Source organism: Bufo gargarizans, chromosome 4 (assembly GCF_014858855.1).
Source record: "Bufo gargarizans isolate SCDJY-AF-19 chromosome 4, ASM1485885v1, whole genome shotgun sequence".
NCBI lineage: Eukaryota > Metazoa > Chordata > Amphibia > Anura > Bufonidae > Bufo > Bufo gargarizans.
In genome coordinates this window covers 323,667,447-323,727,159 of record NC_058083.1, presented here as the reverse complement: position 1 = coordinate 323,727,159, position 59,713 = coordinate 323,667,447, and the positions used below count along the sequence as shown (strand labels likewise).

The following is a 59,713-nucleotide window of genomic DNA, read 5'->3' as shown; positions in this document are numbered from 1 at the left end:
TCAAACGGATCCGTCCCTATTGACTTTCAATGTAAGTCTGGACGGATCCGTTTGGCTCCGCACGGCCAGGCGGACACCAAAACGCTGCAAGCAGCTTTCGGGTGTCCGCCTGCTGAGCAGAACGGAGGCGAAACAAAGCCATACTGATGCATTCTGAGCGGATCCGCATCCACTTAGAATGCATTGGGGCTGGACGGATCCGTTCGGGGCCACTTGTGAGAACTTTCAAATGGAACTCGCAAGCGGAACCCCGAACGCAAGTGTGAAAGTAACCTTAGCCAAAGTAACCCAAGCCTGTGTTTCGCGTTACGAATTTGCATTACGCAATTTTTACATTACAGATTTTTCGCATTCAATAACATAATCTCGAATTCTCGAAATTCGCGAATATATATGACGAATATTCTACATAATATTCGTGAAATATTGCAAACTCGAATATAGCCCCTGCCGCTCATCACTAATTGCTATATAAATATAGGGAATGTCGCACTAGATTGAGATATGGATCCAATAGAGGTGCACCCACTAGCAGACAACACCCAGTCTGGTAAGATAAATATATAAAAAGAATGGAAGTGGGGCACACTCAAAAAGTAGAGGGATCCTTATTGAAACACACAAAAGTATAATCACAATAAAAGCACTAAAATATCAGCAATATAAACAATGAAATATCGACAATAAAAGAGCAGATAAGTTGTTTAGGCGGTATAGATGGTGTTAATAATTAAAATAGTATAAATAGTAAAATGGTAAAAAAATTAGAAAAAAAGAAAAATGGATAAAAATATATTAAATTTGAAAGTGTCGGTATAAATAGGATCCCAATAGGTGTAAGGAGTTAATATTCAATGTTATTCCTCCATACATTAAGGCTCACTCCGGTACCAGTCCTTATCACAAATGTTTGAAAAGATTAGGGTCCCAAGCGTATACAGCTATGCCAGTTTGTTTAGACAGTAAGTTTGCTGTTTATACGCACAGCGGCGTCCCGCTGTATTGAAGGCGATCGCTTAGGCTGGGCTGTGCAAGATCTTACCCGAGGACTTATGATGCTGGATAATGACCCCTCGACTTGGCGTGTTGTTTGAAATCTTCAGTCTCAAGGGGTAGTGTTCAAGTTTAAATTTGGCGCCAGTGAATTGTTTGTTCCACGTGGTTGAAGATCGTCTCACGTGTAATGGCACATGTATTTACCGGCAATTCACCGCTACTCAAATAATCTCCAGGCTTCCTCGGACTTGCAGACCCTCTCCGTTTGATAGGGGGGATACCAGACGCGTTTCGGGGATTTACAGGAAAGACCCCTTCTTCAGTGGTTACTGTCCCCCTGTTTCTGTTCCACTTTTATAGTGGATTGGGAATAAAGTGAGGACTGGTTCGGGATTCAAATCTTGTGAGGATTGGGATCTGTGAATGCTGACTTTAAAACATGGATTAAACAGACTTTCGTTTTAAAAAATATCGGTCATCTCATCCTTGAGGTAATATACCATCATATATAAAAAGATATGTATATAGCTAAGAACATAAAATGAATCTAAATATAGATCATATACGAAGGAGTGCATATGTCAAATGGATAATAGTTAGATCTCCACTTGCACACCTTCTATGGCTTATGTGATGTCTCCTCTAGAAAATGTATCACATCAAGGTGCATCAATGTCGCAAATGTATTAGTGCGGCTCCGCTGCGTCTTAATGATTTATTCAATGTGTCTTTCACCATCAATGGTACAATGTTCACCAATGTGGTTGCGGAGAAAATCGATATCTGCACTAAGGCATTAGCACATCTTATAGGATATATCGGGATCTTAAGAGGCTAAGATGATAAATCGAAATCTTAGAAAATTAAAATAATAAAAGAGGAGTCTATGTTAAAATAACCATCCATAGATAAAAACACACACATAAGGGACAACTAGATGATAATGGCAGGTTTCTATATATATAGAGAATTTATCATTCAAAGGACCCATATCTCCTATGGGATCCCATCCCCAAAAAACGCATCAATGTCGCATATGGTATATGTGCGGCTACGATGCGTCTCCTAAGTAAAGGATTTTTTATTTATTTTTTTTGATATTTTTAGAGTGGGTCCCTCTTTGAGTCCTGAATGAATCTTCACATTTTTCGAATATCAATTTATGGTGTAATAAAGATTAGCATAAATACAATGTTAACCCATAATAGAACATTTATCTAAGCCACTTAATAAATTAATAGGTGTATTTTTTTTGAGGGCACATATTATAGGGAACAAATCAGAGTCAGCTATGACCACGGTGGAGTTCTAATATATTCTTTTCTGAGCTTCTTCACGATAAATCCCTTGTTCTTGTTATATATGTGTATGTAGGTAGGTAAAATGGATGGGGGCCAAATGTAGAGGAGAAACTGCACAAGTTTAAATATCGTGCAGTTAGTCATCGACAGATGGCGCCCATCCTATAAGAAGCCAAATAATTCAAAATCCGCATTTAGTCCTGACGGTTGTAATGTATTCAATTCAAAGATTCGTTTGGTTTCTAAGCGGGACATTTTCTCTATGTGGTTACCACCCCTCCAATCTTTATGTACCTTATCAATAGCTGAGAATTTTAGGCAGGAGGGGTCTTGGTTATGTATTATTTTAAAATGGTACGATAAAGAATGATTTTCAAAGCCTTTCTTTATATTCCCCACATGTTCCGCGATACGTTTTTTCAACGATCTTTTAGTTCGTCCTACATATTGAAGCTTACAGGGGCATTCAATCACATAAATAACGTCCTCCGTACTGCATGTAAGAAATTCCTTGATTTGGTGGCAGTGTTTGTTTGTTGTCGATCTAATTTCTGTTGTTTTTTTCGGAAACGAGGTTAATTTACAATTGCCACATCTGCCACAACGGTAAAAACCCTGAATGTTCGCCCAAGATTGAATGGTTGGGGTACAGCCTTGCTTTTTCTGGACAGTGGGTGCTACTTTGATGCTCAAATTAGGGGCCTTAGTAAACACTATTTTTGGTTTAACTGGTATCAAAGTGCTTAAAATCTTATCATTTTTCAATAAGTGCCAATGTTTATTGATTATGAGTTGGATTTTCTTAAAATCCCCATTAAATGGCAAGATGAGGCGCAAATTGGAATCCATTAATTCAGATTTTTTATTTGTGACACTTTTTTCTACAAAAAAATCTTCCCTATTCATTCCTTTAACTTTATTGAGTGCCATGTCCAAAATCTCTGTAGGATATTTTTTATCTAAAAATTGGTCTGTCATGGTTTTAGCTTCCTTCTCGAAATCTTCATTTAATGTGCATTTCCGTTTTGCTCTCCGTAATTGTCCCTGTGGGATGTTGATCAGCCAATTAGGGAGATGACAGCTATTAAAAAGAATATAGCTATTACAGGCTGTGGGTTTTACGAAAGTCGTGCATTGTAATTTTCCCTCTTGGTTTAAAATCCGTAAGTCTAAAAATTCTAATGAAGTTTGGCTAATATTCCCTGTAAAAGTTAAATTCCAATTATTGGTATTAATATCATCTAAAAATACTTTCAAAGAATCTTTATCTCCCTGCCAAATAAAAAATATATCGTCGATATATCTTTGCCGGAGCACCAGGTTCGTCCCCAGTTTGGGTTGAATATTTTCATATTCCCACTGTGCCATAAATAAATTTGCATAACTGGGGGCGAACCTGGTGCCCATGGCCGTCCCCTGTATTTGCACATAAAAATCTCCTGCAAAGTTAAAATAGTTATGGGTTAGGATAAAACGTATAGCTTTAACCACATAATCAATCTGTATTTGGTTTAAAGTGCCATCCATGGATAATTGGGATGTAACTGATTCCATACCTTGTTCGTGTTTAATCACGGTGTAGAGTGACTGAACGTCAAGGGTGCCCATAATCCAATTCTCCTTAAAGTCTAGTGATTTAATAGTTTTTATAATCTGTGTCGTATCCTTGACATATGAGGGGACTTTTTTTTACCCTAGATTGTAATATCACATCTACATATTTTGATAAATTTGAGGTTAATGATCCAATCCCTGATATAATCGGACGGCCAGGTGGATTGGTTTTATCTTTATGGACTTTAGGCAGACAATAAAACACAGGGATACGTGGGGATTTATTGACTAAAAAATTCTGCTCATCTTCATTTAAAATACCAATTTTTCCGCCTTTAATACATAATGTAGTTAATTCTGCTAAAAATAATTCAGTGGGATCATTTTGAAGTTTCTTATAAGTGCTACTGTCAGAGAGTTGGCGCAGGCATTCAAAGTTATAATTTTCTAAGTCCTGCACCACTATTGCTCCTCCCTTGTCTGCAGGACGAATAACTATATTTTCTTCTTTTTGTAATTCTTTTAGGGCTTTGACTTCAGCATTAGTTAAATTATTACGTTTGTATCTGATTTTTTCTTTTAATTTGCCAATATCGTGTTCAACGCATTTTTTGAAACTCGCCATTTCCTGACTTATCTCGTTTCTGGGATATTTTTTTGATATTCTTTTAAGATCAGTATGGACAAATGTATTATTATTTGCCGTTTCTCGATTAATAGGATTTTTTTAAAAATATTTCTTTAGGCAGAGTCGTCTTATGAATTTTTCGACTAATTGCTATATAGAGAGCAAATATACAGATGTACTATGGACAAATATACAGATGTACTGATCTATACATATATACAGATAAACTGTTCTGTTGCTATACAGATGGCGAATACACAGATGTACTATGAACAAGTTATACAGATGCGCTACGTATATACAAATTTACAGATGTATAGTAAACAGATCTGCAGAATGCTATGAATATAGCTCCAGAAGTGGAAGAGTAGAGCATGGACAGACTGTAATAGTGAACAATGTAGTGTACGTACGTACTATAGCAGAGACTTATGCTATGAGAGTGTCTCAACTATAGCAGTAACCAATATGAGCATACCGTAAATGTTGAGAATGAATGACAGTCATGATCATGGTCATAGGAAGGGATGGAGGGAGGAGGAGTGTAGAGGGTTAAGTGAGTGTGGATGAAAGGGTTCATGAAAATGTGTCACTTTATGTGGTAATAACTTTAAAACGCTTTTACTTATCCAAGCCATTCTGAGAATGTTTTCTCGTCACATATTGTACTTCATGACAGTGGTAAATTTGAGTCAAAATATTTCATTTTTATTTATACAAAAATACCAAATTTACCAAAAGTTTTGAAAAATTTGCAATTTTCAAAATTTTTATTTCTCTGCTTTTACAACAGATAGTGCTACCTCCTAAACTAGTTATTACTTTACATTTCCCATATGTCTACCTAATGTTTAGATAATTTTTTTAATGAAATTTTCTTTTTGTTAGAAGGCTAAGAAGTTTAGAAACAAATCTCAAAATTTTTAAGAACATTTCCAAAACCCGATTTTTAAGGACCAGTTCAGGTCTGAAGTCACTTTGTGGGGCTTTCATAATAGAAACCACCAATAAATGGCCCCATTTTAGAAACTACACCCCTTAAGATATTCAAAACTGATTTTACAAACTTTATTAACCCTTTAAGTCTTCCACAAGAATTAAAGGAAAATGGAGATACCTCAGGGATCTGTTCTGGGACCCATATTGTTTAATATCTTTATCAGTGAAATTGCAGAAGGCCTAGATGGTAATGTGTGTCTTTTTGCTGATGACACAAAGATTTGTAACAGGGTTGATGTTCCTGGAGGGATACACCAAATGGATTAAGATTTAGGAAAACTAGAGGAATGGTCAAAAATCTGGCAACTAAAATGTAATGTTGATAAGTGCAAGATAATGCACCTGGGCCCGTAAAAACCCAAGAGTAAAATATAAAATCAGTGATACAGTCCTAACCTCAGTATCTGAGGATTTAGGGGTCATTATTTCAGAAGGCTTAAAGGTAGGCAGACAATGTCATAGAGCAGCAGGAAATGCTAGCAGAATGCTTGGGTGTATAGGGAGAGGAATTACCAGTAGAAAGAGGGAGGTGCTCATGCCGCTCTACAGAGCACTAGTGAGACCTCATTTGGAGTATTGTGCTCAGTACTGGAGACCATATCTCCAGAAGGATATTGATACTTTGGAGAGAGTTCAGAGAAGAGCTACTAAATTTCACTTCTTTGGCAGATTTTCCATTTTAATCCATTTTTTCCGCTAACAAACCAAGGGTTAACAGCCAATAAAACTCGATATTTATTACTCTGATTCTGTAGTTTACAGAAACACCCCATATGTGGTCGTAAACTGCTGTATGGGCACATGGCAGGGCGCAGAAGGAAAGCCACCATATGGTTTTTGGAAGGCAGATTTCACTAGGATATTTTTAAGTTGCCATCTCATATTTGAAGACCCCTGATGCACCCCTAGATTAGAAACTCCAAAATAAGACCCCATTTTAGAAACTACGGGGTGGCAGTTTTGTTGGTACTATATTAGGGTACATATAATTTTTAATTGCTCTATATTACTTTTTCCCGGGCAAGGTAACAAAAAATTGCTGTTTTGGCACCGTTTTTATTTTTTGTTATTTACAGTGTTCATCTGACAGGTTAGATCATGTGGTATTTTTAGAGAGCAGGTTGTTACGGACATGACAATACCAAATATGACTTTTTTTGGTTGTTTGTTTCAGTTTTACATAATAAAGCATTTTAGAAAAAAAATATTTTTTAGTGTCTCCATATTCTGAAAGCCATAGTTTATTTTTGGGCGACTCTCTTATGTAGGGGCAAATTTTTTTAGGTATGAGATGACGGTTTGATTATTTTAGCACAGTTTTTATTAATTTTTTTCTACGGAGTTTAGGTGAGGATCATGTCATATTTGCGTAGAGCTGGTCGTTACGGACGCGGCAATACCCAATATGTCTGGATCTCACAGTCTTCCGTAGAAAGCAAGCTCCGATGCCTATGGAAGGCATCGGGCTTGCCTTCTCTCCACCACTGCAGCGCGGGGACCCGATGAGGAAGCGGAGGGCACCGGTACCCTCCGTGAACTCTCTGCATACCATGGTCAGCTTTGACAGCGGCATACAAGGGGTTAACATGCCGGCATCTGTGTTTTCACCGATGCTGTTGTATGCAGCAGGGGCCCGGCTGTCAGTGACTGCCGGTTCCATGCTGCTGATCGGGCGGGCGCAGCTCCTGCACCCGCCCAAACATCTCGCTGTACATGTACGGCACAGGTCCTTAAGGGGTTAACAATTAGAAGGGGGATGGATGTTTCACAATAAGTGGACCTTCCTATTAACCCCTTGTAGCCAGGTTAAAGTGAAATAGAAATACAGTCCTATTAAATAAAAATATCAAAAATTCCTCATCATGCATGCAGTGCTTTAAACCTGAGCAGAAATCAAAAAGTCAATTACGTAACATCAATTCCTTGCGTAGATTTAAGCTGCTCGGGTGTCTAGTATTGATAAAACTAGACTAGACTAGATGAAACATCAATATGCCTCTTTATCAAGCAAAATACAATTTGTATGATCCAGTTTTAAAAAGCAGTATCCGTTTGAAACAGATCCGTGAACGTAGATGTGAACCTACCCTTACACTTTCTCTAGTACTGTGCATCAACATATGTCAATAGCACTGCACACAAAGTGTCATGATCAGCATGTGTCACATACAAGTGGTGAATAAGTATGAAAATTACAAAGGATCTGTCACCCATACTGACTTCTTTAGTAACTACTGTTAGGGCAAAACCCCCAACTCTATGATTGTCGGGATTCCAAATTGAAGTTTTGTTTATGAGCGCTTGGATAGCTGACACGGACACATGCTGAATCAAATTCTCTCTCCTTTATTCCATAAAAAGCATACATTTTGTAACAGTATAGATAACAGTCAAATCTGGCACACCACCAAAGAGGGTGGAAAGCGAAACTAATGATTTGATTGGTTATTCATAAAAGGTAATACTTCCACATCATACTAATAAAATTTACAAATTTAAAAGATTCTGCTGAATATTATCTCAAAGTTAGTACTCGTTAGCAGCGCATTCAAAACTAACAAGGGGTATAACTCTCTCTTGTATGTCAGACTCTGACGTGAGGGGGCTACTACCTTGGCCTTGTACAGAGACTTCCTACATCCTGCCAGCTGGTTCATTAAGTTTTCCACATATGTACAAGATGGAGAACATGTTCACACAAAATGGATTCTCATTCCTCACAATTCCCCCATTTTGAGATATCTTGGAACTGACATCTTAACCCAGAGGTACTTCAGGTGGAATAGGTCCAACTGCCAGCCGGAGGCCAGATTCCCTCTCAGGTATTGATGCAGTTACCAAGACCTCTCAATAATCCTGGCAGTTTCTCCTTTTGGTACAGAACCTGTTAGCAGACATAAACATAAGCTTAATCACAACATATACTACTATTATAATCAATACTACTTGCATTATTGTTTGTAAAATTCCCACCAACCTCCCACCATGAATCTTTGTCTGCACTATGTTCTCTCAACCATATTTTCCGCATTTCCTTTATTTTCTCTATCCCTGCTCATACTTGAAGGTTTCCTTGAGGGTCTATATAGTGGCAGCAGGCGGGATCTATCACTTGACACATCCCTCCTTCTTTGGCAGTGAGATAATCTAACACTAGGGTATGTTGTTTAGTAACAACCATGAGTTGAGACTGGACAACATTAGTCTGATTCAGCATTCCTAACACTTCCCATATCTGATCATTAAGGTAATCTCTGGATACTACTAACTTATCCCACATCTGCATTACCATCGGATAAAGAAACAGAGTGCTAAAGAATTTATTCAAGTTAATAACTTCTACTACATGGGGTCTTCAATTGGGCCTAGGGATGTTGTCTGCAGCCCTGCTGTAAAGGGTATTCTTAGGGGCTGCGTTCACATCAACCTTACCTTGTGGTATAATAAAAGTGGCAGGGGTCAGTCTTACTAGTGTGCACGTCCCAGATGCTCCGGGAGGGAACCACTTGTATGCTGCTATTCCACAGGCAAAATAGAGATCACCGGGCAAAGTGTAATTATAGGTAAAGTGGTAAAGCAATATATATGCTGCAGCAGTAACAGTTATACTTTGATTGTAAAGACCTCATTTCTCCCCTTCTCCGCTTTTGCTTCCTAAACTACTTACAAACTGGCAGGAGTATTTCAGACCTGTTTCTGTTATGGATCCGTTATTATATTTCTCACAGTCATCATCCCCCCCTGAAGGGAAAAATTGGTTATATTCCCACGACTTATTATGGAGGGTCCTAACTTAATCCCTGCATACTACCTTGATCGGTACTGTAGCCTTCCAGAAGCCCAAAGGAAATCCAAGTTTGCCCAGATAAAGCCGTGGTAACTTTTTCCTGGCCCACTTCTGCTCGTCAAAATCCCATACCCGCACTGTAGCATCTTTCTGGGCAGTCACATTTGCTTACCACTAGGGAGCCTCCACCCACCCTGCTTTGGGGAGAGGGACTGCAGTGGAGTTATTCTTTTGATCATCAGGCCCTGGTCTTCTTTGTGAGGCAAACTGCCAACAAGACATATGAATAAGTTCTTTAAAAGTCAAAGGGATTGTCAGATAAGGCATAGTTCTTGAACTCACGGGACTGTGAGTACAGATTCAACAGCCTTTAATTTTTCTGTCAGTGTCGTTTAGTCCTCTAAACAGCACCCGGTGGTGTTGGATAAGTATATTGTCCCAGTTATCCTTCAGTTGTTGGTACAGTACTGTTGTCCCCAGGATTAGGGCGGCCATCAGCAGGAGGATCCTCATCCTTGGGTGTCGGAACTTTCTTGCAGTGAGAAGCGTGTATCCAGTTAAGCTTTCCTTCAAACTTTACTGCTGTATGAGTAGTCAACAGGAATTGGAAAGGACCATCAAATCTGGGATCCAGGCCTTTCCTCACATGTCTTTTTATCACCACCCAGTCTCCTGGTTGCAGACTGTGTTTTCCTTCTACTGATTCTGGATCTGGAAGGGTGTGCTCAAGCTTCTTTGTGAGGGCCCATATGTAGCTTGTTAGGCTATCATAGTTCATTTGCAACTGTTGTGGGAAATACAATCCTAATCTGGGGGTGCTTCCAAACAAAATCTCAAATGAGGATAATCCTGTCTTTCTGTTTGGAGTGGTCCTGACTGATTATAAGGCTAAAGGCAAATACTCTGGCCAAGGCCGCTGTTTCCTGCATGGCTTTCTCAATTTTCTATTTGAGCGTGCCATTTAGGCGCTTGACGCAGCCGCTGCTTTGGGGATGGTATGCTGTATGGAAAGTTTGGGTGACCCCTAAAGCCTGCATCACTTCCCTCATTACTTCTCCTGTGAAGTCCTGTCTGATTCAATAACTTCAGGGACACCATACCTGCACACCAGTTCACTGACCAGCTTCTTTGCTGTGTTCTTTGCATTTGCCTTTGCTACTGGGAAGGCTTCCAGCCACCCTGAAAAGAAATCAACACACACGAGGACAAATTCATATACTCTTACCTAAGGCAGTTTTATATAGTCTATCTGCAGTCTCTGGAATGGGTAAAGTGGCCTGGGGGTGTGCTTGCTTGGAGTCTTCACCACTTGACCGGGATTGTTCAATGCACAGACCATACATCCTTGTACAAACCGAGCGGCTTCTGTAGAAAATCCTGGAGCAATCCACCCTCGATTAACCACACTTACCATGGCACCTTTTGATAGGTGAGTGGGCCCGTGGGCCAACTGAGCCATAGCTAGGTATAGAGGGCGTGGTAGACAAATTTTGTCCTTGTTTCTCCAAATTCCATGTTCATCGGGTTTGGCCCCTTGTTTTGCCGAAAGTTATTTTTCCTCTGGAGCATTCTTTGAAATGTACTTACTGTCCTCGGGTCTCAAGGCTCTCACCGGGGTGGCGTCAGCATTTAGTGGCTGGAGTGCAGCTTGTTTGGCTGCCTTGTCTGCTCGATAATTGCATTTTGCTTCCCCCGTGGTACATCTTGTACGAGCCTTCACCTTAATTATAGCAACCTCCTCTGGTAATAACAGAGAGTTCATAAGTTCAAGTACAGAGCCTTTATTTTTAATTGGCTGGCCTGCTGATGTTAGAAAGTCTCTAGCCCGCCATATGGGTCCATAGTCATGCGCAATACCAAAAGCATACCTTGAGTCCGTGTAGATGGTCACCTTTTTCCCCTTGGCCAATTACACATGCCTCAGTGAGTGCACGCCTCAGTGAGAGCTCAGCCTCTTGCGCTGACATGTGAGGTGGCAGTGGTTCAGCTATCCCTTCCTCATGCTGTGTGACCACTGCATATCCAGTGTGGACCGGCCGTCCTCTCGCATGAACCTGCTTCCATCTACAAAATACTTAAAATCAGGGTTATCAAGGGGGTTTTCATGTACATGATTAAATCCTGAAGTTTCTTGTTGCATGAATTGTACACAGTCATGGAGGTCATATTCCATCATGTCATTTAGGAGGCTGCCCGTACCTTCTATGCGCCCTTCCCATTTCTGAATCTGGGATTGGTAACAAAGTAGAAGGATTCAGAGTAGTACACATTTTGAAAGAAATGTTAGCAGGCATGAGGAGTGCACACTAGGTTGAACCTGAGTTAATATGCCCTGTATGTCATGGGGTGTTTGTACAATCACCGGGTAGTCTAACACAATTTAAGTGGCTTTTTCTATCATTGCCTGCACTGCCGCTAGTGCCCTGACACAGGAGGGGGAGCCTCTGGCAACAGGATTTAATCTGGCTAAAAAGTACGCCACTGGCCACAGCCTTGCTGTGACTCTGCATTTCTGAACAGAACAGGTTAAATTCCTTGTCATATTTTGGAATACCCAGGGCTGGGGCCGAGGTTATGCACAGCTTCAATGTATGGAAATTATTCACTGCCTCTTCTGTCAGGTGAAATAGGTCAGATGACAGACACTCATACAGAGGCTGCATTAACATGGAGTCATGTCTAATGTCCAGGGGCGACAGTATGACACCAGCCCCCAAAACACCCTTAGGCTTTGTGCTCCTTTGGGCACTTGTATCCTTTCAACAGCCCCCTTTCTTTCTGGGGTTAGGTGGCGAGCTCCATGGGAGAGTCAGTGTCCTAAAAACACAACCTTGCTTTTACAAAACTGCAGCTTCTGCTTTGAGGCTTTACACCCGTTCTGATGCAGGAAAAGCCTCATTGTCTTCAGCACACAGGAGCAAATAATCCACGTATTGTAGCAGGACCACTGAGCCAGGTGGTGCCCAGTTTGTAAGGACAGATTGCAGAGCCTGTGAATACATGGTCGGGGCAGTGGCGGGTCCAGAGCCTGGTCTCGGGAGGGGCACTTCCAGATTATTTTCTGTCCGCCACCACAAGACTACACAGTGTAGAGGTATACTGTATATTGTGTGGCACAGTGTATGTTATATGTGTATAACAAACATATTTCACATGAAAACTTACAATTACTTTGCTTGGCCCTTGGGGATCTCGGACACCACTTCAACACTTTGGCCAGGGGCTCGGCGGAGCTGATGTTGTGCTTTATCCTAATGAGAAAAATTTTATAATAAGGATTTGGAGAAGGGACAGAGGGATAGCAGAGCAGGGAGAGGCTGGTGCTGCTACTAGGGGGCTCATACCATGGGGGAGTAATAAAGCCCACCATAATGCCTCCCCAGTAGTAATAATTCTCCTTATAATGTGACAGTGCAAAAAATACCCCCTTGTAATGCCCCAGTTGAGCTAATGTCCCCATAGTGCCCCCATAATGTGCCAGTATAAAATACCCCTATATAGTGCCCCCAGTAAATGCCCCCATATTGCTCCTCTCCCCCCTTCCTCCTAGTGCCCCCATAATGTACCAGTATGAAATGCCCCATATATAGTGCCCCAGTAGATGCCCTCAGTGTCCACCATAATTTGTATAAAATACCCCTTCTTAGTGCCCCCCCCCCGTAGATGACCCCATAGTACTCCTCTCCCCCCTTCCCCATAGTACCCACCATAATGTGCCCCAGTATAAAATACTACTGTACAGAGCCCCCCATATAAAATACCTCTTCTTTGTGGCATTCCTCAGTAGATGCCCCTATAGTGCCCACCAATAATGTGCCAGTAAGAAGTGCCCCCAATCATGTGCCAGTAAAATGTGCCCCCATAGATGCCCCCCAATTATGTGCCAGTAACAAGAGCCCCCCATCACGTGCCAGTAACAAGAGCCCCCCATCACGTGCCAGTAACAAGAGCCCCCCAATCACGTGCCAGTAACAAGAGGCCCCCCTAATGTGTCAGTAACAAGAGGCCCCCCTAATGTGCCAGTAACAAGAGGCCCCTCTAATGTGCCAGTAACAAGAGGCCCCTCTAATGTGCCTCCTGCACATGAACGTGTGCTTCCCGTTTCCGTATTACAGACCGCATTTGTGGATCCGCAATACACGGTCGCCGTTCCGTGGCTATTCCGCATCATGGATGCGGACCCATTCACTTCAATGGGCCTGCAAATCCGGAGATGCGGAATTGTGCAGAACGGAAGCACGGAACGGAACCCTACGGGAGCACTACGGAATGCTTCTGTGGGGTTTCGTCCCGTACCTCCGTTCCGCAAAAAGATAGAACATGTCCTATCTTTTTGCGGAACAGCCGGATCGCGGACCCATTAAAGTGAATGTGCGGCTGCGGCTGCCCCATGGACGATGTTCGTGCATCGCGGCCCGCATATTCAATGGTTCTGCAAAAAACGGAATGTACTCCGTATGCATTCCATTTCCATATTTCCATTTTTCCTTTCCGTTGAAAGATAGAACATGTCCTATTATTGCCCATAAATCACGTTCCGTGGCTCTATTCAAGTCAATGGGTCCTCAAAATAAATGGAACACATACGGAAATGCATCCGTATGTCTTCCGTAGCCGTTCCGTTTTTGCGGAACTATCTATTGAAAATTGTATGCCTAGCCCAATTTTTTCTATGTAATTAATGTATACTGTATATGCCATATGGAAAAACTGAACAGAAATGGAAACACAACGGAGACAAAAAACGGAACAATGGATCTGTGGTAAACGGACCGCAAAACACTGAAAAAGCCATACGGTCGTGTGAAAGAGGCCTAAGGGACATAATACTTCCTCTGAGGCTCCCAAAATCTACACGGGTAGTGCCATCGGGGTAAAAGTGTATGTGAGCTCCCAGAGCTTGCAAAACATCAGTCCCAAAAATAGGTTTTGGCAGGTTTCCTTTAACTAGCAATTGGATAACAACTGTACTGTCTTATCTTTAGTTTAACTGGCTCAGATTCACGGACAAAAAATGTTTCTCCTATAAATCCCACAACTGATGAGGCTGCAAGAAACTCTGGTCTACTACTGTTTTGGCTGCCCCTGTGTCAACCAGGAATGGTACCGTCTTTCTGTTACCTATGGATACGGGTACATGAAGTGGAGGGCCCTTTTCTTCAGTTTTTGCAAGCAGTATTGGCACGGGGTTGCCTATTTCCTAGCAGGGAGTAAAAATGGCAGTGGAGGTCTGTTGATCTCCATTGTCAGTATCTTTGGGCGCTTCCCGTTGCCGACGTGGAGCGTGGCAATTTTGTTTTATGTGGCCAGGTTTCCCACAGTTATAACATCTGAAATCTCTTGTTGCTGTCCCTGGCCCTGACTGACATATTTGACTGCAGCCCCTAAATTCTTTTTTAGGTCAGTTATAACCCTTTTGCAGCAGTCAATTGTGGCAGTTGAGTGACTCGCCATTCAGGTTTACAGGCTTTGAACTTGGCTTGCAGAGCAGGTCTCAAGCCTTTCATAAATGCGGATGTCAACAATTTCTCACCCATTGGTCCAGTCTGATCCCATACCATGTCAGTCCAAATGGCCCGCAGTCCAGCTGCATATGTCTCTACTGTCTCTTGAGGTCCCTGAACTATGTTCTTTAGACTCCTGGAACGCTCATCTTCTTTTCCCTTTGCCCATTCCCTGAAAACTCGGACAAACTCTGCCCCTGATTGTAGAGTTTTCTCCCAGTCTTCTAGAAACAGATTGTCAAAAGCCCTCCCCCTATGCTCATCCAGGAAAGGGTCCACAACCTGATACAGTGATTCCCCTAGTTTCAGCAACATCAAGTCCTTGAGGTCAGCCCAGGTGGCTCTATATGGCGCCTGAATCTGTTGTAACATCGTGGCAGTGGGTATTGGTCTCATCAGGGGGTCTGGGGGTCTGGGAGTCTAGGCAACAGTCCTAGTTGGTCTTTCGGGCTCCAAGGGTGATATTCTGTCACAGTAACCTAACCATACTTTCCTGTTGGTCCTGGGGCTTTGGGAGACCTAGGGACGGATGGTTCTGTGGCACCTGTTTTGGGTGTCTGAGCAGGTAAGATTCTAGTCTTAGTACCGGATAAATGCCTGCTGGTTTCTGGGGTCAACGTGTCCCACAAACCTTACAAGTGTCAGTTCAGTCTGGGTTCTGATTTCCACAGACGTTACACGTCCATTCCTCTGGTCCACTCCTGGACTCTTTAGTAGGGGCACTGGTCAGGGGGGAGGGAGGTGGCGTATCTCCAGTTTTCACACATTTTTGGTGCCGAGTATACAACAATCTACCTTGCACAACTTCTCCTCTCCATCCCTCAGTTTCAACCTCACGAGCTACTTTTATCCATATGTCAACCACTTCTTCACATCCATGATCCTTTATCCAACCACAATGTGTCCCACTAAATCTTTCCCAGACCTCTAGGCCAATATTCCCATACTTCATCCCTGCCTTTTTTTTTAACACATTCTTCAGACCCTCCTTTCCTCCTCTTTTCTTCACCAATGTTTTGGCTGTCTTATACCTTCAGGTATACTAAAATTATTCCCCATTGCTCTTCATCTGTACCAGAACAACTATAGAAAGTACCAAAATTCACAGACGTCTGTTTTTCCTCAGTTTTCCCCAGAGCTTCCTAACTATATGTACTAGTGTACTCTCTTACTGAGCCTCAGTTTCCACAAAGCTTCCCCACTATATAGCTTAGTGTACTCTGTTACTGATATTTATTATACAAATTAAGACTACAAACTGGACATCGGAGTTCAAGGACTTTGATTTCCCTTTCTATAATGTTCAGCAATTTTCCAAACACAGTAAAGAACAAACAAAATGTATACTATGACTCCTAAAGTCAGACCAAAAACATCCCAATCAAAGTTACTCATGATCAGAAACTAAACCCAACAATCATAGGTATTTTCAACTTTCAAGTTTTTTTTTATCAATATGAACTCGACTGTAAAAGGACTTTTATACGTACGTTCCTTCAACAATCCCTCGAGCCAGACAACCGGTCAGGGAGGCACAGATATAATGTAAGATAAAGTCTCTTACCTTGCAGCGCTGTATTTTATATCTGTCCGTCCCGGACCGGATTAACCAAGTTGTCGGGAGATCAATGAAGTGTCCTTTAGTCGAGCCCCACGTTGGGCGCCAAGTTCTGTTAGGGCAAAACCCCCACCTCTATGATTGTCAGGATTCCAAATTTTTTTTTTTTTTATGAGCGCTCAGATAGCTGACACAGACACACTAGCTGAATAAAATTCTCTCTCCTTTATTCCATAAAAAGCATACATTTTAAAACAGTATAGATAACAGTCAAATCTGGCACACCACCAAAGGGGGTGGAAAGCGAAACTAATGATTTGATTGGTTATTCATAAAAGGTAATACTTCCACATCATACTAATAAAATTCTACTAATTTAAAAGATTCTGCTGAATATTATCTCAAAGTTAGTACTCGTTAGCAGCACATTCCAAACTAACAAGGAGTATAACTCTTTCTTGTATGTCAGACTCTGATAAGGAAGCGAGGGGGCTACTACCTTGGCCTTGCAGCTGGAAGCATTTGATTTATGTACACAGAGACTCCTTACATCCTGCCAGCTGGTTCATTTAGTTTTCTACATATGTAAAAGATAGAGAACATGTTCATACAAAATGGATTCTCATCCCTCACACTTGCAGTCCCGATACAACAGCAAATTTAGAGCAACTGATCAGGAAGTAATCCTGGAAACACCCAGTTGGCAGTTTATCCATAAACTTCTAGAAAGAATTATAGAGGAAAAGCACGGCATAGAACTATATGAAAAGACTCTCTAGAATGGCCATGTGGAATCAGGGTTGATTCTAGCCTTTCTGCTGCCTGAGGGTAAAATTTAAATGGTTCCCCCACCCACCCCATACCAATTTCTCAATCCAACACCTCCTGTTAACCCCTACCCCTGCCAGGCAGCTTCCAATGAATGTAGTGAGAGCAGGCTACAGCTTTATACTGAAACTAATTAAAATCAGCCTATAGGGCAGACAGGCTAATCAGGAGTGCACAACTCGCTGGAGTGCCACATCTCCAGCATTGTAAATCTGCAAAAAAAGGGGGTTAGTCAGCACCTCCCAGTGCGCAGGTGCACACTGCCATGGCAAAGACCTAGAGGAAAAAAGAGACAATGCAGCAGCACACTGCAAATCAGATAAAGTACAATGCCATAGTCACAAAAATTATAGTGCTAATGCTACGCTTATTTATAAAGTGAGATGCTTGGCCTATGCATTTTGTACAAAACCATCTGAGCCCGTCTGCCGTACTTCAAGGCAATCTCTGTTAGACGGGTCCTAACACTACATTCATTGCAAGCTGTCTGGCACAAGGAAAGGTATAGAGTGGGCTCGGCATGCATGTTGGTATCTGCATCCCTTGTAATGGAGGCCATTATGGCACCAAAAATGGTAAAAGGCAGAGTGGATCCAGCATGCATGTGGATCCAACACTCCCTGAATTTTATGGCGGCCATTATGGCACATAACAGGTAGTATTTAGTGTTAGGACCCGTCTAACAGAGATTACCTTGACGTACGGCAGACGGGCTCAGATGGTTTTGTACAAAATGCATTGGCCAAGCATCTCACTTTATAAATAAGCGTAACATTAGCACTATAATTTTTGTCACTATGACATTGTTGTACTTTATCTGATTTTCAGGGTGCTGCTGCATTGTCTCTTTTTACCTCTAGGTTCCCGTTAAGGACATGGAACAGTTTAGGTTTTAAATGTCACTGCATTTTTGCTTTTTTCATCTTGGCACAGTGATAGGCATAACCTTGCCTGTTTTCCATCTATGTAGCAATAAGAATTTTTTTTTTTGCAGGTTTTGCAAGATGATTATTTTTAGAATTTTTTGCAGTGCGTGATATAAACAATATAGAGAAACTTATGAAACCTGGTATGAGTTTTCTGGTGTGCAAAAGTCACACATTTTTGGAACATGCCATATTTGCAACTTTGAATTTACCCCCCTCTCAACACGTTTGAAAACTGGGTGAACGTAATTAGCTAGTTGAGCAGATATACCCCAGACAAATACATCTTCTTCAAAAACTTGCTCACTCCAGGAGGCAGGTGGCATAAAAAACTGTAGAAACATCTGTGGACAAAAGTGCTATTTTTAATCCCTTCATGACTTGTGCTGTACTTGTGACTCTAAAGACGGCGCCTATTCTGGAGCCGAGCGAGCAGTGTAGTCACTGAGTGCCTGCAGTGTCAGTGATCGGCTATGACGCCTATCATGGATTTTTAACCTCTTGGCATAAAAATCGAGGGAGCTGTTCAGTTGCTATGGTGGCCTTGGGCCTTCTGAAGGCTTCAAGGCTGGTCATAGCGAAGTTCCTATGGAACTGTAAATCTTCCATAGGTTTCAATATTAAATCACTACAGTCCATGCAATGAGATGATAGAATGTTTAAAGTCCCCTAGTGTACAAAAAAATCTAAAAGTTTTTAAATATAGATATATATATATATATATATATATATATATAGTACAGACCAAAAGTTTGGACACACCTTCTCTTTCAAAGAGTTTTCTTTATTTTCATGACTATGAAAATTGTAGATTCACACTGAAGGCATCAAAACTATGAATTAACACATGTGGAATTATATACATAACAAAAAAGTGTGAAACAACTGAAAATATGTCATATTCTAGGTTCTTCAAAGTAGCCACCTTTTGCTTTGATTACTGCTTTGCACACTCTTGGCATTCTCTTGACGAGCTTCAAGAGGTAGTCACCTGAAATGGTTTTCACTTCACAGGTGTGCCCTGTCAGGTTTAATAAGTGGGATTTCTTGCCTTATAAATGGGGTTGGGACCATCAGTTGCGTTGTGGAGAAGTCAGGTGGATACACAGCTGATAGTCCTACTGAATAGACTGTTAGAATTTGTATTATGGCATGAAAAAAGCAGCTAAGTAAAGAAAAACGAGTGGCCATCATTACTTTAAGAAATGAAAGTCAGTCAGTCAGTCTGAAAAATTGGGAAAACTTTGAAAGTGTCCCCAAGTGCAGTCACAAAAACCATCAAGCGCTACAAAGAAACTGTCTCACATGCGGACCGCCCCAGGAAAGGAAGACAAAGAGTCACCTCTGCTGCGGAGGATAAGTTCATCCGAGTCACCAGCCTCAGAAATCGCAGGTTAACAGCAGCTCAGATTAGAGACCAGGTCAATGCCACACAGAGTTCTAGTAGCAGACACATCTCTAGAACAACTGTTAAGAGGAGACTGTGTGAATCAGGCCTTTATGGTAGAATATCTGTTAGGAAACCACTGCTAAGGACAGGCAACAAGCAGAAGAGACTTGTTTGGGCTAAAGAACACAAGGAATTGACATTAGACCAGTGGAAATTTGTGCTTTGGTCTGATGAGTCCAAATTTGAGATCTTTGGTTCCAACCACCGTATCTTTGTGCGACGCAGAAAAGGTGAACGGATGGACTCTACATGCCTGGTTCCCACCGTGAAGCATGGAGGAGGAGGTGTGATGGTGTGGGGGTGCTTTGCGTGTGGCACTGTTGGGGATTTATTCAAAATTGAAGGCATACTGAACCAGCATGGCTACCACAGCATCTTGCAGCGGCATGCTATTCCATCCGGTTTGCATTTAGTTGGACCATCATTTATTTTTCAACAGGACAATGACCCCAAACACACCTCCAGGCTGTGTAAGGGCTATTTGACCATGAAGGAGAGTGATAATGTGCTGCGCCAGATGACCTGGCCTCCACAGTCACCGGACCTGAACCCAATCGAGATGGTTTGGGGTGAGCGGGACAGCAGAGTGAAGGCAAAAGGGCCAACAAGTGCTAAACATCTCTGGGAACTCCTTCAAGACTGTTGGAAGACCATTTCAGGTGACTACCTCTTGAAGCTCGTCAAGAGAATGCCAAGATTGTGCAAAGCAGTAATCAAAGCAAAAGGTGGCTACTTTGAAGAACCTAGAATATGACATATTTTCAGTTGTTTCACACTTTTTTGTTATGTATATAATTCCACATGTGTTAATTCATAGTTTTGATGCCTTCAATGTAAATCTACAATTTTCATAGTCATGAAAATAAAGAAAACTCTTTGAATGAGGTGTGTCCAAACTTTTGGTCTGTACTGTATATATATATACAGTACAGACCAAAAGTTTGGACACACCTTCTCATATAAAGAGTTTTCTTTATTTTCATGACTATGAAAATTGTAGATTCACACTGAAGGCATCAAAACTATGAATTAACACATGTGGAATTATATACATAACAAAAAAGTGTGAAACAACTGAAAATGTATTATTCTAGGTTCTTCAAAGTAGCCACCTTTTGCTTTGATTACTGCTTTGCACACTCTTGGCATTCTCTTGACGAGCTTCAAGAGGTAGTCACCTGAAATGGTCTTCCAACAGTCTTGAAGGAGTTCCCAGAGATGTTTAGCACTTGTTGGCCCTTTTGCCTTCACTCTGCAAAAAATGGCCTGGTCCTTAAGGTGAAATAAGGCTGTGTCCTTAAAGGGATTCGGTCATCAAGATTTTCGATGGAGCTGTTCATATCATCCTCTCAGTCTCCATTATCTAATTAAAAATATACTAGTTTTACCCCCACCTGTCCTTTCAGTTTGGATACAAATCGGTTTTATTAATATGCTAATTACCTTACTAACATGCCCAAGGGGCAGTTTGTGCCCAGCCGCTCCCCTTATCTCGTAGCCCAGCGCCGCCCCACTGCTAATTATGCACTCCTCTCATCGCCGATGGTGCGCCGTAATCTCGTGCATGCGCCCTAAATCCACTGGTCAACGCCCGCGGGCGAAGTGCGCAGACAGCTGGCGCATGCGCGCTTTGTTCGCTGAGGCTGCTGCTAGGACATCGTGCGGGCACTGACCAGTGGATTTAGGGCACATGCGCAAGATTATGGCACACCATCGGCGATGAGGAGAGTGCATAATTAGCAGTGGGGCGGCGCTGGACTATGAGATAAGGGGCGCGGCTGGGCACAAACGGACGGAGGGACAGCCAATTGGGCACGTTAGTAAGGTAATTAGCATATTAATAAAAAATATTTCTGTCTCACATTATGCCCAAAAACCTGAGAGCAAATACATAAAAATTAGTTCCAAATGCCATGAAATGGATGGAGAAGGCATACTGACAGGCGCCATGTTTGTGGGCACAGCAGCAGTTGTCGCATTTTACGGTCTGTACGGCTCGTGCGCGGTGACGTCACCATACTCCGTCTTCTACTTCCGGTGCTGACACTTCCTGTTGTCGCCACCTTCCGGACCCTCGCGTCACACAGAGGAGGAATGGTGAATAACTGCGAGCGTATGTCGGTGTGAGCTGCGGCTGTCCGGTCAGGTGCGTTACGCTGTGTGCACCGTGCTATAAGGCCGGCTGTAATGTACGCAGGGCCAGCAGGAGCCCTCACCCCGCTTCATGCTGCCCGAGCTGTAACAGGCGGCCACGACTTCTCCGCTCCTTGTTATGTGAAATGCGCAATGTGTGTAGTCCTGGAATCCGGGGGTGTTGGGGCTAGCCTGCCTGGTGTACAGGCCTGCATACAGCAGCTGTGCTATATATACACACATAAGTCCTGTGCTCTCTATATATCAGGGACCCAATGTAGGGCTCATCCATAGGGACCTATATTCTGCCCCATCACCATGATGCCTTATCTCACGCTCCACTGCCCTGCCAATGTGCCAGTCACATTAGTGATAACTGTAGCTTCATTCCCCTTAAAAGGAACCTATCACCCCTTTAACCCCCTCCCCCAACCGACAGCCAATTCTACTCCTTACATAGTTGATGAACCCCAAATTGTCCTTGCTGCATAAATCATTGCCAAACTGGTCCCACCTTATAGGTAAATGACCTGAGATGAGTCCTGCGTAACCGCGCCGCTAAGTTCTTCATTGACGTCCCCCTGCCCTCTGAAATCTTACGCCTGTGCATGTAATGCTGCAGGGTAATCCTCTACTCTCTCTGACCCCGTCATCGGCTTCCTTAGCGGCTTATAGATTAACCTGTTATTTCCTATGCGCGGGAGCAGCTTTACTCACTAGAGACGCAGGCGGGTGTCAATCATGAACACGGGCGCGCCTGTGCAGGAAGATGGTAAACACGCTGGACTCATCTCTGGTAGCATAAGGACGGGAAGATTTCAGCAATGAATTCCACATTCAGGGCTCATGCACATGACCCTTGTTGCAGATACCGGCCGTGGGCATTCTGCATTTTACAGAACAGCTGGCCCTTAGAACAGTCCTATCCTTGTCCGTAATGCGGATTATAATAGGACATGTTCAGTTTTTTGTGGAACGGACATACAGACACGGAATGCACATCATTTCTGTTTTTTTGAGGCCCCATTGCAGTGAATGGTTCCACATACGAGCTGCAAGAAATGGGGAAAATTTCATGGTAGTTTACAATTTACATGTTTTTTTCCCCCCTCTTGTGGTTTTAAAAAGCACGATGTGGAAGAAAATGGTTACATTTTTGGCAAATCCATGTCCAAAGTTCCCATTGAAGTGGATAGGATCAAGGACTGCAGAATTTTGCAGTGGATTCATAGGAAATGAAGCATTAGGCTAGGTCTACATGACGACATTTGTCATAATGGTAGTCTATGGTGTCGCACAGTGACATGCTGCGACACGACAGTCGCAAAAATCACATTCAAGATGGAATTTTGGTGCGGCATATGTTGCAGTGTAGTTGTGCCCTATGTGTCGAGCAGACCTCGTCTTACACAGTACCCATCCAAGTCAATAGGTTGTCTGTGTCATACTGACCTATAGAGCCAGCCACCCTCTACGTAACCACACTACACTTTAGTTGAGAGATGGGGACCCCTACTCTGTTACCTCAGAATAGGCAAAAAGGAAATGTGGTTTTCAGAGTCGACAACACAGTTTACAGTGTGATTGCTGGGTGGACAGTATTGGTATCTGTTACTAATCAATTTGTGTATTTTTGCCTTTTCAGTTAACTTTAAGTTTTAGAAAATGGGGCGGTCAAACTCTAGGTCCCATTCTTCAAGATCACGATCGCCATCGTCCTCGCGATCAAGGTCCCACTCAAGAAAGAAAAGATATAGGTAAAGAGTCTGCTTATATTCTGAAAGGTTCTCTCAGGAAGCAATACATGACCAATCTGCAGTGGGTCATCACTGTACCCGACCCTGGTTACTGCACGATTCACATTTCTTGATAGACTGTACATTTTCATTACACTTGTTTTGCGTTGTGTTTGTAAAGGTCCTTTTATACAGACCGACAGATCTGTCCAAATGCATGTAAAGACTCGTTGATCGGGTGACCATGTTGTTCTGCCGGCACCAAAAATAAATGTTCCTGTGCAGTAGATTGTGTTGTATAAAAAATGATCTGCTGTGCAGGAACAGTCATTTCCCTGTGATCGATAAGCGATCGCTTATCAAATGCTTGTACCCATAGAGTGGAAGAGATTGCTGCATGTGAATGCAGCCCTCATCTCTGCTGACAATCAGGCAATTATTGGGAACATCTGCTTCATTCCTGATAATCTGCCAGGTCATTGGTCCATGTAAAAGGACATTAAAGGGGTTGTCACACTTCAGTAACTGGCATTTATCATGTAGAGAAAGTTAATACAAGCCACTTACTAATGTATTGTGATTGTCCATATTGCTTCCATGGTTATGACCTCCCTGCAATCCAGCAGTGTGTCCGTACTTGCACAGAGTTGGCACTCAGAGCCCTCTCTATGAGCACCCACACCCTGGAAAAAGTATATGGTGTACCAATATGCCTTAGATTAGACCCTTCCTGCTATTTATCAGCGCAGGGTGCACTATGAATGGCATAGGCCGCACACAATAAAGGTTATTATAGCTAAATGATAAAGTACATAGAATATATACTATATTGGACTGTTGAGTTCAGGTTAATTTGCAGTGTTGGCTCTTTGCCATAAATAAGGTTTTGGGTTGCAGTTTGGGCACTCGGTCTGTAAAAGGTTCACCATCACTGCTATAGGAAAAAGCACTAGCCTCTCTGGTGGCCAGGACCACAGGGGTACACATAGGCTGGCTCTTTTTCCTGCAAGCACAGCCACCACTGATGTATTGCAGGGTGGTCATAACCATGGAAACGAGCAGTGTAGAATGTGATGGAAAAATGAATCTAGAAGGCAATATGGACAATCCCAGAGAAGCGCCTTTCTTTTTTAATGTACAGTACTTTTCCGAATACATAAGGAACACAGTCTTGGGTTGCATTTGGGTAGCCTTAATAAAGCAGTCTACAGTAGTCTGGTCTGGAAAAATATAGATGGTCATGCAGGCAAATAAGTGGCAACAGGCCTTTTGTATAGTCTATAATATAGAAATGAGTCAAATTACAGACTGAACCTTGCTGTGATATGTAGAAAGATTAGGTCTAAGTGTTTTTCTTTTTTAAAGGGAGTCTGTCACCTCCATATGGCCATATACAGTGCTTGCATTGCTCTATAGCACACCTATACATGAATGTAATGGTTCCTTTGTCTTTAGACTTGCAGAAGCAGGAAAAACGAACTTTGATTCATATGCAAATGAGCACTCGCAAGTGCCCAGGGTCAGCGTTCACTGTGTTGGAGCCCAGTCTGCATTTTTTCATTGTTTCCCTGCCCCAGCCTCTGCCTATGCCCGCCCTCCTATTCCCTTGCGTCATCCTTCGGTCCGGCCAAGATCCTGCGCACTGCTTCGCCAGGCCGGGGCATGTCCACAGCAATGCCCATTCTTGACACGGCATCGCTCCAACTACTGCGCGAACGGCGCGGAACCAGCGGAAATGTGGCGTTTGCCGGCGCATGCGCAGTAGTTAAAGAGATGCCGTGACCATAATGGGCATCGCAGTGCGCATGCTTCAGCCCGGCGAGGCAGTGCACAGGCGCGGGATCTCGGCCGGACCGAAGGATGACGCAAGGGAATCCTGGGGCGGGGAAACAATGAAAAAATGCAGACTGGGCTCCTTAGTGAACGACGCCCCTGGGCACTTGCGAGTGCTCATTTGCATATAAATCAAAGTTCGATTTTTCTAGTCTAAAGAAAAAGACAAAGGTACCATTACAATCCTGTATAGGTGTGCTATGGGACAATGTAAGCACTGTATATGGCCACATGGAGGTGACAGACTCCCTTTAATGATAACTTCATCCCATGATGATCAGCACTGGACGGTGCAGAGATTTTTCTCACCTTCAGGCCGAATGCACACGGCCGTGTTTCAAGGCCGTGAGCGGTCCGTGGAACCACGGGCTGGATTCCTGCTGAGAGCAGGAGCGCACGGCGTCATTGGTTGCTATGACGCCGTGCGCTTCCTGCTGCCGCCGCAATACAGTAATGCACTGGTATGATCTATACCAGTCTATTACTGTATTGCGGCGGCAGCAGGAAGCGCACGGCGTCATAGCAACCAATGACTCTGTGCGCTCCTGCTCTCAGCAGGAATCCAACCCGTGGTTCCATGGACCGCTCACGGCCTTGAAACACGGCCGTGTGCATTCGGCCTCAGTTGCACTTTTATGCAAGTGAGTGTTAAAAAAATATATTTTGGACTAGCTTGCTCCCCATCCACTACTTTTACATGAACTGCAATATCTACACGTCTGAGGTACTGATTTGTACATAAAATAGGAATTACTGCCATCTTATGGATACAAGTTCTGCAAGGCAGAAGTCACTAACCCAGGCCTCATCCTGTGATGGAAATTTGCAATGTAGCTAATAATTTACTGCTAAAGTGTAACATATTTTCAGACTAGAAAAGGTACTGTTTTATTATATGTAGTCATCGTGGTTTATTGTCAGGATAAAAAGGATTATTTCACTTTCATTTATAATTCTTTTATGAAATCAATCTAGTTGACGAATAACCTAACAAATGATTTCAATTATTTTACAGCTGACCAAAGTCTTCAGAAGTGTAGATGTAGCTTGGATTTGTTTCTTGTGTGTTAACACTAATTCAATTCAGTAACTTGTTTCAAATATATTTTTAAGTTCCAGATCTAGATCACGAACATACTCTCGATCTCGCAGCAGAGAACGTGTGTACAATAGAGATTTCCGCAGAGATTATAGAAATAATAGGGGAATGAGGCGCCCCTATGGCTTCAGGGGAAGATCAAGAGGTTACTACCAAGGTGGAGGTGGCAGGTACCATCGTGGTGGCTATCGGCCAATGTGGAACCGTAGGTACTCTCGAAGTCCTCGCCGTGGGCGGTCTCGCTCAAGGAGTCCTAAGAGGCGCTCTGCATCATCTCAAAGATCCAGAAGCCGATCACAGAGATCCTACAAGTCTTCTCAGTCACAGAGGTCATCATCATCCCGTTCTTCATCACGCTACAGTAAATCTCCGGAGAGAAAATCGAGAGCTTCCCGTGAGAAACCTAAGCAAAAGAAGGAAGAGGCTGCTAAATCGAAAAGTCCCTCAAATGAGAAATCAGATGATGAGCACAAAGATGCTTTTGACCCATCTGAGCCTTTAGATGAGCTTGGAAAAGAACTGGATCTGCATGGTGAGAGTTGGGCAGGGCTTTCTGCCTATGACAATAGTCCAAGATCCCCTTGTAGTCCTTCACCAGTTGCTTCTCCACCCAGTGAAAGTTCTTCCCAGTCTGATGGCCCTATTCTTAGTGTGGTCCATTCTGGCAAAGACACTATGTCTCAGAATTCACATTCCATGGCCCATAGCCCAGAAAGGTCTGGGTCTGCCTCTGGTGATGGTAATGGTTCAACTCGGTACAGTCCTTCACAAAACAGTCCAATTCATATCCCTCTTCAAAAGAGTCCAGCAAAGACTGTTGTGTCTCAGAATGCTTCTCATGACGAAGGGCACTCTCACTATTCTATGTTCACTGACCCTGCAGAGCAAGACATTACTAAAGGAGCAAAGTTTCTAAAAAAGTAAGGAGATATTCTCTCATTTATCTTTAATACCTATTTCAGTCATACAATGTAAAGTAGATATTTATTTTGTAATATAATATTCCTTGACCTATGTGCAGTTTATGAAGGTATTTTGTCAGCAGTTTTGACCATGCTAAACTGCTGGTACTAGGTAGAGGAGGCGGGATAGCAGTGCAAATTTTTTATCAGGAGAAGTGTAAATATGAAGGTTTAGGCTAGGGCTATATGGCGACAAAAACGCACAGCTACACTGTGACGTGTCGCAGCAATGTCGCGTGACATTTTTCATAATGGTAGGCAATGGTGTTGCACTATGACATACTGCGATGCGATTGTCGTATGAAAATCTAACTTTTCCATTGACTATCGTTACAAAAAATGTTGCACAACACATTTCGCCTTAGGCTACGTCTTCACAACGACATTTGTCGCGCGACAGGGCACAACTACACTGCAACATTTTGTTGCACGAATGTCACGCGACAATTTTTATAATGGCAGTTATGATGTCGCACTGCAACATACTGCGACGCTACAGTCGCAGAAAAATATATCTCGAATGGATATACTGCGACTGTTACGTCGCAGCATGTTGCAGTGCGACACCATAGACTGCCATTATAAAAATTGTCGCGCGACATATGTCGTTGTGTAGACGTAGCCTAATTCTGTCAGGTGCTGCCACTGCAAGTGCACTGGAGGCAGAGATTTACTGTGAAGTGCACTTTTCTCCTTGCATTGAGCTGCTTCACAGCCCCTCCCCTCTGCTCTGAGTGACAGCTGTAGTAGTATTTTCATGTCGGGGCGAAGCCTTGTAATGTTGCACAGGGCTTGCGCTGCATCAATAATGCTGAGAGGGGTTGTATAGGAGGTGGAACTACTGCAGAGGATACAGTGTGGCAGGTGATCCTGTGAAACCTTACAGAACAAAACCTACTGGGTTTGGTTAGTAAACTTAACAGGAAGTCCTGCATGTAAACATCCTGCCAGGATGCAGTGATTCTGAGAAAAGGGGAAGGAAAGAGCTGGCATATAAATTAGGAATAAAGGGCAAAAATATTCAGTGCTTGGGGTATTCTGGACAGATAGAAATTTAATGATGAAACTGGAGAACATCTTTAAGTTTTAAGGACAGCATGTTGTATTTTACTATTCCCCACCAGTATATGTGTAATGTGCAATTTGTATTTTGTGATACATGCTTATTTTACTTTTCCAGATATACAGATGAAGAACACAGGTTATTTCCAATAGAAAAAGCTAATAATAAAGAGAAGGAAAGCCATAAAGACAAGACATTGGAGAAGACTAAAAAAGAAGCAGGCCGAAATTGGGATGATCGTGATATGTTAGATTATCTTTTGGAAAAAGAGTCAGTTAAATCGCAGTTTTTGTCCGTTTCAGAAAGTGAAGACCTAGAGGAAGCTGAGGATTATAGGCAGTTTAGAAAGTCTGTTTTAGCGGAGCAAGGCAAAAGTTTTTCTTCTACATCCCAGTGGAATGCAGAAGAAGGGACAAAGTTCAAATCCAAATCTGTGACCAAGGGCAGTAAGGAAAGTGAAAAGGTCAAGGAGGGTAAGGGGCATAAAATGACCACCAAAGAGAGACATAAAGATGATGATAAAGGGGGCGAAAGGTCAATTGGTAAAAAGGAACCCAAGTCATCTGACCCAGTTCGTGTGCTTGATAAGATAAAAAACCCAGTCAGCTGCAATTTTCCTTTACACCCAAGTAATGAAGTGAGAGAAAAAGTAGTTTTTAGGGAAGAAAGCCCACTTAGGATCAGAATAATGGCAACAGAGTCTCAACATCTTGAGGTCAAACTTCGGATGCCCGCAGTTCCCCTTGATGATATCAGGTAAGGGGAAGTTAGTAGAGATAAGTAATATTCGACTAATGAAATATGATCTAAATTTTATTTTCTTGCATAATAAAGGCCATCCTCTTTGGCTAATGACCGTCGACTAGCCAGTACTCTTGTGCATTCAATCAAGAAACCGAAGGACTTCCGATCCATCTTTGACCACATGAAGGTTTCCTTCTCCAACAAAACCTCCCCTGAATCCTTTATCTACCATGTGGTGTCTTTAGTACAGTTTGTCAAAGGTAAGCAATGACGGCGATACATGAAGAGCTGCGTCTTGGGTGTAATATAATTTAGGTTTGCTAACAGTTTAAAGTCAGTCATACAACACCTCATTGATTCTATATATGCTTGGGTACACTGCCTATGCATCCACAATATATAAATTGTACAGTGATTACGATTTTATGTTCTTGAACTCCTCTTTGTGTTTGAGCTGTTTCTTCACACACAAATCCTTCCATAGTATACAAGCGCAGAGCTATACACTGTATAGTGACTGTGCTTGGTATTGCAGCTCTGTGTCATTCACTTGAATGTAACTGAGCTGCAGAAGACCATGTGGTGGATGGATGTGACATCAAAGTGGTCACAGCACTCAGAACAGTGCCTCTGCCCCTTCCAGATGGTGATTGGCAGGGGTGCCAGTAGTCGGACCCCTTCCTGAGGATGATTATTTTTAAGTCCTGGAAAGCTCTAAAGGAAATATGTCACCAGATAGTAATGCACATCCTTTTCTTCTAATCTTTTTATTTTCTGATTGTAGATGTTTTTATTCTATTTCCTGAACATGATTATGGGGGTGGCTATCTTGCCTGAGCTGCTGTTAACAGCATTTAAACAGCATTCAGAAAATAGCTTTACAGCAGGTCCATAGACACAAAGATCAGGAGGGGACTTCTATGGGAGAGTCTTCTAGGCACGCTCTGTGACCTGTGCAGTGGTCATTGAACAAGGAAAGAATAGATGAGCTCTGATCACCTGTTGTGAATGGTTGATCTTGTGTTATCTGTCATTTTAATCCTGAATGTACTCATATCATCTGTGTATAGATAAGCAGTAACTGCAGTAAAGTGATCTGTACAGACCAAGAAATGTCGCATACTAGGCTTAGTGGCCTTTGCAAAAACTGCAGGATTTTATGTTTTTTGTTTAAAGGGAGTCTGTCACCAAAATTCGACGTTACACACTGCTTACATGTGGCTCTAGCACAACTACCCATGATTCCAATGGTACCTTTGTTCTTTTGTTGTGTTTTCAGCAGATGAAAAAACACTGTTTATATGCAAATGTAGCTCGCAAGTGCACAGGGGCGGGGTTCGTGGTGTAGGTGCCCAGGCCACTATGCCTTTTTTTCACATTACTCCTTCCCCAGCCTCTTGCTTGTCACACCCTGTAAGTCCATTGAGTCATCTCCAGTACCGGCCGAGATCCCGCACAGTTCACCGCCAGCCCGGACATGAGCACTGTGATGCCCAATGTGGGCAGCAGCATCGATACATCTAGTGCGCCGGTGCGAAATTAGTGGCCAGAGGCGCATACCCTGACCGGTGGTGAACTGCGCATGCGCGGGATCTCAGCCGGTACTGGGGATGACGCAACGGACTTAAAGGGTGGGACAAGCAAGAGGCTGGGGAGGAGTAATGTGAAGAAAAAAGGCGGCCTGGGCACCTACACCACGAACCCTGCCGCTGGGCACTTGCGAGCTACATTTGCATATAGATTAAACATAGTTTTTTCAGCTGCTGAAAGTCGCAACAAAAGAACAAAGGTACCATTGGAATCATGGGTAGCTGTGCTAGAGTCACATGTAAGCAGTGTGGAACATCCAATTTTGGTGACCCTTTAAATATAGATATTGACATGGAAAATTAAAAATAACCCAAAAAATCTTTAAAATATGTTAAACAGTAGGTCATTTTCTGATGACACATTCCCTTTAACAGTAGAAATTGTACAGGAATTGTTTATCTAATCATAGATTGCATTGTATGTATGCTTAGCTATCCATATATCTAGCATTAAACCATTATATATAAAATTAGTGCAAACCATTTCCAATGTACGTTACAAGATAAAAATCGATCTGTAGGCTCCTTCATTTGTTTGATTTCCTCTTGTACACGAGATCCATCGTTTATAATTCTAAGAGAATAGAACAGAAATTGGTTAGGGAACGGTTGATCTATCAGTTCTTTAGTTTTTAGTATTCTTTTTTTAATACTTTTGAGTTGTAAGGTAAGTTTCTGTGCTGCCATTGCACTATGAAGTGGTTGTTAATCTTATGGCAATTGTACTGTCAAATGGTTCAGTATTTGCATTATTACTGTGAATGGTATTGCATGTAGTTTACAACTGTGTTTAAAAGCTGCCTACTTTGTTTCAGCCTCCACCCTCTTTAGTAAGCTTTTCCCAGCTCAGTTTACAGTGGACCACCTTTGACTACACTTGCCTGATAATCACTGATGTGCACAGTTTACTTAAATCGTAGCTGTCATGTCAAATAAAACAATTACATGTCATAAGGACATATCAAAAGTTTTGATCTGGGAAGGTCCGGATGCTGAGACAGACCCCTTCTGGTCTGAAGTGCTCAGCCAAGCATTGTCTCACAGAGTTTCTATTGAGCCTGTGTTCAGCTAGCTGGAAATGCTTCTGCTTCCTCGTTTTATCCATGGGGGTTTCGGCACTCAGAGCCGCACAGATCAAAAAGATATGTCAAAAGCTTTTTGAAATTGCGCATGTTTTTTAAATCGTGGTGGGAATTAGATAAGGCAATATTGAACAAACCGTAGTTAGGTGGAAGCAAATATGGGGTGGGTTTCTGCAAACATCTAGCCTATAGGGGTTATACCATGAAAGGTGTTTATCACTTAAAGGACCTTTACACAGGCCGAGAATTCATCAAATAATCACTAATGAGCTTTCATAGCGATTATCTGGTGGGGTAAAGGTACCACTGATTACCCCATGAATGCGCAAAATGCTAGTTTGTCAGGTAATTGGATAGTTTGCACAGGCACCATAATCAATGTACGCCGGCAGCAGATTGTGCTGTCTTTACAGACTGCTTCTGGCATACAACGAGTCTGTATGGGTAAGAGCGATGGCATTAGCGGTTGGTCCTCTTCATACTGTGAAGGAGATCGCTGCATGTAAATGCATTGTTCTCCTTCACTGACGAGCAGGCGATTGCCAGGAAGTAAGGCTTCCTTCACGACAGTTGCCTGCTGAATTGTCCTGTCTAAAGGGACCTGTATACACAGGATAGGTGATAAAGATCAGGTCATGGGGTCCGACTTCTGGGACCCCCAGCTCTCACTAGAAGGTGGGGCCCCCTCTCTAAATGGAGTGGTGGTGTGCACCACTCAATCCACTTCTGTGGAACTGATGTAGACGGCACTCTCTGTCCCATCGAAATGAATGGAGTGGCAGACTGACATACGCACTACCAGTTCACACCGCTGACTCAAGGGCCACTATGCTCAGGGTCACATGGGCCCCAATGTTTTGACCTCTGCATTTTGATATTTATGACCTATCCTCTGGATAGATGATAAATACTTTTTGTGGGATAACCCCTTTTAATAACATGTATGCTATACCCAGTCCACAGAGGAAACAGAAAGGGGTTAACTAAAGAAGGTTGGTTGTTTCAAAATGGCAAATACTTGTTCAAATACTGTGAGGTTATTCACCTTTCTGATTTGGTTTTGTGATGTTTGTCCATGTACACCACTCTTGACCTTTGAGCTGGAACTGGCCAGTGTTGATTTCTTTTTCATTATGACTAGGTCCTGGAAAATATATTGAAAACCCATGTAACACATAAAATATACTGTTGCTGGGGCAAAAACATGCTAAAGTCCTCCTGTCACAAATGGCAAAAAATCTGACTTGATAGATCCTAAAATTCCTGGGTTTGCTGGAATTAAACTTGAGGCTCTACCTTGTAGTGTTTTGCTTGATTTTAAGACTTGTACTGGATGCTGGGCGGTAAGTGGACTTAGCTGTATATTGATTTCTTTAACAGGATGATGTCTCATTGTATAACTGATTACAGGTGACCACATTTTAGAAGATGCACCATAATGCCATGTCTGATACCAGTAATACTGAGATATGTTATGATGGTATCACATTTAGTTTGCATGCTTTCAAATATTTCATTCCAAATGGCTAGTCTGTTACATGCATTTTTATTCCTAGCTTACATGAAGTGTAGCCATTGTTGTGACACCTTGATTAAAAGGATATTCCCATCTCAGAGATTAGGGGCATATCACTAGGATGATAGATGGAGGTTCCACCTTTGGGACCCGCACCTATACTTAGAACAGAGCTCGCAAAATGCTGCAGGGCGCGGCCACCCTCCGTTCATTCCTATGGGAGTGCCGAAAATAGCCGAGGAGCACGCTTGTCAATTTTTGGAAATCCCATTGAAATGAATGGGAAGTGCACTGCGCATGCGTGACCACTGCTCCACTCACTTCTGTATGGCTTACGGAAATAGCCTAACCAGCTCGGTTATTTTCGGCGCTCCCATAGGAATGAATGGAGGGTGTCCGCTCATGCGCAGTGCTCCCTTCAGCATTTGTGAGCTCTATTCTAAGTATAACAATTTTGCCCCAATGTCAGAGATGGGAATACCCCTTTGTCATTTTCCCAGCATGCTCATAATATAAACTGCAATAATTCAGGGACCCTAGCAGCAAAAGAAGTACTGAATATTTGCATCAGCCTTCATATGGAAAGAATATTTTTAAAAAGTGTTTTTTTATTTTTACATGTTAGAGGTTACATGGAGTTGAAAAAGTTTCACTAAAGGCCCCGTTACATATCCTAATGGAGTAGAGGATTGTTGGGAAAGAAGCATTCCTTCCTGTCACTCTCCTCCACAGTATGGGGAGGAGTGATGGCTAATGCCCCATCGCTCGTACCTATACAGTATCATTATTTGTGGGCCGCAGAGTGCTGTTTAGATAGTATGATCTGCTGCCGGAAAACTGATTTAGGTGTCCGCCTCAATGATCCTATTACCTGATGAATTAGCATTTTGCTTGTTCGTTGGCTATTTGGCGGCATGTTTACACTGGCAGATTATCGCTAACAACGTTCGTACAAACCCTTGTCGGTGATAATCTGCCGCAACATCTGGCAGTGTAAGGGGGCCTTTAGTTTCAGGGTGTTTGCAGTATGCTCCTAGTTTGACTTTTCTTATGCGGAAATGTCCCTCCCAATAATACATGTAGGATGTGAGGTCTGTTTGTCCATGATGCTGCTGTCTTCACTAGCTACCACGTATCAATACAGAATAATTCCTGGACTGATTTCTCCTTCAGCCCATATAGGATCTTTTCACACTTGTGCTGACAGACTCCGGTTTATGTCCTCTGTCTTTACACCCTAAAGACCTGCATGCTTTCCTGCTTCACACTCTGATCTGTTGTGTACATCCTCCTCCCCCTACTTGCCACTGTTTCTAACACTGAGACAATGGGGGGTGGAGCAGAAAAAGCTAACATAACCAATAGTATTGTGCTTTTGGATCTGTCTGAGAGGCAGCAGGACAACCAGCTAGGTGGAGTTGCACAGACTCTACAACAACAGAGTTTTAGCAATTTAGGAAATTGCTTCGAAGGGTTTTCCCATCTCATTCTTTTTGGTTTGTTGCTAGGATATGCAACAAATTTCAGATGGGAGCGGGTGCTAAAGACAACTTGTATCGGTCTCCAGAAGGTGGTCCCCAAACAGAAGGGAGAGGAGACACACATACGTAGCCACCCTCCATTCACCGCTATGGGGATTTGAAAAATAGCCAAGCGTTGGCTTTGCTATTTCTGGCAGTCCCTTAGTGGTGAATGGAGAGGTGGCAGCACTTGTTCTACATACATGCACTGTTATTTGCATTCTTAAAATTGCCATGTGCACTTGCCCTGCTATTTTCAGAAGTCCCATAGCAGTGAATGAAGACGGTGCCACAAGTGTTGTGTACCCTCCTTCACTTCAGAGCCCCATTTTGGAGCTAGGCAGAGTCCCACAGGTAGCATTCCACTTATCTGACATTTGTGTCCTATCCTAGCGACATACCAAAAATGTTGGGGTTGGACAACCTCTTAAATTTTTCGTGTAGGAAGCAAATAAACAATTAACCAATAACTTGCTTTTGTGTGGAGGCTTCCTGACTGGAAGGGACGTCAGAAAATTGGGATTTTGAGCATGTGGGATTTTCACATGCCCATCCATTCCTTCTGCCTGGAGGGGAAGTGTTCATCTTCCCTCCTAACTGAACATGCACACGTTGTCAAGACTAATATGTTTATTGGGGGTTGATAGAGATCACTGTTTCCTCATTTAGCCTTCAACGATTCGCTATGTTGGTACATTTGTTAAGAATTCTGTATAAAGTAACAAACCAAATGATAAAATTCCATGGTAGTATGAAAAATCTGTTATTTTTAGGTCTGGATCCTATTGATAAAATTGTTTGGCAGTTTATGTTCTAATTTTAAAGTAGTAGTAGTTCTGGTTTTAATGATTTTTATTTGTATAGAGAATATGCAGTTATATAATTTTCTAATATATTTAACATTTTGCTCACAGACCTTTTATTATATTCGCTTAATAGCCTCTCTGTAATAAAAAAAAATAGAATGGTATGGCTCATTTTAGTCCTGTAAAAATGCATTCGTAGGAGATCTAAATAGGACTAAAGATGGTGCCAGTCATATGACCTTCAAATCTGTCATGTGTCTTGGGTATTTCATAGGGGTTTCTGTCACAATCTTAGGAATAGTAGCACAGCATGCAGCCTATTCTTGCCCTCAAAAGTATCAGCAATCAAAACATAGCCTGAAGACATTGTAAAGGTCCTAAGTGAACAATGTTGGAATGTATACTTTACATACTTTTTTGTGGCATGCCATACCTTTTGAGGGCTCAGAAATTAGTCTGTTTTTTTTTCTATAGCCCCCTTTACCCTGATGAAGCCACAGCTGTGTAGAAACATGTTGGGGAGGGGGTACTTGGTTTGTAATTTTTAAACAATGTTTTAATAGGTCTACTCTTCCCCAAGTTTGGGGTTCATTCGTTTTTGGTTCTAGATGCCCTAGAATGGCTATGAAGGTTCAGATATTGACATAGCGGGACTCTACATTCTTGATGATACCATTTACAACACTTGTTATTAGCACCTATCCTGTACAAACATTTTGTAGTCTGTGGGATCAGTCATGGTGTCTCCCATTGAAGTCATGTAAGCCAAAAAGGGGCAGGTTGAAGAGGTTATGACTGCAGGATCATAGCGGGACTCTACATTCTTGATGATACCATTTACAACACCCTGATTTTGGACCATTATCTACAGTAATACATTAGTACTGCAGATATGCAGTCCAGATCACTATATTTTGTTTTCCTACTACCCCCACTCCCCCTGCTGTCAGCACTCAGAGCTGCATTGAAATACATTGTCAGGCCTGCTCTGTATGTGCGTAAGTCCTTTCCATTATGTTAGAACAGGACAACAGTCAAGACTGTATTTCAGTGCAGCTTTGAGTTTGTCAGGGATATAAAGCAAAAGGCTTTATATAAAAGAAAGGATCAAAAGAAATATCTCAAATGATTATTAATCCTCGAGGTGGACATATATAACACCTCAAAAATAGTTCGATCGGTTATTTAATTATATTGTGCAATCAGTAAAACAAGGTACCAGCATCTATGCAAAAATATAAATGATTATACAATAATTTAAAATAAAAGATTAATCAATGTGAAATTCAGTAATCTGCAATGATGGTGATATGCAGTATCCAAAATTTGCCACTAAATACCAGTGTATACACAGTACCTCTCAGACACAAGATAAAATATAACGTCCCGACCACACTTTTGAGAGATAAAATCTCTAACATTAATAAAAGATGCGAATCCTTGCTCTGCACAAACTATGACAAATCTCGGATAATGGGGTAGCAATATAAATGATCAGGCCTGGTATTGACTATGAAATGAAATTATTCCAATCAGTTACCTCTGAAATCAATATTTAAGTCTTTTATTCAGTAATATGCATCGTTACTGAATAGCGACAATATTGATGTAGCACTTTTAACAACTATACATCCGCCAACACTGGGGAGTTTGAGTATCGGGCTGATTAATTTATATCAATACTACACAAAATAAAGTTATACATTACAGAGAATGCAGATGATGTGCAGAGACTAAGGGAAGTCAGCTCTAAGGTACGATCTGGTCATTAGGCTCTTTCTCCTGGGTTTCCTTTGTTTCTCTGTGGTTTTTTTTTTTTTTTTTCTCATCCTTTTTGTTTCCGTTCTCCTACCTCGTGTGTGTGTGTGTGTGTGTGTGGTTTATGATCACAAACTTATCAGTTACACACCTTCCTAGCTTGGAGTTTTCCAATCATTGTTGGCTAGGTGTGTTCATATGATAAGGACTGTGATGTCATTGTATTACCCAAAATGCACTTCTGCTTTTGGTATAATGTGACACTATTACCTAAGCTATTAGTATCATTCTAGTAAGGGTTAAATATCCAAGCATGACTTTATCTCACATTTTATACACATGACCTCTGGAACCTAAATCAAAGCTAGAGGGATTCATTATGACACTTCTACCAATTAAGACAGACGTTTGGCCACCATTTGAATGTTTCCCATACTCCTAAATTGATGTAGTTAATAAAATGATGAGCCTTGTTGTCTCAGAGATATCTGTGCCTCCTCTGCTATACCAACGGGTGATTGATGGTTAGTTAAAATACCACATCTTTACAGATACTCATTAACAAAGTCCATATTTAAACTGTTCTCATCATATAATAGGAATATATGCGTTCCTATTAGGAAATATATATGATGACAGATACATAAATGTCCTTAATACGTAACAATATAAAACTACACATGTCTTATTGATTAAAAAAATAATACAAAGAGAAGGTTGATTATACGTGTATATAGATATTACAGATTTTCTGCTTCATTATTAGATACCAAACTGTAGAAGTAATTAGCACCCTTTAGCAACTGCCCTTCCCATGACCCTCTCTCGGCCATCTTTAAAATACATAACATATAACAATATGGACTCTTATAGGTGTCTATATAATCAAATCCACTATAATAGGATATTTAGATAAATGTTTTATACACTTATGAAAAAGCACAACAAGTTCTGACAGCGGGGGAACCAGGGCGACCAATAGAAAAGTAAAAAAAAAAAAAGATGATCTAGACTCCTTACCTGCAGTACTACAGATGTATCCTTGTAGATAATAGTCCAGAATTGGGGTGGCAGATTCCCTTTTAAGACTTTGCAAAGTTACCTCATTTTTATTGTAGATGCTTTGGGGCATTTAAAAATTGTTGGACGTGTTTCTTAAGATGGCTCTGATAATGTATACACTAGAGTGCCTATATATTAATTAGAAATATTCTAGGCATGTTTTAATATGGATTCTTACACTTAGTAATTAACCATGACATTGTCAATTAGTAGGGATGAGCGAACACTAACTTTACAGGTTTGGAGTTCTGGCAGTGGAGCAATCCCCTTATGGAGTCCATTATAACAGAATTGTATGACAAAATGCGGAACGGAAGCCTTTAAGAGGCATTCCGTTTTTATCCGTCATAATAGAAGTCTATGGCCAAGCATAGCAGATCTGTCTGATTTCCGTAATGCATAACATGCTTGGCCATAGACTTTTATGACTGATAAAAACGGAATGCCTCTTAACTCCAAGACCAGGCCTATTTTCATTTTTACAATTTAGATTTTTTTTCCTCCTCATGTTCCAAAGGCCATGATTTTTATTTTTTTTTTCACATAGCTATATGAGTGGCAAAATAGAAAAAAACAAACCCAGAATTCCACCAAGATTTTTGGGGTTTTGACAAAAAATTACCTGACCTTCTTATTCTGCGGCTCAGTATAAATGCGGCGATACCAAACTTGAACAGTGTACTACTTTAAAAAAAAAAATTTAAACATTTAGAAAAATCTAAATCTTTTGCATCGCTATATTCTGACAGCCATAACTTTTTTTTTTTTTTATATTGTGGTCTACAGAGCTTTATAAGGGCTTGTTTTTTGAGTAATAACTGTAGTTTTCTTCATTTATGCCATTTTTGTAGCATATGTAATGTTTTGATCACCGTTCAATTTCTTTTGGGGTGACAAAATGACAAATCGCATATTTATTTTTTCTGTTACTGCATTCACAGCACAAGAATTTTTTACATATTTAAATTTTTCAGACGCGGCGATACCAATGTTTGTTTTTTATTTTTTGTTTATGTATTTTATTAGTAAAATTGGGGAAGGGGGGCGATTCTAACTTTTAATATATATATATATATATATTTTTTTTACAACAATTAGCCCCCATAGGGGCCTCGTACATGGGATCTTTTGGCCCCCTCTCCCATTCACTATAATAGAGATCTATTATGGTGAATAGGATTTTTACACTCTCCATTCAGCGCTATGCCTCGTGCATAGCTCAGTATGGAGAAAGCCATGGCAGGCCTGGATCGCTTCAGCAGCATCCAGGCTGCCATGGCAACCGATCGGAGCCCTGTGATTTCACTGCGTGGGCTCCGATCGGAAGGAAGATGGAGCCACATCACTTCACAGATGCCGTGATCAGCCTTGATTGTGGCACCTGAGGGGTTAAATGGCAGGGGTGCCGCGATCGCTGCTTCCTGTCAGTACGGCCAGATGCCCGCTGTATCATACAGCCGGCAGATAGCGCGTATGGACCGGGCTCACTGCAGAGGCCTGCTCCATACATCCCCTGGCACACAATGATGTACCTGTACGTCATAATCCGTGAAGGGGTTGTTAAAGGCTTCCGTTCTGCATTCTGTCATAGAATTCTGTTATAACGGACTCCATAACGGGATTCCTCCACTGCCAGAACTCCAAACCTGTAAAGTTCGGGTGCGCTCATTCCCATCAATTAGTAGAACGTTGTATATTAAAGATTCTAGTGAAGTTTATTAATATGGTGGCTGATGACCAAATGAGGGACAAGTAGATACCCCATGGAAAATGATATATTTGTGTAATAAATGTTCCCCTTTCTGTCTTTTTAATAGGGTTCAAACTATTAATATTTGTTGACATTCTGCAATTCCCCCTTTAAGATCTGTGGCTTTGTGTTTAATGGAAGTTAAACTAACGAAGCAGTTTTTCTCCTCTACAACCAACAGAGCATTATTTCAAGGGTGACGGAAAGACCCTCAGTGAGAGGTTTGCAGAGTATCAGACAGTCACAGATGAGCCTGCCAGCCGTCCAAAGAGCCCAGAAATACACAGGTATATGCCAAGAATACCGTACTGTCTTGCCTCATGCCAATCTTTCCATATTTAATAATGCTGTATTTGTTTGTGTATGATAAAAATCTCATCCTTTAAGGGAATGTAATATTTTTTTTTGCCCCGTAAAACCAGATAGACACGTCATTTTATTTTTATTTTTTTTGTTATCTCACCTATTGTGAATGGTGGATCCTGTCTTATCTATGTATAGTTGATATCTGTTATTCTAACCCTACCTGCTATGATTAGGAGATATTGACATGGAAAATTAAAAATAATATAAAGTTTAATATAAAAATTTGATTTTATGCAATAGGTCATTTTCTGATGACACATTCCCTTTTAGGGATTTTTATTTATATGGTCTAAAAAGCTTAATCTGCTAGCAATGACACTTGATCGTTGGATTTTCTGAATTATTTGACACCCATGGACAAGTTTATAATACCTGCTTGTGAGAGTAATGAACCTTCAGGGAGAAAGCCTAAGATAATGTATTGAAAGGGGTTGTCTAAGTTATTTTTATTGATCACCTATCCTCAGGATAGTTCATTAATATCAGATCGCAGTGGTCTGACACACAGCACCAGTGATGGCCAGTTCGCCGTGTTCGCCCGCGAACACATGCGGGCTGCCATCTTAAACCACAAGTCTAGCCTTCATCGGGCTGTTATCGGAACTGCCTGCTCCAGGTGACTGCGTTTGTTTCAGACCGGCGCCCGGCACAGGAAAGGACTTACCTGTGCATCGCCGGACTTGAGTTAAGATGGCAGCCCGCATGTGTTCGCAGACGAACACGGCGAACTGGCCATCACTGCACAGCACCCCTGGTGATCAGCTGGTTGGGGAGCATCCACCATGCTACCACTGCCTGCTCTTCATTGTTTACCTGCTCGCCGTCACAACCGCAGCGGTGAGCAGATTGAATTATACCTATTGATGAACTATCCTGAGGATAGTTTATCAATAAAAATAACTTGGACAAACCCTTTAACACACAATAAGCTGAACGTCTTGTCTGCTTAGTCTTCTGGTCTGTGACATTCCACAGTATTTTAGTTCTGTGCTGAATTAATATATATAGTGGATATAAAAAGTCTACACACCCCTGTTAAAATGTCAGGTTTCTGTGATGTAAAAAAATTAGACAAGTAGGGTTGTTGCAGATATCGAAATTTCGATACCCAATCGATACTTTTGTCCCGTATCTGCTGCCCATTCTAGTATCTCTGAACATGAGTGCTGTCGGCGTGCTCATGTTCTCTCAGCAGCACAGGGGAGAAGGAAGCAGTCTCTCCCCCCCCCCCCCCCCCCCCCCCTGTGCTGCTGCTGCCACTGCCACCAATGAACGGAGAGAGGGGCTGGCGCACTGCGCCATCAGTGATGGGACTTTTCCTGGGTCCAGACTTTAAGTATTAGGCTACACAGAGCGGCGCCCAGAGATGTCCCAGCACTTACTACTGCGTTGCGATTGGACAGCGCTACAGCACAGGGAGAAGGAACGCCCACTAGAGAAGCTGATGTCTCCTCCCCATTGCTCCATAGTAATTAGCATATGGAGCAGGAGACAGTAATAGGACACAGGCGCACAGCGGGCGAACGGAGCAGCGCCCAGGAATAATAGTAAGTGCTGGGTGCCGCTCTGTGTAGCCTAATACTTAAAGTCCGGACCCATATAAGGTCGTACTTCACCTTGAATACAGGAGGCAGGTGCCGGCAGCAGAATCGCATAGCCGGCACCCTACGTCTGACAGGGAGCTGCGATCAGCGGCAGTTAACCCCTCAGGTGCGGCACCTGAGGTGTTAACTGCTGCTGGCACCTGCTTCCTGTATGAAAGGGTAATTATCATTGGTGGCGCAGTGCCCCTTCCCCCACACGTCAGATCATTTGCCAGTTCTGGTGTTGGGGAAAATCTCATCTACTTTGTTACCTTTTAATGCTGGGGGTTTTACCACAGAAAGTTCTGCTACAGAAAATCGCCAGCATTCGCACTACATGTGGTCTTTCCCTATTACAAATTTTATAACTTTTATTATTACATCTGGTTTCCTAAGGGCTCATGCACACTGCCGTGAGCGGTCCGTGGAACCACGGGCTTGATTCCTGCTAAGAGCAGGAGCGCACGGCGTCATTGGTTGCTATGACGCCGTGCGCTCCCTGCTGCCGCCGCAGTACAGTGATACACTGGTATGATCTATACCAGTGTATTACTGTACTGTGGCAGCAGCAGGAAGCGCACGGCGTCATAGCAACCAATGACGCTGTGCGCTCCTGCTCACGCTCACGGCCGCGTGCATTCGGCCGAAATGTGAGACTCGCCCTGTTGCAGTCTAGCAGGGAGGTTTGTGCAGCTGATGCACTTACCCCACAGAGCATTTTCTAGACTGGACACAATCCTATCCTCTTCTCAGCTGAGAGCAGGACTAACTATATAGATGGATATTATGTCTTATCCGTGTTCATTTTTTTCAGTTTAAGGAAACTTAAAGGGAATCTGTCACCTATTTTGACCATATAAATCCGTTAACATAGCAATGTGCAATAAAGTACCTTCTTACCTACATGTGTCTTCTTTCTTTTATTCAACTTTTCATTCTTATTAAAAAGCAATTTTTCTGATATGCAAATGAAGTCTCAAGGTGCCCAGGGGGGCGTTATTACTCTGCTCTAGTGCCCAGTAACGCCCCCCTGCAGTGCCCAGCCGGCCTCCTAAAAAATAAATGTCCTCCCACATATTTGCCGAATGGCGCCGCCCCCTCCCCACTACGTCATTTAATTTATTCACTGCACCGTCCTTGCTTCCTCCTCTCTTGGCCTACGGCGCCGCCCCCTCACCACTATGTTATTTAATTTATTCACTACACCTTCCTTGCTTCCTCCTCTCTTGTCCTCCGAAATCCCGCGCAGGCGCATCATCGCTGAGTGCCTACGCCGGTAGGATACTACTGCTCCATAGGGCAACAACCTCAATAGTGTCACTGGGCATGCGCTGAGCCCAGTGACGTAATCAGAGTGCTGTTGCCCTCTGGAGCAGTAGTATCCTACCGGCGCAGGCACTCAGCGAGCCTGCGCAGGATTTTGGAGGACAAGAGTGGAGGAAGCCAGGAAGGTGCAGTGAATAAATTAAATGACGTAGTGGAGGGGGCGGCGCCGTTCGGCAAGTATGTAGGGAGGACATTTATTTCTTAAAAGGCCGGCTGGGCACTGCAGGGGGGCGTTACTGGGAACTAGAGCAGAGTAATAACGCCCCTCTGGGCACCTTGAGACTTCATTTGTATATCAGAAAAATTGCTTTTTAATAAGAATAAAAAGTTGAATAAAAGAAAGACACATGCAGGAATGAAGGTACTTTATTGCACATTGCTATGTTAACGGTTTTATATGGTCAAAATAGGTGACAGATTCCCTTTAAAGGCTCCTAATAGAGGGAATTGTTTGGATTTTATATTCACTGTATCTCTCAACTTATTGTAGGAGGCTAGATCTTTCACCCAACATCCTGAGAAAACATGCATATATGCAGAACGAAGACACTGTCTTTGTACCGAAGGAGGAGCCGTCCAAGGTATTTTCTTTTTTTCTCTTTAACCCTTTGGAAAGGTTTAGAAGTGTTCCAGGTTTGCATCAACATATCTTAAAAATTTTATGAAGGTAGCTGTAATTTTGTATTTTTTTTATTTTTTTTTACCTTTTTATTGCTCCTATCTTCTGTTTTGGGCTGTCATGTCCATGCAGCTCTTTCTTATTTCCTGTGATGTTATGTCCGTGAGTGTCAAAGCAGCAACTGGGGCAGTGTCTGGTTGGAAGGAAATATAAACTAGCTGGGTGTTAGGGATGGTGCTGGAGCTGTGGCAAAAGAGAAGTGCATCATGGGTTTGGTTGGATACAGCAACAGGAAGTGCTACATACAGGATGTAATAAACCAGAGTGATGTGTTTACATGGGGAAAGAGTCAGAATAGTCCAAATTGAAAAAAAAAAAGAATGGGGAAGATGGACAAGAGGTAAGCAACTACATGAGCATATCTGCTAAAAACCACAGTAATCCTGGAAATCCTCTTTAAACGGGTTGTCTGGTTTTGTATATATTCTTCAATATCTGATCGGAAAGGGTTGATTTTTGACGGTCCAAATCCTGACATTTATGCCAGGGATCTGCCAAATCGCCATCAGTTCCCATGATTGTCTATGGGGTCTGGCTAGCAACTGGCACTATCCAACTATGGCTGGGTTCACATCATGTTTTGTCATGGTTTTAAAGTATACAAAAAAAATATATGTTAACTTGATGCCACAGAGTTCCATAATAAAAAATATATATATAGGGCCACACTAGACATGGTATAAATTTCACGGGCCAGAACCAGGTAGCTTTGGCAGAAAGAGATGCAAACACTGTGAGGGGGCACGTGTGAGCATTACTACTGTGAAGGGACAAATATCTGAGCATTGCCCTTGTGAAGGGGGCACATGTGGGCATTACCCCTGTGAAGGGAGCATATCTCTGGCATAGCAAGACTAAGGAATGAAATGCCTTGTGGTGTAATATTATGAGTCCTCTCACACAGGCACCAGACCAATCACATAAGAAATAGGCTCAGGTCCAATCACTTCTACCACACCTCGCCAGTCACATCCTCCATAGACCTCCTGCTCCCATCTGACTTGTCCTCACCTTCTCCGTGCTTTGATGCCTGGCTGAGAGTCCAGAGGGGGTCTGTATGGGCTGGTGTAGGGAGATGGGGTGTTCAGTTGCCGCAAAACGAATAATATTACGGCACCACAGTATAAATAGGAATGGCGGCGCAGGCGCGTCTCTTCTGCAACTTTGCGCATGCTCCGCCTTCAGTCACAGCACGGGCAGCATGACACAGCTTCGCTGGCTGTAGGTTGGGCATCATTGGGTTAACGGATACATTTTTATTTAATTTTTTGCAGGACACTACAGTTGTGAAAAATAGTGTACCACGCTTTTGCATTCTGCAGAGTCTAGCAAAAAATATGTATACGTTAACATATACGTCCGTCCCCCCAACACACTGGAGCTCTATGGGACTGAAAGGACTGACCACCGGGCCATGCTAGGCAGAGGCTTCCGCCTAGCAGCGAGCCCGGTGACATCAGTAAAAGGGGGAAGAGGGGGGTAAGGCACTGTCAGATGCCTCTAATCTAAGAAGAGAAGGATCACGCATGTTGAAATCTAACATGCCCGACCATTTCCCCCCCGATATTTGCTGTTGTGGAGAATCAGGACACCACCAGTCCCTGTGAAATTTGTGGGTTTTGCCAACATGAATCGAATGTTTAAGGCCAAGAAATGCATCACATTCTACATTTGACTTCTCTTTTTCTAGGCCTTAAAGGAGTATTTCATAAATCTGTACTGCTTTTTTCAGATAGAAAAGAAAGTAAAGAGTAGCTCGATTGATTTGCGGGGTGACACAGACCGTCGCAGAAAGGAGCGCAGTAAAGAACGAGGGGACTCCAAGTGTTCCCGGGAATCTAGTGATTCTCGCAAGAGAGAAAAGGCACAGAAAGAGCATAAGGAGTTGAAAGTGTTCAAGGATGACAAGTAAGCAGAATGTGTAATATCCGTCTAGTAGCGAGCTGTCAATGCTTTTTTAATTACATTGTCTGAAATATTGGTTTAACGTGAACAATCACAATTGTTTGTTTTACAGCAAAAATGTATTTGTCTTTTACACGACTAATGGTGGATGAGGACAAAAACTTTGGAATAGCAAGCTAACTGAAAAAAATGACAAATTATTGTGTCCTATTGTCCAGGCAACATCAGGAAGTTGGACTTCAGTGCAGTGCATTTCTAGAACCCGTTTGTGTAAGAACTTTGGTTCTTTCTGCTTGATTCCACTTTTTCCACTCATAACACCGCAGTTTGAACAAAATCACTGTTTGCTGTTGACTCGTCAATGAAGGAATTAAAAAAAAAAAAAAACACTGTATTTTGTTTGAACGCCACACAGAATATTGAAGTGATCAAGAATTGATGCCACAGTTTGGGTCCGGAGATATTTCTATTACATTTCAGACAGTTATGTGTCCTTTGTGTGAATACTATGTATGTTATGGTCATTATTTATTAATTTTTTTCAGTTTAGTAACTCCGCTTTTATATGAGCAGCTCTTTATTTTAATGTAGATCTTATAAGGGGTTCTAAGGATTGTATACTTTTTTTTTTTTTTTTTTTTGTCCTTAACTGCAGATATATTTAATGTATCCCATAAGGTGCTGAAGTAGACATTAACATAGGGAGGTGATAAAAATAAAATGCCTCATACTGTAGAGACATGGCGGAAAAGTCTTTCTTCCATTTCTGTACCTGGTTGTGGGCTATTGTCGTCTTTTCTGTTATGCTCTATTTTAAGCAACTTTCACACTTGTGCATTTTGGTCAGTATTTTGCACCAGTATTTGTAACCCAGACCAAGAGGGAACAGATTTCTAAGGCTACATTCACACTCGTAGCATAGCTAATCCAGCAGGCTGTTCCAGCAGAGAATAACCTGCAGGGTTCTCTGGATCTGGCATAGTGCAAAATGCCTGCCGGAATAAATGCTGGCATTCAGCCTGACAAAAATTGCTGCACACAACAGTTTTTCTCCAGCCAAATCCCGGCATTTAGGCTGGGGTGCGACCGTATCCCCACCAGATCCCATTATAGTGAATGGGGTGCGGCAGTGCACAGCACCATCCAGTTAAGTAGGATCTAGAGAACTCCACTAGAACAGCCTGCAGGATTAGCTTTGCCACAAGTGTGACGTCAACCTAACTCCTCTGCGTTTTCAGTCCGTTTTTACTTCCAAACACAAATTTTTTAAATACTAGCTAAAAAGTGCCCTAAAGTTAAGTTCATATTATGTTCACTGTGCACATTCAGTATGTATGCCTAGTAATCTCCAAATGTGGACACTCCATAGCAGGCATACAGTTGCACACATTTAGGCTAGGTATGTATACCTAGGTATACAGTGTATACCGTAAGTTGCAAGATGTTCCCAGCGTATAAGCTACACATACACTAAGCACCTATTTAGTGTGAAATGAAGTTTAAAACAAACCATTCCTTACTTATTGGTTGTGGTCTAGTTAAAGGAGGGGAGGTTAAAAAGGGGAGTGTGTCTCTGAACACTATATTTTCTCCTTTTTTCTTATCCAAGAGCGCTTCAATCTACTCAGTTTCCTCCTGATCTGTTCCATCTCCAGACAATGATTGGTGGGGCTTAACTATTTGATTGTCCTACTGCAGACAGGGCACAGCAGGGAGGCTTCTACTCCAGCCAGTTGTTTTACAGCCAGACATAGAGCAGTAATGAGTAGGGGAGACATGGCTGCTCTTGTTAAAGAAACTCTCCCACAACAAAGGTACATGCTGTAGTGAAGCAGATCTTACCAGTGACAGTTTTTGTGAGTTATAACCTCCTTTCTGATCCTCAGTTGTGTCATGTGACAGGAAGTCGGTTACTTCTCTATTCATTCCTATGAGACTGACATTGAGGCTCCCATAGCAATACATAGAGAAACTGGCTTCCTGTCCACACATAAGATGCTGTGTTATTTGGATAGTTAGTGTGTTAGTCACATGACACAGCTGAGGATCAGAAAGAAGGTTATAACTCACAAATACAGACACTGGTAAGAAGATTACCTTCACGACAGGTTACAGCATATACCTTTCTAGCAGTTTAGAGAATAAATGTTTTGTGGCAGTGCTTCTTTTAGGGCTCTTTCACACTTGCGTTGTTCGGATCCGGCGTGTACTCCATTTGCCGGAATTACACGCCAGATCCGGAAAAACGCAAGTGAACTGAAAGCATTTGAAGACGGATCCGTCTTCAAAATGCGTTCAGTGTTACTATGGCAGCCAGGACGCTATTAAAGTCCTGGTTGCCATAGTAGTAGTGGGGAGCGGGGGAGCAGTATACTTACAGTCCGTGCGGCTCCCGGGGAGCTCCAGAATGACGTCAGAGCGCCCCATGCGCATGGATGACGTGCCATGCGATCACGTCATCCATGCGCGTGGGGCGCCCTGACGTCACTCTGGAGCGCCCGGGGAGCCGCACGGACGGTAAGTATACTGCTCCCCCGCTCCCCACTACACTTTACCATGGCAAACAGGACTTTAGCGTCTTGGCAGCCATGGTAACCATTCAGAAAAAGCTAAACGTCGGATCCGGCAATGCGCCGAAACGACGTTTAGCTTAAGGCCGGATCTGGATTAATGCCTTTCAATGGGCATTAATTCCGGATCCGGCCTTGCGGCAAGTGTTCAGGATTTTTGGCTGGAGCAAAAAGCGCAGCATGCTGCGGTATTATCTCCGGCCAAAAAACTTTCCGGTCCGGAACTGAAGACATCCTGATGCATCCTGAACGGATTTCACTCCATTCAGAATGCATTAGGATAAAACTGATCAGGATTCTTCCGGCATAGAGCCCCGACGACGGAACTCTATGCCGGAAGAAAAGAATGCAAGTGTGAAAGAGCCCTAAGTAGATTTCTTTATATATTAGCTTTTTTTGTAATATGAGAAAAAAATGGGCTCAAAGGAAAGGAGGATATGAAGGGAGGAAGGTTAATTTTTAAAATAGTAGTGGAACTACATAGTCAGTAGCATAGAACTGAAATTGCTTGTCCTGGCTTATGTAAAATAGAGCTTGACCAGTGTATAATGAAAACTTCTGCATTTTCTTATATACTTTGTTTTTCACCATTTTCAAGATTTTTTTGCTTTCAGTAGCAAGAAAGTTGAATTGTTGATATTGAAAATTTTTCCTGAGCATTCTCTCCTGACAAAGAGGTTATCATAGTGTTATAACCTCACTGGTTGTAACAAAGAGGCTGTGAGAGCAGGACTTGATCAGAATGAAACTGAATGTAATCAAGGTCTCCAGCTCATCCCTCATGACAGCACAACAGGAGGTTGTTCCCCTTTGACCTTCTTGGGACAGGAAACATATTTTAAAAGGTCCCTCCCACCTCCACCCACCAGTGTTCTTCCTGTCCCTACAGGGGATAGATGCTGAGAGGTTCCCAGCTCTAGGGTTGAAGAGATTCTACAAAAACTTTTAGGGCCTAAGACTGGGACTAGGATCGGGGGGTGTCTGCCCTCTCCTTCCTGGTCTCAAATAGCCTTGCTAACACCTCTCGGGGTAGAGGTCCCTTAGCAGCCCGGCATCCACCTGGCTGAGTTGGAGCCTATAGGTAGGATCTCTGATGGCCTGGGTTCAATCATTGGGTTCATCCTCCTCCTTCCTACCCTATAAGTGACCGTGCCAGTACCTCTTATGTGGAGGTTCCCTGGATGGGGCCTTGTCTTATTACCAATGCTTCGTATGCAAGTTTTGGCAGAAGCTGCTTGACATTATTGGTGCTTGCTTTGGCAGCACATATTCCAAGATTGGTAAGTAAACTATGCAAACTATTTATCAGGTAAGTAAACCATGCATGTGTTTAACCAGCTAGATTGCCTCAACAGTTCTAATTACTTTAATTGAGAATCTGTGTGTGGATCTAACTTGGAACTCGATTGTAGCATCACCTGTTTCTTTAATGAGGACTGAATGTGGATTTAAAATTTTCAGGCTGCGTTCAATTGACAAGGTTGCAGACTTAAATCTTTTGGGTCTAGCAACCTGGCTTAGTTATGTCTGACTTGATTCCTTTATCTAGGAAAAATGTATACTGTGCCTGGCATGCTGCCTCATGGCCTCTGTGGCCTGGAGTGCCTGGCCCGCTGCTGCCTGCCTCTGTGCGTGGTATGTTGTCCATAGACTTGTCCCCCCCCCCCCCCCCCAAATTATAATTTAGTACGTCTCCTGTTGAGCTGTCATGAGGGATGAGCTGGAAAATAGAAATTAGACTTGCCCGTAATTCGGTCTCCAGAGATTCCCTCATGACAGCACCCGTACATTCCCTCCCTTACTAAATACTATGTAAATATTGCATATAAGATTTTCTTATGATTTTAATGAATCAGTTGCATCCATCCGGGTGTAGTAATCTGGAAAAACACTGGTGGGTGGAGGTGGGAGGGATCTTTTAACCTCTGTTTCCTGTCCCAAGAAGGTCAAAGGGGAACAACCTCCTGTTGTGCTGTCATGAGGGAATCTCTGAAAAACCAAATTACCGGTATTGCCTCTTGCACACGGCCGTTGTGGTTCCGTTCCGTGCTTTGGGAACCATAATTTGCGATTCCCCAATGCACAGGCAATGTCCGTGCGGCGGCCGGAATGGATCCAGACCCATTCAACTTGAATGGGTCCGTGATCCGTCTGTTCCACAAATAGATGGAACAAGTTCTATTTTTTTGCGGAATGGAAGCATGGATCAGAACCCCACGACTCCGTAGTGCTTCTGTTATGTTCCGTACCGCATCTCTGGATTTGCAGACCAATTCAAATGAATGGGTCTGCATCTGTGATGCGGAATGCACATGGCTGGTGCCCTGTGTATTGTGCAGCCGCCGTATACGGCCACGGGAGCTCAACGGCCACGTGCAAGAGGCCTAAGTCTAATTCTTATTTTCTTAAAGGAAGTTTCCAGGATTTTAATTTTAGATTAGTGAACGTTGCATCCCCTTCATTGTTTACCAGGCATCACACTGTACTTTATGTAGTAGCTCTGCCTGGAGGGGCTGAGCTGCAGTTAGGTTAAATAGAAGCACAGTCACTATTAAAAGTACCTAAACGTTTCTTAAAGATAAAGCATCAGTATTTTAGGGTACCTGCACAAGGGTGTGGGTTTCAAAACAGATTTTCCTGCAGATTTGGCTACATGCACATGACTGTTGTGTGTTTTGCGGATCCGCAAAACACAGATGGCGTCCGTGTGCGTTCTGCAATTTGCGGAACGGCATGGACAGCCTTTAATATAACTGCCTGTTGTCTGCAAAGCGTGGACAAGAATAGGACAGGTTATATATTTTTTTTTGCGGACCATGGAACGGAGCAACGGATGCGGACAGCACACGGAGTGCTGTCGACATCTTTTGTAGTCCCATTGAAGTGAATGGGTCCGCATTCAAGGAGCAAAAACTGCGGCTCGGATGTGGACCAAAACAACGGCCGTGTGCATGAGGCCTTTTTCTGTTTCCACACTAAATCCTCACCAAAATCTACATATGTTACGGTTAACTTCATTAGTAAATTTGGGCCGTTGACTTTTGCACTGTGACTCTTGGCTACCTAATGTGCACCAGCAGGAACTATTAAAAGCACTGCTATCAATATGGGAACAGTGCTTTTCACACCAAAGAGATTACTGGGACTTTATCATCCTGCCAGTTACATACGTCTGCTGTGAAGCTCCTTTTTTTGTGAATGTCTAATTAAAAATGTTGAGGCGAGGTGATATACTAATTACATGTTATAAAAGGGTGCCGATTTAGTTACCAAAGCTGGATGAAGCCTTACTACTTTCTTAATGGAGGATACAATATGTGTGGCATCATAGAATTTTATATATATATTTTTCCTTTTCTGTTGGGATGTGGGGGGAGGGGTTATATCAGATGTAATTGGGTGATGTCAACTAGGACTCTTTTAAAGGATAACTGTAATTTTCATAAAAAAATATAAATACATTTTAGCATATGTTACTGCTGCAGCAGCATTTTGCATAAAGCAATCTTTAGTTTCTTTACATAGCACTGTTTTCCTTGAGTTTTTCCCTTTAGTTACGGCTGTTTAAACATCTACAATATGAGGACCTTCTCAAGATGGCTGCTCTATCAGTTCTCTGAGGCCAAAACTGCTTTCCCTCACTTAACATACACACTTGCTGTAGCCAGCAGCTTCCGGCCAGCCAATCAGATTGGATTACTGAGAGACACGCCTCCTTACTCTGAAGCCTAATGCAGGCATGTAGTGTGACGGACCACCCCTCTGTCTTCCTAGCAGGAGACAGATGAGCCATAGCAACATTCTTTTAAGGGGGCAGTAGAAAGGGACAGGGGACATTAATGAAAGCTGTTATTATAAGGTAATGACAGACTAACTCAGATATACATGCCTAGCTCTAATAAGCTAGCAAAAAAACAAAATGTTATCCTTTAAGAGCTGAAGTTTACACTGCTTGAATTGAAGTTGTTGATGTCTATCTTGTTAGTATGTGGCGGTATGTTTTTTTAATAAGCGTTCTTTTTGTGTGTTGTGATCATTTTTTTGTTTTTTACAGTAAAAGAAGAAAAGATCACGAGCCGTCTCCCTCTCTGTCCGATGATGATAAAGACAATAAGAAGGAAAGCCGAGATGAGGAATTCAAAGGCCCAATGGAGCCCAAAGAATATCCAGGTTTCCCAGGCACCAGTAGGCCCAGGGGCACATTTGTAAGTTTTTGGACACTACACAGTGCATAGTAGTTAAGCAAATAAGTGGTCAAGTAGTTAACAACATGACAATATACTGTGTGGTAAAGTGTGGGTGACTTTGGCTTATTCAGTTTCAACTTCGTAAGAACTTTTAATAGATTTTCACAAATGAGTTGCTTTCTCTGAATTCACCAACAGTCCTGTTTCTGCAGGAACCATCTCTATGCTAGTTGCTCACTATAAGTGGAGAGAGATTCTTCTGTCCATTCTTTGACAAATAGATAAACCCCATAGGTCTGTGATGACTAACCTCCAGCTGTGGTAAAACTACAACTCCCAAGATGCTTCGCTGTTCTCAGAACTCCACAGAAATGAATGGAGCATGCTGGGAGTCGTAGTTTCACCTCAGCTGGAGTGCCGGAGGTTAGCCATCACTCCCATAGGTGAAGATATTCATCAAACTAGCAGAGTAATTCTAAATTCCAGATCGGTGCAAACATATTAACTAGTATTTATTATCTGGAGTATAGTGAGCAGTGCTAACTTGTTTCTTCTTACATTTAAAGCACGGTTCTGGCCATATCCTATAATCAGTCAGCGGGCCCGTGTACGTCTACTTTTCGTATTTATTTATTCCTTCTCCTTAGAGTTTTGTCACCTGAGTAAAGGGTTTTTTCATTCTCCTGAATCTAAGGCTCCGTTCCTGCGATATGAGCCTTTTTCCAAATAAGAGAATGGTATTTTTGGTGCAATAAAAACATCACCTTTTGCTCGCGTTGCTCTAAAGCCTAACCTGACAATACCTTTTGACTGACAGGGCCAGGCAGTGAATGCAATCACTTTATAGATAGAACAAAGTCCCACTCTCAAGTGGTAAAGGTGCTCTGACCTGCTCTGCACGGATCGGGGCTGTGTTCACACCGAACATAGATGCAGAAAAAAAATCCAAATGGGTTCAACGAATAAAATCAATGATTCTTTATTTCTTCATAAAAACAAACAAACGTATAAACAAGTAATCCTCTCCTGCATAAAAGCAACACGTTTCAACAATAAGACAGGTCTTCATGGAGTCATAGTATAAAGTAGTATTCTGAAGACCTGTCTTATGGTTGAAACGTGTTGCTTTTATGCAGGAGAGGATTACTTGTTTATTTCTTCATAAAAAATCCTTAATTTTACTCGCTGGATCCATTTGGACTTTTTTGCAGTGAATGCAATCACACCTGGCCCTGTGTTGTAGCTTTGCATATCTCTGCATGCTCTGATTATGTGATGCCGAGGTCAGTCTCTTTTTTGGTGGAGATCGATGTCATTGCACGTGCGCAGTGCAGTCACTTGGCCTTTGTGAGAGTCAGGGCTGTACTGTGCTGATATGTAAAGCCGCCGTGTATGACTTAAAGCACAGGGCCAAGCTAGATTACTGCCAGAACCTGTGAATCAAATCGGGAAGGCGGGGCTGGGCACTGAAAGGAGCAGAGCTTTGGTGCAATGAGAGCAACAGTGATGCTCTCATTGCACCAAATGGCTTATTCACATATTTAATTTCGGGAATGGAGCCTTGGATCAGAAAGCAGAAAAAGATTTACTCTGATCTACAGCTATCTATGTCCATGGTTTGATAAGGAGGTCGCTGGTGGCAAATTTCGTTCAAACACCAAGCAAAATGAAAACCATTTCAAAGCCCAATGGCATCAGTCTTTTTGAATGAGGTTTAAAGGAGCTCTCTGGCATTTTAATATTGATGGCCTATTCTTAGGATAGATTACCAGTATCAGATTGGCGGGGGCCCAACTTCCCACACCCCTGCCAATCAGCTGTATGAAGTAGCTGTGGCGCTCTGTGAGAGCTTTAGGCCTCATGATGTCATGTTCCTTGGCCAAGTGAATGGGGCTGAGCTGCGATAGCAAGTGCAGGCGCTATCGAATGGACGGTGCTGTGCTTGGTGAGCTGCGCAGAGGCCGTGGCTTGTTCATACAGCTGACTTCCTGAGGATAGGCCATCAATATGAAAATGCTGGAGAAACCCTTTATTGTACATTATGGTTGGCTATGATATTCTCTATCTTTTTGTTTCCTCACTGAGTACCTTGTGATAGGACTTTTATTTACAGGGACTGTCGTTACATATGACCCTCAATTCATTATATTCTTAATGTCTTCATATGCATTTGTCACTAAGCTGAAATGCTATGGTGTCTGCTATGTGACAGTACATTTTACAGACAAATAATTGACCACATAATCATCTTTGCCATGTTCAAAAGGAGCACTTCACCAATTAAACCAATTGTTTAGCAGTTTCGAATTAGAGGCAGAGGCCGTGCTCGAGGGGTGTTTGCTGGGACAAGTACTGCTCCTGTGAATACAGCACCAAGTTTTGAAAAGAGATCTAAAGAGGAGGAGTGGGATCCAGAATATACACCTAAAAGCAAGAAATATTTCCTGGTGGGTTTTCAAGGTTTTACATTTGCATGAACAGACTGCCCACTATACCACACATATTTATCAGATCAACCATTGCCCCAGCCACTGGCTGAAGTGTCTCAGCAATAGGAGTTATGCTTTCCTCTCTGAGCACCATTCTCTGTAATCAGGAGGGTGGGTGGAGTGCATGAAAATCAGGACTGCTTCTTCACAGGGCTATTCCAGTACTGAGACTTCTTAAAAACCACATTATATACAGATGAGGGGCGCCGGCGGAATTGGTGTGCCTGTCATGCTACCTTCAAAGAGGTGATTGATTCACTTTAAGATGTAGGTTACCTCCCATATATTGTAATTTATTTATATTATAATATATTGAAATTACAATTTAATAAAGAAATATTACATTTTTTATTATAGTAATGTTTGTATCTAGAAACTTCAGAGAGCATCAGATCAACCTGATTGCATTCTCAATGGTAGTACAGGCTTTTTCTGTATATATATATATATATATATATATATATATATATATATATATATATATATATATATAGAGATATATATATATAGATATATATATATTACATAAACTATATTAAATATATTATGATACCATTTTTGGGCTTTACCATGCTGTGGGCAGTGACTTTTGATAAATATCTGTGCTATTTTTAGAAAGGTACATGAAGCCACTCGTAAACATATAAAAATCCGAATCGGACATGGCAATTTACAAAAGGATGCCTTCTTGACTGCATAATAAGATAACTTATATGTAGACTTGCTTTAAAACTAAGCTGTGTTTGTTTAGCATGATGACAGAGATGATGGAGTGGATTACTGGGCAAGGAGGGCAAGGGGACGAGGCAACTTCCAGCGAGGAAGAGGAAGGTTTCCTTTTAAAAAGTCTGGGAGCAGTCCAAAATGGACGCATGACAAGTTTCAGGGAGATGGCCTTGTAGATGAGGAAGAAGAAGCAATGGAAGAGAGGCGCAAAGATGAAAAGGTAGAAAGTCTTCACCACTACTGTGTGGTTTATATATATTTTTTTTAAATGGCACATTTTTGCAGAAGTGTAGGCATGTTGTTACTTACCTTGAATGCATTTGGGTTACCACTTGCCTTCATTCGATGACATGCAGTGTGAACAGAGTCTAACATGGATCCGTACATGATTTTTAAAGGGGTTGTCCAAGTTATTTGTTTGCATGTTTCTAACTAATCAAATGTAACAGCTTTACCATGCACTTACTGCATCTGTAGTTGCTCCTTTCTCAGATGTCACATGACCTGTGATGTCAGCTTCTCTCCCTGCTCTGATGATGACTTGTGCACAAACCTGAGAGAGCTGATCTGTGTCTGTACACCAGAGGTCACTGTGCTGGCAACACCCGCTGCTGCTTATTGCCCTCTCCTTTCAGCAGCACAGACTCAGGGCTGAAGGCTTTACTGAGTAGCTGCAGGCAGTGAGGAGACAAATGCTGGGCACAGGAGCTGACAGTTCTGCAGAGGATTTCACAACAGGTAGGGGGAAGACCCTGTGTATCAGCAGTGTCATTGTACAGCTGGGACTTGTAGTCCTACACATACAACATGCTGCTGAGTCTCCCAGCAAGCAGACATGTCAATTAGGGCAGACTTATTCATTACCTTTGCAGAGCAGGTTGAGGGGCAGAGATTGTTTCAGGTAAACAAAGGGCCAGAAGAGAGCCAGGGAAATAAGGAAATAGATTTATTTATTTTTTGGCCTAAAACTTGCTTAGCTCAGTTATATATTGCTGCCCATCAGATTTACAGTGCTATTTTTTTTCCCATAACTCTGACAACCCCTTTAACTGACAGTACAGATTGTACATTCACATTTCAACTGGCTTCCTGTTACCAGTGAGCAGTGCATTATGGGAGCTCTGAAAACTGTTGTTAGGTCATGTTAGACAGGGGAATAGAGCTAAACCACTTGCCCAAAGGAAACCAGCAGTGGTTTGAAAGCTATGCATATATTTATGAATATGAAAACTTGAAATGGCATTCAATTGGATACAGAAGCATTAATGCTGAGTGCCTCATGACCTACTGTTAAACCATGGAAGCTATATAGTGTGTCATGGTGGACTATGCTATGTGCTGCTTTCACAGGTGTCCACCACTTTCTCCCGTGGAAACAGAAGATCAGCATAAACTGGGAAATAACAGGAATCAATGGAAATACCCATTGTTGCAGACTATGGATACTGTGCTAGGCTGCACACAGTAGTAGCAGGGGTTGAAGTGGTTTTCCAACACAAAGGACCCCCACCGATCAGCTGTTTGAGATCCTGTGAGTGCCTCTGCCTTCTCCTTGCACACCAAGCAGTGCCGTACATTGTGTAGCGGCTGTGCTTGGTATTGTGCTCAGCCCCAATGTACGGCGCAGTGAGAAGGCAGCGGCGCTCACAGGAGCACAGTGCCTTCTTAAACAGCTGATCGGCGGGAGTGCTGGATGTCGGACCCCCACTGATCAGATACTAATGAGTAATGACCTATCCTGAGGATGTCATCCGTATCAAAATCTCTGAAAACCCTTTAAAGTAAAAGTGTAAAATTGTAATTCTTCATGTTTGTGGCACTTATTGATAACAGTTGCAATATTCTTATATTTAGACTCTCAACATGTTTCTTTTATTCACAGGAGTAAAGCATCTGGTGAAGCCCAATACTACAAGATATTTTTTTTATTGACTACCTTTCATTAGTCCTTTTGAGCTATATTTTAATTCAGTTGCTGATCAACAAACTGAACTTTGTTTTAAAGAATCTGCTGGTTTTTTTTTTTTCCCGTCGAATACATTTATGCCAAGGCCCTGGAAGAAATTGGAAAATGTGATCTGTCTTTCAACCACATCTTTTAAGAATTGGCTTTTAAGTGTTTCAGTTTATGCTGCGTGTCTGCCATGGTTGTATGGTGAAGATTGTAGTTTGGTTCTTTTTGCGATAGATAAAAATTTGCTTTGCACATAGGGTGGATTTATAAAACTGCCTAAAGTAAAATTGGACTTTGTTGCCATTTTTTAAGAGCAGAATATTAAATCTGCTCTGAATTGCTGTGGGCAATTCAGGCTACTTTCACACTAGCGTTTTCAATTCCAATATTGAGATCCGTCATAGGATCTCAATAGCAGAAGAAAACGCTTCAGTTTTGTCCCCATTCATTGTCAATGGGGATAAAACTTAACAAAACGGAATGCACCAGAATGCATTCTGTTCCGTCTGGTTGCGTCCCCATCACGGACAGAATAACTGCAAGCAGCGTTTTTTTTTTCCCGATGTGGTGCGGAGCAAGACTGATCTGTCCAGACACACAATGTAAGTCAATGGGGACGGATTTGTTTTCTCGGACACAATAGAAAATTGATCCGTCCCCCATTGACTTTGAATGGTGTTCAAGATGGATCCATCATGGCTATAGAAGAGTAATACAACCGGATCCATTCATGACTGATGCATGCAGTTGTATTATTATAACGGAAGCGTTTTTGTGGATCCACAAAAAAACACTAGTGTGAAAGTAGCCTAAGACAGTTTCATAGATTCCCCCTATAGAATGTATGCGATGATTCCTTGAACTCCTGGGTCTTTTCTTGTATAGGTTTGTCCGCAGTTGAATTTTATTTACAGACTTGATATTAAAGGGGTTGTGTGGAAAAAAAAAAAAGGCTAAAAATAATATACTTCCTGTGTGTGGCATATTTTTGTTGAAAATTTTCCTGGAGGATGCCTTTTATCATTGTCCATGTGGACTATGGGCAAAGGTGTTGGAGCTGGAAACTTAGTTGTATATTTAAAGGGGTTATCCAGAGAGTGGCTGACCTCCTACTGGGTTGGGTCTCTATCGGTCCATAACCAGCTCTTTATCTCCCTGGTGAGCAGTTATCAACATCCTATTGACTGGGGGGGGGGGGGGGGGTGACCTGCTCTCTTTGCGTCACAACTAATGGTCACTGATGACACAATGGGAGCAGGTCTCCTATGCGGTCACAGTATTTTGATTGTGCTCAGTGCATTCGTTTTTACGTGTGTATATTAAAACTGAATAACTATCTTAGCAACCATCAGTGAAAAATGCTTTGCCTCCGGATGCCTTCAGTTTTTCCCACAAGCCCCATTCACTTCTATGGATCCAGAGCATGCTGAGAGTTCTCCTGAATGTAGAGCTGATGCATAGATCCATTGAAATGAATGGCTCTGGCTTCACAACATACATTGCATCCAGACAGAAAACTTGCTTGTGTGAAAGAGGCCTAGGATTTCTAAACTTTTTGAAATTCCTATGAAAGTTATTAAATGACACAATATAAATATTTTTCTTTTTAAAGCTGAAGTACTTTTCTACTAGCTGCGCAATTGCCATCCCAATAATCTGATTGGCTAGTCTACTTAGTCATCTTATTCTTTATTTACCAAGTACAGACATGTACAGGTCCTTCTCAAAAAATTAGCATATTGTG

General features: G+C 42.3%; 1 protein-coding gene across 6 annotated transcripts; it reads left to right on the top strand.

The window, feature by feature from the left end:
• Positions 1–21,563: 21,563 nt before the first annotated feature.
• BCLAF1 (BCL2 associated transcription factor 1) lies at positions 21,564–58,445 on the top strand. Of its 6 annotated transcripts, none has more exons than XM_044288715.1 (12): positions 21,564–21,677; positions 23,310–23,421; positions 26,347–27,252; positions 28,475–29,113; positions 29,192–29,361; positions 40,366–40,471; positions 43,950–44,040; positions 45,871–46,046; positions 52,668–52,818; positions 55,101–55,247; positions 56,041–56,235; positions 57,898–58,445. In XM_044288715.1, the coding sequence occupies exons 2-12, from the start codon at positions 23,330–23,332 to the stop codon at positions 57,901–57,903; spliced, it is 2,679 nt and encodes an 892-aa protein (XP_044144650.1). In that variant the 5' UTR covers positions 21,564–21,677; positions 23,310–23,329; the 3' UTR covers positions 57,904–58,445. The 6 variants fall into 6 exon arrangements, 5 of the variants coding, with proteins under 5 accessions (XP_044144650.1, XP_044144649.1, XP_044144651.1 ...); XM_044288714.1 differs by having other exon boundaries at positions 55,098–55,247; XM_044288716.1 differs by lacking the exon at positions 55,101–55,247.
• The last annotated feature ends 1,268 nt before the right edge of the window (positions 58,446–59,713 follow it).

What these genes read in the sequence shown, in the direction of transcription:
- BCLAF1 (XM_044288714.1), top strand. Translation starts at nt 23,330, where the DNA reads ATGGGGCGGTCAAACTCTAGGTCCCATTCTTCAAGATCACGATCGCCA. An exon ending in GTAGGCCCAGGGGCACATTT is followed by an intron (nt 52,819 to 55,097) that starts GTAAGTTTTTGG and finishes CCAATTGTTTAG; the next exon opens with CAGTTTCGAATTAGAGGCAG. An exon ending in AAAGCAAGAAATATTTCCTG is followed by an intron (nt 55,248 to 56,040) that starts GTGGGTTTTCAA and finishes GTGTTTGTTTAG; the next exon opens with CATGATGACAGAGATGATGG.